Here is a 72089-nt window from a genome sequence, read left to right as displayed (position 1 = left end):
ATTTGAGAAACCCTGGGGAGTTTTGTATGGATATCGTGATTATTACTTAATTAGTCAGACCAAGATATGTCAAGCCCGATGGTGTTAGGTTACGATAAGGTTTCATGACCTCAAAATTAAAATTAAAATATTATTAGATGAATATAGAACATAATCATTTAATTAACGAGCTGAGAAACACTAGGGAGTTTTTTATGGAGCTAGTGATTATTACTTGATTATTACGATAAGGTTTCATGACTTCAAATGAAAGTTAAAAAAACTATATTATTATATGGATATAGAACACAATCGTTCGAATAATGCGCTGAGAAACCCTGGGGACTTTTGTATGTAGATCGTGATTATTACTTAATTATTCAAATAAAGATACGTTAAGTACGACGGTGTTAGGTTACGATAAGGTTTCATGACCTCGATATTAAAAAAAATATTATTAGATAAATGATTGATAAAATAAATATAGAACACAATCGTTGGAATAACGATCTGAGAAGCCCTAGGGAGTTTTGTATGGATATCGTGATTATTACTTAATTAGTCAGACCAAGATATGTCAAGCCCGATGGTGTTAGGTTACAATAAGGTTTCATGACCTCAAAATTAAAATAAAAATATTGTTAGATGAATATAGAACATAATCGTTTAATTAACGAGCTGAGAAACCCTAGGGAGTTTTTTATGGAGCTAGTGATTATTAATTAATTATTACTTGATTATTACGATAAGGTTTCATGACTTCAAATAAAAGTTAAAAAAAAACTATATTATTATATGGATATAGAACACAATCGTTCTAATAATGAGCTGAGAAACCCTAGGGACTTTTGTATGTAGATCGTGATTATTACTTAATTATTCAAACAAAGATACGTTAAGTACGATGGTGTTAGGTTACGATAAGGTTTCATGACCTCGATATTAAAAAAAATATATTATTAGATAAATGATTGATAAAATAAATATAGAACACAATCGTTCGAATAACGATCTGAGAAACCCTAAGGACTTTTGTATGGATATCGTGATTATTACTTAATTAGTCAGACCAAGATTTGTCAAGCCCGATGGTGTTAGGTTACGATAAGGTTTCGTGACCTCAAAATTAAAATAAAAATATTATTAGATGAATATAGAACACAATCGTTCGAATAACGATCTGAGAAACCCTAGGGAGTTTTTTATGGATATCGTGATTATTACTTAATTAGTCAGACCAAGATATGTCAAGCCCGATGGTGTTGGGTTACGATAAGGTTTCATGACCTCAAAATTAAAATAAAAATATTATTAGATGAATATAGGAACATAATCGTTTAATTAACGAGCTGAGAAACCCTAGGGAGTTTTTTATGGAGCTAGTGATTATTACTTAATTATTACTTGATTATTACGATAAGGTTTTATGACTTCAAATAAAAGTTAAAAAAAACTATATTATTATATGGATATAGAACACAATCGTTCGAATAATGAGCTGAGAAACCCTAGGGACTTTTGTATGTAGATCGTGATTATCACTTAATTATTCAAACAAAGATACGTTAAGTACAACGGTGTTAGGTTACGATAAGGTTTCATGACCTCGATATTAAAAAAATATATATTATTAGATAAATGATTGATAAAATAAATATAGAACACAATCGTTCGAATAACGATCTGAGAAACCCTAGGGAGTTTTGTATGGATATCGTGATTATTACTTAATTAGTCAAACCAATATATGTCAAGCCCGATGGTGTTAGGTTACGATAAGGTTTCATGACCTCAAAATTAAAATTAAAATATTATTAGATGAATATAGAATATAATCGTTTAATTAACGAGCTGAGAAACCCTAGGGAGTTTTTTATGGAGCTAGTGATTATTACTTAATTATTACTTGATTATTACGATAAGGTTTCATGACTTCAAATAAAAGTTAAGAAAACTATATTATTATATGGATATAGAACACAATCGTTCGAATAATGTGCTGAGAAACCCTGGGGACTTTTGTATGTAGATCGTGATTATTACTTAATTATTCAAATAAAGATATGTTAAGTACGACGGTGTTAGGTTACGATAAGGTTTCATGACCTCGATATTAAAAAAATATTATTAGATAAATGATTGATAAAATAAATATAGAACACAATCGTTCGAATAACGATCTGAGAAGCCCTGGGGAGTTTTGTATGGATATCGTGATTATTACTTAATTAGTCAGACCAAGATATGTCAAGCCCGATGGTGTTAGGTTACAATAAGGTTTCATGACCTCAAAATTAAAATAAAAATATTGTTAGATGAATATAGAACATAATCGTTTAATTAACGAGCTGAGAAACCCTAGGGAGTTTTTTATGGAGCTAGTGATTATTACTTAATTATTACTTGATTATTACGATAAGGTTTCATGACTTCAAATAAAAGTTAAAAAAAACTATATTATTATATGGATATAGAACACAATCGTTCTAATAATGAGCTGAGAAACCCTATGGACTTTTGTATGTAGATCGTGATTATTACTTAATTATTCAAACAAAGATACGTTAAGTACGACGGTGTTAGGTTACGATAAGGTTTCATGACCTCGATATTAAAAAAAAATATATTATTAGATAAATGATTGATAAAATAAATATAGAACACAATCGTTCGAATAACGATCTGAGAAACCCTAAGGACTTTTGTATGGATATCGTGATTATTACTTAATTAGTCAGACCAAGATTTGTCAAGCCCGATGGTGTTAGGTTACGATAAGGTTTCGTGACCTCAAAATAAAAATAAAAATATTATTAAATGAATATAGAACACAATCGTTCGAATAACGATCTGAGAAACCCTAGGGAGTTTTTTATGGATATCGTGATTATTACTTAATTAGTCAGACCAAGATATGTCAAGCCCGATGGTGTTGGGTTACGATAAGGTTTCATGACCTCAAAATTAAAATAAAAATATTATTAGATGAATATAGGAACATAATCGTTTAATTAACGAGCTGAGAAACCCTAGGGAGTTTTTTATGGAGCTAGTGATTATTACTTAATTATTACTTGATTATTACGATAAGGTTTTATGACTTCAAATAAAAGTTAAAAAAAACTATATTATTATATGGATATAGAACACAATCGTTCGAATAATGAGCTGAGAAACCCTAGGGACTTTTGTATGTAGATTGTGATTATCACTTAATTATTCAAACAAAGATACGTTAAGTACGACGGTGTTAGGTTACGATAAGGTTTCATTACCTCGATATTAAAAAAATATATATTATTAGATAAATGATTGATAAAATAAATATAGAACACAATCGTTCGAATAACGATCTGAGAAACCCTAGGGAGTTTTGTATGGATATCGTGATTATTACTTAATTAGTCAGACCAAGATATGTCAAGCCCGATGGTGTTAGGTTACGATAAGGTTTCATGACCTCAAAATTAAAATTAAAATATTATGAGATGAATATAGAACATAATCGTTTAATTAACGAGCTGAGAAACCCTAGGGAGTTTTTTTATGGAGCCAGTGATTATTACTTAATTATTACTTGATTATTACGATAAGGTCTCATGACTTCAAATAAAAGTTAAGAAAACTATATTATTATATGGATATAGAACACAATCGTTCGAATAATGCGCTGAGAAACCCTGGGGACTTTTGTATGTAGATCGTGATTATTACTTAATTATTCAAATAAAGATACGTTAAGTACGACGGTGTTAGGTTACGATAAGGTTTCATGACCTCGATATTAAAAAAAATATTATTAGATAAATGATTGATAAAATAAATATAGAACACAATCGTTCGAATAACGATCTGAGAAGGCCTAGGGAGTTTTGTATGGATATCGTGATTATTACTTAATTAGTCAGACCAAGATATGTCAAGCCCGATGGTGTTAGGTTACAATAAGGTTTCATGACCTCAAAATTAAAATAAAAATATTGTTAGATGAATATAGAACATAATCGTTTAATTAACGAGCTGAGAAACCATAGGGAGTTTTTTATGGAGCTAGTGATTATTACTTAATTATTACTTGATTATTACGATAAGGTTTCATGACTTCAAATAAAAGTTAAAAAAAACTATATTATTATATGGATATAGAACACAATCGTTCTAATAATGAGCTGAGAAAACCTAGGGACTTTTGTATGTAGATCGTGATTATTACTTAATTATTCAAACAAAGATACGTTAAGTACGGCGGTGTTAGGTTACGATAAGGTTTCATGACCTCGATATTAAAAAAATATATATTATTAGATAAATGATTGATAAAATAAATATAGAACACAATCGTTCGAATAACGATCTGAGAAACCCTAAGGACTTTTGTATGGATATCGTGATTATTACTTAATTAGTCAGACCAAGATTTGTCAAGCCCGATGGTTTTAGGTTACGATAAGGTTTCGTGACCTCAAAATTAAAATAAAAATATTATTAGATGAATATAGAACACAATCGTTCCAATAACGATCTGAGAAACCCTAGGGAGTTTTTTATGGATATCGTGATTATTACTTAATTAGTCAGGCCAAGATTTGTCAAGCCCGATGGTGTTAGGTTACGATAAGGTTTCGTGACCTCAAAATTAAAATAAAAATATTATTAGATGAATATAGAACATAATCGTTTAATTAACGAGCTGTGAAACCCTATGGAGTTTTTTTATGGAGCTAGTGATTATTACTTAATTATTACTTGATTATTACGATAAGGTTTCATGACTTCAAATAAAAGTTAAAAAAAACTATATTATTATATTGATATCGTGATTATTACTTAATTATTCACGTTATGGTACGTTATTTAAGCATACGCAAGGCAATAAAACCTTTTTTTTATATAGAAGGCAATAAGACCTTAATTGCACATGAAATAAAGAAAATATTATTAAAACAAACGGAATTAAAAAGTCGTCTATAAATCGGTGTAAGCATAAACAGAAATAGCTCATTGTGCTGATGGTATAGTGACTCCCTTTGAATCTTAAGTTCACATGTTCGATTCCCCTTTTCAGCAAATTTTATAAATTTTTATTTTAATTAAATTTGAACAACCATAATGTCAAAATGTATGCAACTTTTTCCATATGTCGAAATAATAAATATTAATAGAAAAAAAAAAGATTTGAACATTAATTGCAATTGAAACAATCTCCATATATTTGTGAGTGTACGTATGAAGGTTTTCCTTGTTATATACCGCGCTATTTTTTACGACAGTCATTAATCGTAGATCTGTTGGTATAACACATCCTCATGAATCCTTGGGTCACTGTTTCGAGTCCCCTTGGTGGCAATTTTTTTCTCCTAAGTTCACTTATATTATTTTACTCTTTAGTATAAGATGTCTTCCTTTATGAATTAATGAACACGTTTCATATGGATGCGTTCTGATTTGAATTTAATGTATTTATGAAATTAATGCATTCGAATTTTGAGGTAAGGGAGCAATTAATTAATCGTAACACCAATTGATTAACAAACCAAGCTAAGAAAACCTAAATAAAATACTACTATTATAATTATGTTTTCCTCCAACTATGCTAGCTCTTTGACTTAATATTTTTTAGATTTATTTTTTTAACTTTGAATATGAGGAGGGGACAATATACATTTGATTATTTTTTACATTCACAGTGATTAAATTCCAATTAAATTTTTTTTATAAATCATGATACAAAAAATGTTTGATAAATGTAGAATATAGAACACAATCGTTCAATTAACGAGCTGAGAAATCCTAGGGACTTTTGTATTGAGATCATAATTATTACTTAATTATTCACACAAAGATACGTTAAGTACGACGGTGTTAGGTTACGATACGGTTTCATGACCTCAAAATTAAAATAAAATATATATTATTAGATAAATGATTGATAAAATAAATATAGAACACAATCGTCCGAATAACGAGCTGAGAAACCCTAGGGACTCTTGTATGGAGATCCTGACTATTACTTAATTATTCACACAAAGATACGTTAAGTACGACGGTGTTAGGTTACGATAAGGTTTCATGACCTCAAAATTAAAAAAAATATATATATATATTATCTTAAACTTAATTCCATTATTTTGTTGTAATTCTGTTTTAGATGTACTCGTGTATCTTATGTTATACTTCTTAAATGCAACCTAGACAATAGTTGTTCCCAGTTCAGCTGTTAATACATACTAATTCTAAGCGTCAGATCACATGTTCGAGTCGCTTGTTTATCAGATCTTTTTTTTTCCTAATATTATCTTTTAATTTGACCGAACATACTTTTATGAGTGCAGTTTTTTTATGTGGTGCCATATATATAAATTCGAAGACGCCTTCTTATTGGTAAATGTGAAAATTTATAAAGATATACTCCATTTATCATAATTATGAAATTAACCACCAACTTTCAAATACTATTCGATTTTTTGCCTAAATGTAACCAAGAAAAACGAAGAGTCACATTAAAAAAAAGGCTGTATATAACTCATCTATAGGAAGTTGTGCATTTTTTATTCAATCAATACTTTAGCAATTAAAACTTTCTTATTTTTAAAATAACAAGGAATCAAACCATATACAATACCAAAACATATAGATACATACCTATTCATCCACATAATCCATACATACCTATTTGTAAGAATTCGAAAATGGCTAATGACAAGAGATGGCAAAGTTCAGTTGAAAGGAGGGTGTCACCTTTGAGTAGGCGAATCAAAGCAACAGTTAACCGTAAAAGATGTGATTCTCAAATAGATGGAGTTACTAATGAAGCTGTAAATGATGGCGTAGCGCCTAGTGGTAGAGTTTCTTACGACGATTTAATGTGTATTGCGATGAATGTGCTATGTCTATGGATGTGGTCTTTATAAATTGCTTCTTGACTCTACTTAGACGCTACGACTACTTAGGGCAAGTGTACCCCGTCATATCAAGTAATAATCCGGTTAAGACCGGGTATCGAATCCACAGGATTTATAACTGCAAGTATTAAACGACTCGGTTTTATACGTTATTTAAGCGGTGAATACTTTAAAGGGGTTTTGGTGACGACTACCAACTATTCCTAAACTATTGGTGAGACAGATTTTATATAACAAATACTCTACGAAGTGCAATGGCGACGATAAGTTATTGATATGACAAACAAAGACTCCGAATATATACGATTAATAATCTACTCTTGCAAAGACGACTACGTGTAGTTCGACCGACCCGTGAAGTACTTAGACTACGTGATTCCTAGTCAAGGCGTGTCTAATGCTGGGGATCAGAAACCAGGGCCCGTAAGTTCCGTGGTGTGTCAAGTCCTACAGTTTCCGGAGCGTCACTTCCGGGAAGGCAACACCTATATGAATCCCTAAAGATAGCCCGAATGGCGTCGGAAATCGCGTTCACCTACACAATAGTCAATTATGAGCATCAAAACAAGTAATAAACATCAACACGTATATAGAAACGGAAATTGCAAACCATATATTATAAATGTGGAAAGCATAAATGATGAATACAACCAAGCCTAGTACATAGGAAGAGTGCAAGCTAATTAGCAAGCGAAGAGGGAAGAATCGGCCCTCGGAACTAGCCAACCGGACTCAAGGCCGTCGCTTAGGACTTGGAGGTGGAACTCTCGAGCTTGGTGACGAATGATGGAGCGGAACTTGATGGAATGACGTGATATACAAACAAGCTCTCAAGGTGATAGAATAAAGCTATACAAAATCTGAATGTCTAAACTCTATAGCCAAGTCTAGATACTAAAATGAGTGCTAGTCACTCTTATTTATACATCAAGCTAGGGGTGGAGTGGTAATTTCACAAAGTACAATCATAGAGGTACATTATTTCCTGTAGAATTCTCAGGGCACGCCCTGCGTATGGGAGGAGACGCCCTGCGTGTCTTGCTATACGCCCTGCGTGTTTGAGCTCCTGGCATTTTATTGCTCAAATTACCCTATGTACGCCCTGCGTATCCCAAAACACGCCCTGCGTATTGATAGTTGACTTAGGGGACAATGCAGTCTGACTTTCAGGATTAGGTTAATCATTTTCTGACAGATGTCATACGCCCTGCGTGGTTGTTGACACGCCCTGTGTATGCTGAGTAGATTCCATGTGGTGGTTCAGGATTGATCAATCATTTCTGACTCACTTGTCTGCACGTCCCGCGTGGATGGGAATACGCCCTGCGTGTATTGTATTTTTGTACATGCGAAATACACTTCTCACGAGTCGAGTTAGCTTGACGTTTATTCCCTAAGTTTAACTAAAAATGGCGGAAATTACCCGAAAGCTCGGTTTTTATTTTTATTTCATTATTTTTATTAAAACGCATTATTTTTGTAATTAAACTTATTTATTTAGCTCGAAAATAAACCGTAAACCACGCTAAAAGATAGGGACGAAACGCCCTATCAGTAAACAACAAACTTCAGACAGAAGTTCCTAGAGTTGTGACATTTTCAGATTTTAATTTAAAACACAAAACATCTCCTAAAGAAATACCTTTATTGGAATACATCTTCTCAAATGCAAGTTCCATGTATAATTTTAAAACTCTTTTTGCAATTTCTTTTTACATTAATCATTGGAGTTGTTATGGTTTTCTAAAAAAGGTTTAATTTCATCTAATACAGCGAAATTATAGCTCAAACCGATATTTGTTTACTAAGTCGGTTTGATTTTCGTTTTCTCGGACCAAATGAAGAATTGAAAGTTGAGGTATTATTTGTAAATAAATATCTAAAATATTGCATACAAGATATGATGCTGATCTTTTTACATATTAACAGGTTGTTACAATGGTGTCATCAATATTGACAGAACATGCAAGGTCAACCTCAAAAAATGGTGGTAAAATAAACTGGTATCTACCAGTAAGAATTACGGTAGGCTTTTTTTATTATTATTTTTGTTGTGATACACTTACATGTCATTGTTGGTACCAACCTTTTATATTTCTCCAAACACAGAAAGAGCACTTGCCTCAACATAATCTACCATTGTCCAAATCTTGGGAAAGTATGAGATATTTCAAGTGCTACATGGGTCTACTTGACGAGTGCAATGAAGTAAGCACCTACATAGATATAAGTTCAAATTTTGTATATAATTCTTATATAAATTCTAATGTAGAAGACGTCTATCAGATTTATATCCCTATTTTACATAAAAAATCACTTCATTCTATCCTGGATTATGATTGACAAGGGAGTAGTAGAAGTTTGGGACTCGTTTGCTCGTCCCGACACACCAATATATCATAAGACATTGATTGTTGGAATTGTAAGTTTTATTTGATTTTTAATACTACTTCAGTTCAAAAAAAAATTATTATCTTCTTATGAAATAATGTATATTAATAAATGTAGTTATGCGTGTTAGACATGGGCTTCAAGGAACAACTAAAAAGCAAACCCGCAAATTACAACTTCGCTAGCTTTGCAATTGTCCGTGGAAGAAATGTTCCTAGACAACCAAATAATTTCGACTGTGGAGTTTTTGTGATTTTATTTATGATCAAGCATTGTCAGGTTGATTCAAGTACTTTTCAGGTAATATTTATAATAGTCATTTAGAATTCATTTTTTTTAAATACACTACACTTTATTAATTCTATTTTTCTTCCGTTTGTTTTGTAGTTCAACTCCAATAAAGAAAGATGTCGAATAGTTTGGTGGATTGCGAAGTCGGACTATTATAAGAGGAAAACCGAACTATTAGAAAAGGCACAATGGTTTATTTAAATTACAATTGTTATTGTGTTTTTTTGTAAGCTAGTGTGCATGAATTACAACGTGCGAATTAATTGGTAGTATGTATAATTGGAATCGTTTTGATATATGTTTTTTTTTACTATTTATTCTTAATGCATCACAAATTGCCGAGTCTTATTTCCCCACTACTTAAATAATTCAATTATGTTAAAATAAATACACTTATTTGAAAATAAAAAATATTTAACATAAACATTGTAACGACTCGCTCCGTTCTTTTTAATATGTTAATGAAATATTAGTGAGACTAATAACATTAATAATTTACCTACATCAATTTGTATGTCTTAATTTAGTTTATTTGCATAAATAGGAGGCAAATTAGAGAAACCGTTCTAAAAAGTCGTCTTTATATAAAAGCACAATTTAACATTTCATATTCTTTTTAAAAATATACGTTCAAATATATATAAATGACTCAAAAAATAAAATGAGATTCAGGGGGTTCAAAACCCCAACCTCTCTCTTATAATTGAAACAACTCAAACCAACCCATCCAATTCAAATTATTGAAATTGTTCTACATATACTAATATTAGAGGTGTTTTGGGGGGGTTACAATATGTAATTAATGTCGACACAACTGTCCATTAATAACGTTGGGGCTCGCGAAAATTTGAATTGAAAATAAACACAAACGGTAAATTGGATTACTGTAAACATTTTATCAACAAATTTCATTTCAAATACAATTGTTGAAAGGATATGGAGAGCTCAAAACAGCATGCTGATTGTGAAGACCGCAATGTCCAAAATAGTAATGATGGAAGACATGAGGAAGAGACGACCGATGTCAACGAAGATGAGTTGGTTGTAGAAACAGGGGCAGACGGAAAATGGATCGAACCAGATATTGAAGAGTGGAATAGCCTGCTCGATTTTCTGGAAATCAACAAAGATCCAATGGATATACAGTTATCGGACTTCGATAACAAGAGACTTGTAAGTGTTGAACAAGCTGAGTCTTTTTATATGTTATATGCAAAGCTGGTGGGGTTTAGTGTTAGGAAAAAGTTAAAAAGGAAAGACAAAAACAATGATATAGTTGTTAGAAGTTGGGTTTGCTCGTGCGAAGGTAAACGAGAACCAAAATATTGTAATACAGAAAATAGGATTCGGGAAGTACGTCCTGTAACAAGATTGATGTGTGCAGCGGAATTCAGAATTAATATCGATAAGGTAAATAAAAATTGGATAGTTAAATGCTTCAATGCCAGCCATACACACAAACTAGCAGTATCGAGCGAAAAAAAAATTCTGAGGTCTCACAGAAAAATAGATGATCCTACTAAGGAGCAAGCATTTTCAATGAAGAGAGCTGGAATTAATACATTTCAATGTTACAATTACTTTGTAGAAGTAAATGGTAATTGGAAAGATTTAGGATTCCTGAAAAAAGACCTGTATAGGGCAATTGCAAAAGATAATTCAAATTTGGATGATACCGACACAAAAAAAGCGATGTGTTTACTTGAATCGAAAAAAGGAGCAGATGATAAGTTTTTCTACAAGTATGAGGTAGATGAGGATAGACGACTAAGAAATTTATTCTGGTCTGACGGGAGTTGCCAAATTGATTACAAATTGTTTGGCAATTGTTTGTCTTTTGATGCTACTTACAAGACTAACATGTATGTTTTCATAAACCCCTTCTTAGTTACAATAAAATCTAATAAGTTTTTACTATTGGATCTCTTCTTTGTATCTGATTCATAATACTCCTTACATGTACGGAAAACCATTGGTTATTCTACTTGGATCAAACAATCATGACAAGACATGTGTGTTTGGATCTGCACTCCTCCAAGATGAGACAGTAGAAAATTATGTTTGGCTATTGGAAACATTTTTAGAGTGTATGGATGGCAAGATGCCGAAAACAATACTAACGGACGGTTGCAGATCAATGAGTAAAGCACTAGAAGCTATAATGCCGGGAATTCCACGTCGTATTTGCTCCTGGCACATATTGAAAAATGCAGTTGCACATATTAAAGCTTCAGGTTTCAATACAGATTTTAGAAAGTTTATTTTCAGGTAAAAAAATTATATTTATGGTTTTAAGTTTACGATCCCTTTGATACTAATTTCATTACTGGTTTCAATACTGATAACGCGGTTTATATTTTTTTGTAACACACTAGAGACTACGAAGAGGCCGAATGGGAGATTAAATGGAATGGGATGGTAAAAGAATACAATTTGGAAGCCAATGCATGGATAGAGGCACATTATGCAACTAGAAAGCAGTGGGCAGACACTTTTCTTCGTGGTCATTATTTTGGCGGTGCAAAAGCTACGGGCCGATGCGAGTCAATGAATTCTTTGTTGAAAAAAGACTTGGATAACAAAGTATCATTGTGAAAAATTTTCAAACACTTTGAGTTTTCTCTGTCAATGTTACACTTCAACGAGATGGAAGAGCACTATAGAACCAATATGACCGAAACATTGCCCAACCAAACTTCGATGCCAAGTGTGGAGGATGATGTTTCTTCAATTTTCACCAGGGAAATTTATAAAAGGATAAAGCGGGAGATGCAACGCTTGGAAAAATATGTTACCATCATAGACCGTGAGGAGAATCAAGCTGTTTGTAATGTAAAACCATTCGGGGGTAAAGTGGCAAAGCGCACAGTTACGATTTCCGATGATCGAGCAACAATTCAATGCGATTGCTATTCATTTGAGACGAAAGGAATTCCATGCAGACATATTTTTGCATCTATGAAGAGTTTGGAGATACTAAATTTCCCTGATTGTTTGGTTAATCGTCGTTGGCTGAAAGCTGCTAAACATTTTGATTATTTAACCAACCATGAGGAAAGAAAGTACCTCATCCAGAATCAGCTAGAAATTTGAGGTACGGATCACTTTCAAAGAATTGTGGTATAACTTCATACCTTGCTTCAAAATCAGACAAATCTTTTCAAAGGGCTATGCAAGTTGTATCTGCATTGAATGTGGAATTGTCCAAATACCCCGCAGAGGACGAGACCCAACATCGTCAAAATGCTGAAGGAACGTTTCATGATCCTGTTTTGGACTCCACTGTTAGCAAACCAATGGGTCGACCTACCGTGGCTACTACGCTGAAATCAAAGCAGGTTGCTTCTTCATCAAAACCCCAAAACAAAGGCCAGACCAAAAGAAAAAGAAATACTCCTAACCATTGTAAAATGTGTGGTCGGACTGGTCATGATTCAAGGAATTGTCATAAATTTAAGGATGACGATTTGGAAGAGAACTCTGATAGCAATATTGATTAGTTCATCGAATGTCAATCTTTACTTGTTGTACCTTTTCATTGCTCATTTAATATTAGCTACAACATAATTTAGCAATGTTATATCTCATGGTTGTTATTTTTTTAGTAACTTAAAAAAACAATACAAAAAAAAGGATATCTTTCATTTAATTAAACAATTTGCAACTCATACTCAAATCAGAAACAATTGTGAACAATTGAGTGAGACATATTACATAAAGAGATTACATCGTTAAAATAGTATATAGATTTTATTGATAGTTATACGATTCTGATATATATGGCATAAGAAGACATCTTCTTCATACTTATGTTTCAAATTTCTGCAAAATATGTATACGTCTTCTTGATCATATTCCTCGTTACAAATTGTTGCAGTTTTCATAATTGAAGCATCAACACCTTTATATACCCATAGTTTTATCACTTCCATGTAGACATCTTCTTGATCATACTCCAATCCCAAATTTCCAATTCTAATTGTATATCCCAAATTAGAAATTAACCGAATACATAATTATATAAATCTACTTAAATCCATAAGCTTATCTTCAACTTCATGAACTTGAATGAAGTTACTAATAAAAATGGTGGTCGTAATCAGAAACCAAAATCGATTTATGAATCAAAGGAAATCGAAATACCTTCCATGTATTATATTTCGAATCAGAGGTGTTAACGATATATATTTCGAATCAGCCAGAAAAAAATTAACAAGAATGATATGTATTTATTATAACGATATGGATCTCGAATCAATCAGAAAAATTAACATAAAAAGACCGTAAAGAAAGATATGGATTTAGTATCAATGAGTAAGATTAATACAAAAATTATTATAGAACCAGACACCAGAGGTATAGCGATGGTGAAGAAGAAGAATTTAATGTGGTGAGAGAAACCTTTTTTAAAAAAACGTAACAACCTTTATTAAAAAACCACCCAAAACTACATAGTTTTGAGTAGAGAAATTTAAAAAAATGTTGCTATATAGGGGATTCAAACCTAGCACTCCTCAACTACACTTCACATTGTTTACCACTGAGCCATTTGCTTTCCTTATGTATATTGTCACGTGCTGTTTAATATACCAGTGCCTTTTAGCTTCTATTGTTTAATATTTGACGCATGCACTTATTAATATCGATTAAATATGCAAAATAATGAATTATTAATAGAAAAAAAATAAATTTGCATAATATGAATTATTAATAGAAAAAATGCATATAATAATGAATTACTAATAAAAAAATCCAAGAATATGCTCTAATTTCTTATTTATTTTATTCCTTTATATTTTTGTAATTTATGTTATATAAGAAAATATATTTTTTTAAACATACGTTAGAACATATATTTTAACTTTTATAACACGAACTATGAAGTTTAGAACGTACGACATATTTTTTAGAACATACGTTATGTTAAAGTTTAGAACGTACGGCATATTTTTTAAAACATACATTATGTTTTTTTAGAACATGCGTTATGTTTTTTCGAACATGAGTTATAAATTATATTATAGAACAAATGAAAAAACGATCCAGATATGTACTGATTTTTTTAGAACATTATACTTAATTTTTGGAACACAAACTATATATTTTTTTAAAACAAACGTTAGAACATATATTTTAACTTTTAAAACACGAACTATGAAGTTTAGAACGTATGACATATTTTTTAGAACATACGTTATGTTTTTTTAGAACATGCGTTATGTTTTTTCGAACATGAGTTATAAATTATATTATAGAACAAATGAAAAAACGATTCAGATATTTACCGATTTTTTTAGAACATTATACTTAATTTTTGGAAGAGAAACTATATATTTTTTTTAAACAAACTTTAGAACATATATGTTAACTTTTAAAACACGAACTATGAAGTTTAGAACGTACGACATATTTTTTAGAACATACGTTATGTTTTTTAGAACATGTGTTATGTTTTTTAGAACATGTGTTATGTTTTTTCGAACATTAGTTATAAATTATATTATAGAACAAAGAAAAAACGATCGAGATATCTACTAATTTTTTGGAACATTATACTTAATTTTTGGAACACAAAATATAAACTTTAGAACATACGTTATGTTTTTTAGAACATACGGTATGTTATTTAGAATATGTGTTATAAATTATATTATAGAACAAATGGAAAAATTGTACATATATTTATTATTTTTTAAAACACTATATTTAATTTTTAGAACACAAATTATAAAGTTTAAAACATATGTAACAATATTTAGAACATCATCCTTAACATTTTAAAATATAAATTACAAAAATATAGAGGAATTAAATAAATAAGAAATTAGAGTACGTTCTTGGATTTTTTTCTATTAATAATTTATTATTATGCATATTTAATCGATATTAATAAGTGCATGCATCAAATATTAAACAATAGAAGCTAAAAGGAACTGGTATATTAAACAGCGCGTGACAATAAAGATAAGGAAAGCAATTAGCTCAGTGGTAAGCAGTGTGAAGTGTAGTTGAGGAGTGTCAGGTTCGAATCCCCCCCTATGTAGTAGCGTTTTTTTAAATTTCCTTACTCAAAACTACGTAGTTTTGGGTGGTTCTCACCAAAGACGAGTTCTCACCTAGGAAAGGGTTCTCACAAGAGCCATCTCCTATATATATATATATATATATATATATATATATATATATATATATATATAATAATTTGTTTTGATTATCAAAATCAATTTATTTAAAAGTTTGTTTTACCTAAATATTTGATATAAGTAATTCAAAGCATTAAATGAATTATTCGAATTAATTAGGATATGCATAATTGAAATTGGATGAAAATTAATTTAAGTTGTTAATTTGATTAACTTAAATATTACATAAATAGTTTGTATAATCAACCAATTAAATTAAATTTAATTGAGTCTATGCATGTTTGGCATTATGGACATGTTAGACCCTCTTTAATAGTTATTTAGTCTTTTGATATTTAAATAGGACCTGTGTGTCCTGCCTTCTTTTACTCTCTATTGTATTTCTCTTCTCATCCAAATCCCTTCAAGTAAATTGAAGTTTTCTTTGAAATTGAATATTGTTGTAATTCAAGGCGCTAAGAGGAAGACTGAGGACCCAAAGAGAAATATGTAATAGTTAGTATTTCCCTAGGGTGACCCTTTATTCCGTTTCTGGCTCAACAGAATAAACTTAGAGATATGTCCATAATTGTCAATGTTGAATGTATGAGTGTCTGATGTATGCTAAAGCAAATCAAGACTAGGTGAAATTATGAGACTTAAATAAATCCCTCACTAATCAAAAGTTAAGTAAATAAGCAAGTTATTAAAATCGGTTGCCCCTCCCTAATATTATAATTCAGCCGGCAGTACTGGGGGCCTTTGGATTGTTGAGTAAACTCAAACTCGGGGTCTTATGGTAACACCTGAATTATCAAAAAACTATTTTTCACGAATATGGGGTAATGCTTAAATTAGGATAGAATAATTGGATGAGTAAACTCATGTTGTTCTAACCTAATGGGCAATATTGTTGGGATTGATAAACAACACATATCAGTTACTAATGTGGTTAGTAACTCAAAACTACGTAATTTTGGGTGGTTCTCACCTAGGAAAGGGTTCTCACAAGAGCCCTCTCATATATATATATATATATATATATATATATATATATATATATATATATATATATATATATATATATATATATATGTTTCAGAATATAATAATTTGTTTTGATTATCAAAATCAATTTATTTAAAAGTTTGTTTTACCTAAATATTTGATATAAGTAATTCAAAGCATTAAATGAATTATTCGAATTAATTAGGATATGCATAATTGAAATTGGATGAAAATTAATTTAAGTTGTTAATTTGATTAACTTAAATATTACATAAATAGTTTGTGTAATCAACCAATTAAATTAAATTTAATTGAGTCTATGCATGTTTGGCATTATGGACATGTTAGACCATCTTTAATAGTTATTTAGTCTTTTGGTATTTAAATAGGACATGTGTGTCCTGCCTTCTTTTACTCTCTATTGTATTTCTCTTCTCATCCAAATCCCTTCGAGTAAATTGAAGTTTTCTTTAAAATTGAATATTGTTGTAATTCAAGGCGCCAAGGAGAAGACGGAGGACCCAAAGAGAAATATGTAATAGTTAGTATTTCCCTAGGGTGACCCTTTATTCCGTTTCTGGCTCAACAGAATAAACTTAGAGATATGTCCATAATTGTCAATGTTGAATGTATGAGTGTCTGATGTATGCTAAAGCAAATCAAGACTGGGTGAGATTATGAGACTTAAATAAATCCCTCACTAATCAAAAGTTAAGTAAATAAGCAAGTTATTAAAATCGGTTGCCCCTCCCTAATATTATAATTCAGCCGGCAGTACTGGGGGCCTTTGGATTGTTGAGTAAACTCAAGCTCGGGGTCTTATGGTAACACCTGAATTATCAAAAAACTATTTTTCACGAATATGGGGTAATGCTTAAATTAGGATAGAATAATTGGATGAGTAAACTCATGTTGTTCTAACCTAATGGGCAATATGGTTGGGATTGATAAACGACACATATCAGTTACTAATGTGGTTAGTAACCCAACAACCTAGAAATCACATGTTTTGATGTGATTGATTACATGAATCTACCTAATGAATGAAACTAGCTTGTTGAGTAAACTCAAGGTGAAATTTCAGGAGTTAGGATTCTAGCTCACTAAAGGAATTGTGAATATCCTTCGAATTAATATAAAGGGTTATTAATTTGGTAAAATAGTGGGAGCAATTTAAAAACATAAAAGTCCAACGTATTTAAATTGTAAGTGAATTAAACAAATAAATAACATCCGTCACCTTTTTCTCACTCTCAGGTTATTAATTTTTCGCACTCTAAAAACAATCATGTCGAAAACCGATCTAAGAAATATCCTTACCGATAACAAGTTGAATGGTTCAAACTTCACCGGCTGGTATCGCAACCTCAAAATTATTTTGAAGTTTGATAAGGTAGGGTATGTACTTGATACACCGATACCCTCTATCCCGACTTTTAATGCACCCATCGAAAAGATCAAAGCTTACTTGAAGCATAAAGCTGATGATAATCACGCAAGAAGCATTGTACTTGCATCTATGCCACTGGAATTGAAAAGGCAACATGAGGAGATGGATGCCTATTCCATGGTCGCGCTCCTAAAAGAATTGTTTGGGAATCAAATTCGATGCGAGCGCTACGAAATAACGAAGCAACTATATAGATGCAAGATGCAGGAGGGCAAGTCTGTTATGACATATTGTGTCAGGATGATTGGCCTTATTACCAAGTTTTCTAGTATTGGAGACACGATGGATCATGAACTAAGTGTAGACTTACTTCTTCAATCCCTCTCCGAGAGTTATTCACAGTTCATCATGAACTACCAAGTGAGTGGCTTGCAAACCTCTATTGAAGAGCTTGCAAATATGCTCGAGACGGTCGAGCCCAATATAAAAGAAAACAAGGAAATACTGGCCCTTGCTACTGAGGGATCAAAGAAGAGGAAATGGAATCCTCCCAATCCTAACTATCCCAATAATGGCGAGGGGGCCATGCCCACCGAAACGAAGGGGATGCAAGTCAGGAAGCCCAAAGGGGAATGCTACTTCTGTGGTGAAGATGGGCATTGGAGGAGAAATTATAAGGAGTACCTAGCTTCTCTCAAGAAGGGAAAGGATGGTGCTTCAACTTCTGGTATGTTCTATATTGAAATTAACTCAATTTCACAGTCTGAATCTTGGGTATTAGATACCGGATGTGGATCTCATATTTGTATGAATATGCAAGAGCTAAAACATACTAAAGAATTAAAGAAAGGAGACATAAACTTGCGAGTAGGAAATGGAGCAAGAGTTGTCGCCCTCGCAATTGGAGATTATGTTTTGAGTTTGCCCTCTGGGCTTGTAGTAGAATTAAGAACTGTTTGTATGTTCCAGAGATGTCTCGCAACATCATTTCTATTAGCTGTCTAATTGAAGATGGCTTTCATGTTTCAATTAAGAACAATGGTTGTGAATTTTATAGAAATAGTATTTTCTATTTTTCAGGAATATCATTAAATGGGATCTATGTTTTGAATGATAAAGTTTCTGCTTTCACAATTGATACCAAAAGACTTAGATTAGATAACTCAACTTACTTGTGGCATTGTCGTTTAGGCCATATAAACTAGAAACGCATGCTTAAGCTACATCAAGATGAGCTTATAGACTCAATTGATTGTGAATCGATGGGAACATGTGAGTCATGTTTAAAAGGAAAAATGACAAAGACACCCTTTAGCAATAAAGGTCAGCGTGTATCAGACACTCTAGGATTGGTACATTCAGATGTATGTGGTCTTATGTCAGTCCAAGCAAGAGGAGGATTCAGATACTTCATTAGTTTCATAGATGATCATACTAGATATGGTTATATCTATTTGAAGAAACACAAGTCAGAAGCTTTTGAGAAATTCAAATGCTTTAAGAATGAAGTTGAGAATCAAACAGGAAAGACTATCAAAATACTTCAATCTGATCGAGGTGGAGAATCTCTTTCTGAAGAATTTATGAGTTATCTAAATGAATGTGGAATATGTTCACAATGGACACCTCCTTATACACCACAACACAATGGTGTATCAGAAAGGAGAAATCACACCTTACTAGATATGGTACGATCTATGATGAGCACCACTGCTCTTCCAAAATCATTCTGGGGCTATGCCTTAGAATCTGCCCTATTTACCTTAAACCGAGTTCCAACCAAATCCGCCAGTTCCACACCATTCGAACTATTCGTTGGTAGAAAACCCATCTTCTCTTTCATGAGAATATGGGGATGTTCAGCATATGTCAAACGTATTGTGTCAGATAAATTAGATCCCAAATCTGACAAGTGTTTCTTCATTGGATACCCAAAGGAAACTATGGGATATTACTTTTATCATCCAGATGACCAAAAGGTAATAGTATCCAAACACGCGGTGTTTCTAGAGAAAGATTTTCTGGAAGAAACACAGAAAGGAAGCGTGATTGAACTTGAGGAAGTTCAAGAGGAATCACATGTTGAAAACGCGGAAGAAGTTGAACCCGAACCCGTTTCACTAGATGAAACACAAGTGTCATATCCAACTCGTATGTCTCAAAGAATTCGTGAACTCTCAATTAGATATGGTTTTCTAGTGGGAGATGACGAACTAGTTCCCGTGTTAGACGATGAACCCGAAACCTACGAAGAAGCTCTTACTAGTCCAGAATCTAAAGCATGGCTTGAAGCCATGAATTCTGAAATGGACTCCATGTATACTAACCAAGTGTGGACTTTGGTTGATCCACCCAAGGGATAAAACCTATTGGGTGCAGGTGGATCTTCAAGAAGAAGACAGACATGGATGGAAAGGTTAGTAACTACAAAGCTAGGTTAGTAGCGAAAGCATATCGTCAAAGGTAAGGTGTTGACTATGACGAGACTTTCTCTCTAGTAGCCATGTTCAAATCCATCAGAATATTGCTTGCAATTGCCGCTCATTTTGATTATGAGATTTGGCAAGTGTTGCTTTCTCGTCAACTGAATCAGAGTACATCGCAGTTGCAGAAGAGGCAAAGGAGGCTGTTTGGATTAGGAAGTTCATAACAGAACTAGGAGTGGTACCTGACATTGTGAATCCCATTACTCTGTATTGTGATAACAATGGAGCCATTGCACAAGCAAAGGAACCACGGTCTCATAATGCATCCAAACATTATCTCAAGCGATATCATCTCATTAGGGAGATCATAGCCAGGGGAGATGTGAGAATAGAAAAGGTGCCCATAGAGGACAATGTTGCAGATCCGTTGACCAAGCCATTACCACAAAGAGCTCACGATAGACATCTTAGTTCTTCTGGTATTAGTTTCAGGAACAATTGGCTTTAGTCCAAGTGGGAGAATGTTGCAGTTTAGTGTCCTAAAGATAATTGTTTTAGGATATTAATATTAATGAATAAATTGTTTATTTGATCATTTGTTTAATCAGATATATAGCATTAAAATGTAACTATATATAAAGGCACAAATCTTTCATAAAGAAAGTAACCCTAGGTTTATTTAAGTAGTTATAAAGTGTTCATATAAGCATGAAGTGAGACTGTACTTTATAATAGAACCAATAGACTTAAAGTAAACCCAAGTCAAGTAATATGATATAGGGGTTGGCATATTACTATTGAGACTTGCATGTAACAGTGTTTTCTGTTGAGACAGAAAGCTGATCTCACAAGCTTTAGATATTCAGATATTTAGACAATTACATGGATCCGATGAAGGAGTTCATTAGGATTGGGACCCGTCTTGAGATAACAGAATGGATTGATTTATCTAATCTGTCAACTGTTCATCTCATTGGTATTAGTAGGTATAACTAATCCTCAGACTCAAACATTCGTTAATTAGTGATTCTGGATTATGGAGTCTGATACTTTGATTCTGTGCGAGCACGATCCAATAGTGATGATTCGTGAAACCAACTGACCTGAATCACAAGCACGGGCCCATCCCAAACTTAAGCCCACGGTTCAAGATTAAATGGGCTCCTAATAAGGGAAAGGGCCAACCGCCCCGAAATCCCAACAAGGCACTAAACCACCCACTCAGAGAAACGGGACCACGTTTGTGACTACGTGGAGAACGTGGCACAGAAAGAGTAACCGCCCTCGGCGGCTACCTAGAAAGGCTTATAAAAGAAATAAGAAAGCCAAGGGAGGGGTAAGTTCACATTTTTCCTCAATACGATTATCAATCTACTAGAATTCCACATAAAACTGACTTGATCGTCGGAGAGTTTTCCCGGAGATCCTGTCTCCGATTTTGTTTTGCAGGTAACTACGACGAGGATCATCAAATCAAATCCGGCAAGTTATCATTGGTGCGGTGAGCGTGGACCTTTTTTACCAACATCTGGTTAAAGGTACACCAAGAACATGTCGGAGCCATCACGAACAACCGGAGTTACAACCAGGTCAACTAGTATGAACTCAAGAGGTCCACGGACTGTGAGTTCGCAGCCTGCGAGTACACAGCCTGTGATACCCAGCTCGACGAATCCTTTAGGACAGTTGAGTCCATTATTGGAGGTCCAAGTGCAAATTGAGATGGAGATGTCGAATAGTGAGTTTGTGCAAATGGCAGGACAGGTCTTGGCTACGAATATGAGCCAAGCGGCTGGAGTTCGAATGATTAGTTTATTAACTGCAATCGCAGATCACAATACCGCTGTAGCGGCTGCCCCACAAGAACCCGTTGTCACTTCGACACAACCATCGACTATTCCTGCCGTATCTACGCTTCCACAGTCATCTCAAGAGACGAATCGGGTGGGTCCGAGTAGTCGCATGACACCACATAGCCATCCAGGAAACTACTCGCACCAAGATCCTAATATGACGGTCCATCCGACCTGGCAAACATCCCAACCGATGTCAGGAATGCAAGGAATTTTTCCGCTACAACAAACGGAGCCCTTTGTCCACAGACATTCAGAGTTGATGACATCTGGAGCGAATGTGTCTAGGCGGGAGCACACTTGGAATTTTGATCCTATAACTGGACAGCGGTTAGACCCACAGCGAGAACAAGTGTCGACACAGTATGGCAGGTGGATATCACCCAGAATTCACCAGCAGCGGATGGAAGAAGTTCAGCGGGAACCCAATACTGAATTGGAAGATCAACTGCGAAGCATGATGGAGCGAATGGGGTACACCCCTAGGGCGAGAGCAGTGGTGCAGAGTGATTCGCCTTTTGCCCCATCGTTGCGGGAATTTATTCCAGATCACAGAATAAAAGCACCGGCGATACCTAAATACTATGGGGATCCAAATTCTGACCCTGAGGCGCATGTCAGGAACTATAGAGAGTTAATGGATGTTGCAGGAGCAAGCGAAAGCATAATTTGTCGATTGTTCTCGACCACTTTGGGTGGAGCAGCATCCGATTGGTTCCGATCTCTACCAACCGAATCCATTCACAACTGGACTCAGTACAGTCGTGATTTCTGTGCAAAGTTCGTGGGCTGTAAAGCGGCAGATGTGACGGATAGGCAGCTGAAAAAGATCAAACAGAGAAATTATAATTCCCTAAGGGAATTTGTTGTAGCATTCAATGATATTCTGGTGCGGTTGCAGAACCCAGATATCGTGAGCATTCGCAACATAATGGCGGATGGAACCACAGATTGGAGCATGCGGGAGGAAATCATTCGCAACAAGCCACGCACAGTGGCCGAACTCATGAAGATAGCAAAGGAATTCATGGAGGTGGATGATGTTAACAGGGAACATAGAGCTCAAACCCGGCGAGAGAGAGATGCGGCTAGATCCACTTTGGACAATCGGCGCCATCAAAATCAAACCCAATCTAAGGGTAATTTTGTTCGAAAAGGCGATCGCTCCTTTCAAGGGGGGGGATATCAAACACCATTGAACACGACTCGCCATGAGGTGTTACTTTGGATTGAAAAAAAACCCCTGAAGAAGGATGTGCAGTTTCCTGAGGCGAAAGGTCGAACCAGTTTGGGGCGATATCCTAACAAATACTGCAGGTTCCACAGATTGAACGGGCATGACATGAATGATTGCTACGAATTGAAGAGGGAGATTGAAAAGCTGATTGAGAGAGGAAAACTGAGTCAATTCGTTAGAAAAGAAACGATTGATGAAAAAGCAACACTCCCACGTGAGATAGAAGCAAGACCAGAAAAGAAGCAGAAAAAAGGAGTGATTAACGTAATAGCAGGCGGGATCTATGAGCCTCCAACAAAAAGGGCTCGCCGTGAATAGCGAAAAAGCAACACGAGTAGGGGGGATGCCCTCAATTATTCATTTGCGCGAATCACGAAGCCGCATGCGGATGCGTTGGTGATTACGGTGGCCATTGAAGGATGGGACGTCAAGCGGGTCCTTATTGATACAGGCAGTTCTTGCAATGTTATTACTCGAACTGCATTCAACCAGTTGGGAATTAACGACGAGCGAGTAGAACATACGTTCATGGATGTAACTGGTTTTGGAGGTCAATCATCTCAAACAAGTGGACAGGTGGTGTTGGAGACAGAAATGGGCGATAAGAATCTAAAATGGAGAGGTGATCTAGAATTCGCAATTGTTGATCTCCCATTGGCCTATAATATAATTCTGGGGCGTCCGTTCCTGTCGGAAACGGAGTCGCTCATTTCAATGAAGCATTTGACATTGCATTTGCCAACACACCAAGGGCGAGTCATTGTTGAGGGTAATCAACTTATATCTCAACAAGCTTATACATTGTCACTTAAAACAAAGCCAGATGAAGAAGATAAAGTTGATGAGAAGTTGCCGGCTAAAGCGTTAGGAGAAACAGAACTATTCGCCATTTCAAATGACAAGAAAGTAAGGATAGCGGCAGGACTTCCAGAGGAAACGAAGAAAGCCATTACCGAGGTGTTGATCCAATGCGAGTCGGCATTCGCCGCTCCTGATGAAGTGCTGAAGGGGATAAGTCCAGAAATAGCAACACATCGTTTGAATGTGGACAAAAGTGCAACCCCAGTGCGACAGAAAAAGAGAGGAATGCTCCAGAGCGGCAGAAGGCGATTGAAAAAGCAGTGGCAGATTTGCTAAAATCAGATGCAATTCGAGAGGTCACTTATCCGGAATGGCTAGCCAATGTGGTGCTAGTCAAAAAGCCGAATGGAACGTACAGAATGTGCGTAGACTTCAAAGATTTGAATAAAGCTTGTCCGAAGGATATGTATCCGCTACCTAACATTGATATATTGGTAGATGGGACTGCGGGATTTGAAGCTTTATCATTCACCGATGTGAAATCCAGTTACCACCAAATACCAATGGAGAAGGCGGATGAGATCAAGACGTCATTCATAACTCATCAGGCAACTTATTGCTTCAAGGTGATGCCCTTTGGACTGAAAAATGCAGGAGCAACCTATCAACGGATGATGAACAAAATATTTTCAGACAAATCAGGCGAGAACTTCTCGATCTATGTAGATGACATGATCATTAAAAGCAAGAAGATGCAAGACCACCCGCAGGATATTAAAGAAATCCTGGAAGTGCTGATCAAATATGGCCTCAAATTGAACCCGGAGAAATGCACGTTTGGAGCGAGAGCAGGGAAGTTCCTGGGTTTCATTGTTAGTGGCAAAGGAGTTGAGGCGAATCCCGAGAAGGTTAAAGCAGTGATGGAGATGAAGACTCCAAGGAACATAAGAGAAGTACAGCAACTCAATGGGCGGTTGGTGGCATTAGGGCGGTTCATATCATGCTCGGCTAGAAGATGTCTACCTTTCTACAATGCCATCAAAAAATCTAAGTCCTTTGAGTGGACGCCGAAGTGTCAAGAGGCATTCAAGGGAATAAAGCGATTACTATGTTATCCGCCCTTAATGAGCAGGCCAGAGGATGGAGAAGATTTATTTCTTTATGTATCCGTCACCAGCACGGCGATATGCACTGTAATGGTGCGGGAAGAAGAAGGGCAACAATATCCGGTGTACTACGTGAGTAAAGTCTTAAAGGATGCAGAACTTCGATATTCGAGGTTAGATAAAATGGCCCTCGCGGTGATAACCACGGCGGCTAGGTTGAAGCCATACTTCCAGGCGCATACTATCATTGTGAGAACTGGAATTCCAATGCGAAAGGTACTGCAGAAACCTGACGCATCCGGGCGATTGATGGAATGGTCAATTCGCTTGGGAGAGTTCGATATTCGTTACAAAGGAAGACCAGCTCTAAAAAGTCAAGTACTTGCCGATTTCGTGAATGAGTTCACGTGGGATGAAGACGAATGTCCAAAAGCACAAAAAGAAGAATGGAGTATGTTCACAGATGGGGCATTATCCACAGATGGAGCTGGACTGGGAGTCGTCATCAAGGGTCCGGATGTTATTCGCCTGTACTATGCGGCAAAGTTAACATTCAAAACTACCAACAATGCCGCGGAATATGAAGCAATGATATGCGGATTGAAGTTGCTTAATGAACTTATGCCAGAAAGAGTGGTAATCTACAGCGACTCTAAACTCATGATAAATCAGATCACAAAAAATTATCTGGTGAAACAGGAAGATCTGGTCAAATACCATCAGGTTGTCGGTAGATTGACGCAGGAGTTAACACATAAAGGAATCGTCTGGGAGATGGTGCATGTTCTAAGAGGCCAGAACACAAAGGCTGATGAGTTGGCAAAAGCAGCGGCGAGTAGAGACCCATGGAGTCAAAAAGCATGTAATTTGGAAATAAGGTCGTCACCAGCATTCGAAGCCGATCAGATTATGGTCATCGAAGAGCTAGAAGATGATGAATATTGGAGGATGCCCATCCGCCAATATCTGGAACATGGAGATTTGCCGGTTGATAAAAGTTTAGCCAGAAAGCTAATCGGGCAGTCAGCGAGATACTCAATTCGGGATGGGACTTTATACAGGAAGTCATATACATGTCCATGGTTAAAATGTATTAGCCGCAATGAAGGAGATTACGTGCTGAGAGAACTCCATGAAGGAATTTGTGGTGCGCATGAAGCATCCGCGGCGTTGGCAAGAAAAATCAAGTTGATGGGATATTATTGGCCGAAGGTGGTGGAAGATTCCCAGAAAATGGTAGCGGAATGTCACAGCTGTCAAATCCATGCTAATGAAAAGCATGTCCCAAGAGCCGAACAAGTAACTATAATGACGGCGTGGCCATTCGCAACATGGGGGATTGATATAGTGGGGCCATTCCCAGAAACAACAAGGAAGAGGAAGTACTTGGTAGTCGCAGTTGACCACTTCAGCAAATGGGTAGAAGCAGAGGCAGTAACCGCTCAAACACCTGAGCGAATGATCGAGTTCTTACGAGAGAACATTATCATGCGGTTTGGAATCCCACAAACGCTTATAACCGACAACGGTACCCAGTTCAACTGTGTCAAATTCAAAGCATATTGCGAAAGCATGGGGATCAAGAATCATTTTTCCTCCGTAAATCATCCCCAATCGAATGGTATGACAGAGGTTACCAACAGGGCCATGATTCAGGGAATCAAGAAGCGACTAGGTGATAAGAAAACAGGTTGGGCGGATGAGATACCTCATATGTTATGGGCATACAGAACTTCTGTAAAGGCAGCAACAGGCGAAACACCCTTCTCGCTGGTTTATGGAGCCGAAGCAGTCCTACCTGTTGAAATCCATTCGCCTACAGATCGGGTAATTTATTACTGCGACACCCAAAATCCTATCAACATTAGAGATGCATTGGATTCTGTTGAAGAACGAAGAGAAAAAGCTTACATGCGAATGGCAGTATATCGCAATAGAATCAAGAAGTATCATGACAGAAGGGTGCGAAAGGTGATAATCAATGAGAGCGACTTGGTCTTGAAAAAAGCAGATAAAATACAGTCCAGAGAAGGCAAAGGAAAATTAGGCGTCAACTGGATCGGACCTTACAGGGTATCCAAGAAGTTGGGACCATCAACTTTTGAAATAGAAGAAATGAGCGGCAAAAAGCTCCCGCGCACCTGGAATCTAGAGAATCTACGCTTATATAAACAGGCCGAGTAGTTCAGGGAAATGACGAGTACTCTTTTTCCTTTTATGAGTTTTTTCCCACTGGGTTTTCTGATAAAAGGTTTTAATGAGGCTTTGATCCCACACAGTTTATGTACCCATGTAACAAGAAGTCTTTTTTCTTTATCAATAAAGATGTTCATTGGTTACAATTATTCAGTATGCTACGGTTGAATGCAGGTCCTTTTCAAACTGATAATACAAACACATAAGTGTGTTGCCTACAAAAGAAAGGCGGATGCATGATTACGCATCATTCGTAAAACCTTATGGTTAACCTTAAACACATAAATGTGTTGCCTACAAAAGAAAGGCGGATGCATGATTACACATCATTCGCAAAACCTTATGGTTAACCTTATTGCCTACAAAAGAAAGGCGGATGCATGATTACGCATCATTCGTAAAACCTTATGGTTAACCTTAAACACATAAATGTGTTGCCTACAAAAGAAAGGCGGATGCATGATTACGCATCATTCGCAAAACCTTATGGTTAACCTTATTGCCTACAAAAGAAAGGCGGATGCATGATTACGCATCATTCGTAAAACCTTATGGTTAACCTTAAACACATAAATGTGTTGCCTACAAAAGAAAGGCGGATGCATGATTACGCATCATTCGCAAAACCTTATGGTTAACCTTATGATTATTTGAAAAATTATAAGGCATAAAATTAAGCGAATAAATGAGTACTCAAAAAAAAAATTGCAAAAAGGGTCTGGCCACCCTAACGAAAACAAAACTAACTACGAAAAATTACAAGTATGAAGTCGGCAAAAGGCAAGGGTCGCATACGAAAATAACCGGCATTAAGGCGACGAAGAATAAAACAGCAATTGCACATATATGAAAAGCGACGGCAAAGTCGCTCGGTTGATATATATACTGGCAGTTTGTTACATACAACAGTTCGGATATAAATAAAATTATACTACAGTTTCTTCTCCTTCGCCTCTATTGCCCCCTTCGCCTTCAGCGGCTCCTTCATCTTCTCTAGTGGGGTGATCTGCTTCAAGCGAATCCCCAACAATCAGATCAGTAACCGCATCAGAGCGAGGTACCACTTGTTCAACGTGAGAAACATCTTGTGGTGCCCCTTCTTCTTCATTCTGATTTGGGATCTCACGGCTAATTGGAGAGTCATGAAAACTCTGCCAATCTAGGAGAAGTACCTCATCCATATCGGCATCCTCGGCCTCCAACTTGTCCCATTTTTCAGCTAAATCCTTTTCAGGAATGGGAACCTTGGGGCGATTAAGTACACGATCTGGATGTTCATGCTCATAAGCCGCATGAATCCGCTCTCCATACCAATAGATGCGAGCACCATCTTCAGCTGTGATCTCCTCGGCCCTCCTCTTTTGCATCTCCAAAGCTTCCTTGGACGAATTCAGATCATCAATGGCCTTCTGAAGCTCATCGGACTTAGCCTGGAGGGATTTGAGAGCTTCCTCCTTCTCGCTGATGGCCTTCTGACAAGCGCCTTCAAGGACCTTTACTTTGCCTTGGACATCATCAAAAAGCGACTTCTGAGTCGCCAATTCAGTGCCAAGGCTTTCCAGCTCTCTAGCTCGTTCAGCATCCCTACAGAGGGCACCCTCCGCGAAATTGATAATCTGCATATAGGACGATACCTGAATAAAAAGAGCGAATGGAGACATGCATTTGAGGGATGGAACATGAGTAGAAAGCAATATACCTCTATAGCACGCTTCTCAATCCCCTCCATGGCAGTTGGAAGCGGCACTTGTTCACGCACGCGAGAAGCAGATGGGAGTCGCCCAAGGACATTGCATATGGAAGAAACAATGTCCTTACAGGAAAAGCTCACGGCTTTACCAAAGGTCCTAGTCCACCACCCGCTAATGTCAGGAATTGGTTGCGAATACATAAGGAGAGGGATCAGGAGAACAGCAAATAACTGATAAAGGAAAATAAACAAAAAGAGTGAGTAAATCGTGATACCTCGTGAAATGGAGTACTGCCCTTTTCTTTGGATGGGGTGGATATGGGTGTACCACCAACAGTCAAGGATACGGAGGTATTTTTCTTCCTGGGGCGAGAAGACTCCGTATCCGCATTACTCTTTCGCTTCCTATTTAAGGGAAGGTCCTCAGAAGCAGAAGCAGGGCCTTGTGAAACGGAAGCAATTGTGGGGGAAGCCGCCTCAACAGAAGGAGTCGCCCCCACAGGAGAATTCGCCCCTGCAACAGAAGTTGTTCCCGCCAATCGCCTCTTCCTCCTCGCCAAGGCTTTCGCTTCCCGATCTGCAGCGAGTTGGGATAAAGGGTCACCCCTGCAAAGGGTTAAGAGAAATCATCAACTAGGAAATAAGCTAATAGTACCTTGTACGAAAACGTGATAAGGGATATAAACAACGCGATCTTCCTCGCGGTAGGCAATCGCTACTCGGCTCCTTAGCATATGGAATGCCTGATCATATGTCCATACAAAAGGAGGAGTACTCTTCAAGAATTTTACAATAGCGGATTCTTCCTTTCTTGGATAACCAAAGTTCAAACTCTTTACATTAGGTCGGCCCCAGCAACGAAGAAAGTTCGGATTCCCTTCATGGAACTTGATGAAGAAATAAGACATGTCCCACTCGCGGATTTTGTTCGACTTCTCATCAAAGCCGTAGTAACCGCTCTGTCGGATGAAAGTAAAATACTCCCTCGAACTTTTGAAATGATGAAGCTTGGAGAAAATCTTGAGCGAGAAGGGAACCTCCAGACAATCCGCCAAAAACTTGTCCAGAGTCAGGTCGGCCCATCCATTGGGGTGCAGTTGCCCGGGTGCGATTCCATAACCTCCAAGGATGGAAGCAATCTCATCTGCCAGCGGATACGTGAAACCGCAGATAATTTGAGCGACAAAAATGGTAAAATACCCCTTCTGGAAGTCGCCGGGTCCTCTATTTTCCCCGGGAATGCTTGTTTCCAGGCCTTGAAGCTAAGGATACTGCTCCCGCAAGTCGTCAATCGTCTCGCGGCAAACTAGGCTTCCTGACCTATCCTTCTTCGGTAATAAACGGGGAGTGGGGACAGGTGGTGGAATCAACTTCTTGGGGTCGAAACCTAGGCCCTCATCAGTCGTATTCGCCAGATGGAGAAAATCGGCAGGATGAGAATCAGACCTAGGAGAGCTAGTTGAAGCTTCATCAACCATCTCATCAACCTCGTGAGACACCTCGCGATCGTAATTTTCGTCGAAGGGTGCGAAATCAAGTTCAGGGTTCAACATATCGGTGAAGGAAACGAACAGAAATAAAAGAAAAAATGGTTGAACGAGTTACGAGTTACAGAAAGGGAAACTTACATGTGAGAAAGAATGCAGAGAAGAACGAACGCAAAAGGGTTGATACCGGAGAGGAAATGACAGAAAACGAACGAACTACTTTCGAATTTTGAATACCCAGATGAAGATGGAGAGTTGTCTAAGACATATGAAAAGACCCTAAAGGGCTCTTGCTAAACTAGAGGGGAGGCATGTGATGATTCGTGAAACCAACTGAGCCGAATCACAAGCACGGGCCCATCCCAAACTTAAGCCCACGGTTCAAGATTAAATGGGCTCCTAATAAGGGAAAGGGCCAACCGCCCCGAAATCCCAACAAGGCACTAAACCACCCACTCAGAGAAACGGGACCACGTTTGTGACTACGTGGAGAACGTGGCACAAAAAGAGTAACCGCCCTCGGCGGTTACCTAGAAAGGCTTATAAAAGAAATAAGAAAGCCAAGGGAGGGGTAAGTTCACATTTTTCCTCAATACGATTATCAATCTACTAGAATTCCACATAAAACTGACTTGATCGTCGGAGAGTTTTCCCGGAGATCCTGTCTCCGGTTTTGTTTTGCAGGTAACTACGACGAGGATCATCAAATCAAATCCGGCAAGTTATCAAATAGGTGAGAGCCTAGGGTGTGTGAGAGTAGGGTTGAGTATCACACAAAGTAATTGCAGAATAGTTAATGTCAGATTGAGCATTTGTCACTCCCGATAAGTGGGAGATATATCCAAATGGCCGCTTGTGGTGAATTGACTGAAATCCTTGCAAGGTGATACAGTTAAGAGTAGAAATGAACATTTCACTTAACTTATCTTTTCAGAGTGAATTCAACCTGTACAAGTAAAACCGGACTCTTCGTTATATGTAACCTTGACACATTCCATGGTTATAAGGAATTGACCAACAGGATATAGTTGATGAAGGATCGTATTATATTGTACCTAATACAGAAAGGTTAACGTCAGTTATCAACCTGACTTCTTAATTGCTCTGGGGGAATATCATAGGTTCTGCTAATAACAGCTCGGGACGGTATTCCGTTATATATATGTTGGAATTAATCGTGATGAATAATTTCAAAGGATATATACGGTTAGTGGCAATAAAGAACCTAATGGGTCGCATATGGGACTTGGAATCGGAGGACGAAAATGTAAATTAATGAGACATAGTGCATGAGCCGAAATTTATATATTAAATATGGATATTAATTTGATTTAATAATTATAATTAGATTATGGTTATAAATTAAATTAGGATTATCTGATAATATTAATTAGAAGTCTTTATGTGATTGAAACTCTAATTAATTATCCCTAACAATAATTAAATTATTAATTTGATTGATAATAATTATCTAGATATAATTAATTATTGTTTAGATAATATTAAAGTGTTTATTTAATTATCTAATTAGTAATCCTATTCCGAATAAGATTCTGATTATTTAATTACCTAAACAACTGGGATTAGGGTTTAGAGAAGTCTATAAATAGACTCCCTAACCCATGAATTTCGACTAACACATAAGAAGGAGAAGAGGAACCGTTCTGTCTTTCGTCTCGGCTAATTTACTTTATTTCTTACTCCCTCTTTGATCTCGTATCGATTTCTGTTAGAGGCAATCATTGCGATTGCTATGTATTAAAGGTTGATAACTGATTAGTTCTGTTTTGTGTTGAATAAAACGTTCGTGGTTCACGAGTTGATAATAACAAGTTGTGGGCACTTCGTTTGCAACGGTAGATAGTTCTTCAATAAAGGTATTACTTTCTATCCCTCTTTATATGAAATAACAATTAACAGATCTTGGAAAAGGGAAATAGATAAAATAGATAAAATTTTATTATTCCGCTATGCCTAGGCTTGTCTATTTTCCTACAAGCCTCTTATCATGTTATCAGCGGAGATCATACTATTGGCCCGATTTTCCCGAGCCGTGGTCTTCCACAAGATGACCCAATTTCCCCTTATCTCTTTTTAATCTGTGCAGAAGGTCCTTCGACGTCCCTATCCCAGCTAGAGTCAGGGGGTTTGATTAATAGGTGTCGTGTGGCACATTCAGCTCCCCCTTATTTCCCACTTGTTTTTTTTGCACATGACATCTATCTTTTTTTTCGGGCTACCACTGAGGAGGGCAATGCTATTAAGCTCTGTCTTTCCCAGTATGAGGAAGCTTCGGGCCAGAAGGTTAACTCTAATAAATCATCCATCTCCTTTAGCAGGAATTGTCATCAATCAGTGTGCAACTAGCTGAGTTCTCTCCTTAATATTCATATACTTGCTAATCTGGGGAAATATTTGGGGCTCCCATCCATGGTGGGTAAAAATAAGAGGAAAATCTTCCGATATGTTAGTGAGAGAATCCAATCTCACTTGAATAGTTGTAAATCTAAATTCTTATCTCGTGCAGGCAAGGAGATTCTTTTGAAAACAGTCATTTAGGCACTGCCATCATATGCCATGAGCTTATTTCTCTTACCATTGACCTTGTGTGATGAGCTGGAACGGATGATGAATTCATTCTGGTGGGGTTCGATGGATCTAAACGCAAAAGGTATCCACTAAAAAGCTTGGGACAAGCTATGCACCCCTAAGGCGGAAGGGGGTATGGGTTTTTGACGTATGCATTTGTTTAACCTTGCCCTCATCGCAAAACAAGGGTGGAAGCTCCTTTCTTGTCCGGAGTCGCTTATCGCACGGGTCTATAAGGCCCGCTATTACCCGGACTCGAGTTTCATGGAAGCGACTCTTAGCAGTAACCCAAGCTTAATTTGCATAGTATCATGGAGTCTCATTCGTTGTTCGCTTCTAATGCAAAGAGAGTCGTGGGTAATGGGGCTGATATCAACATCTGGGAGGATCCGTGGTTGCCTGATGCCTACCCGTGTGTTAAAAGTAGTCGGCCGGAGGGGGTGGATTGCACCTTTGTTCATGAGCTCCGTTCTGATACAGGTATGGGTTGGGACTTGCCTTTGATACATGGATTATTTACTGACAGGGATGTAGAACTTATCCAGCGAGTGCAGTTTAGTGCCCGGGATGTTCGGGATTCGTGGGGTTGGCCTGGGACGACATCCAGAAGATTCTCGGTGAAGTCTGCATATAGACTGCTGATGGAAAAAGAGGGGAGTGGAAATACTTCTAATTTGAATATTAACTAGAAAGCCCTTTGGAAACTACAGGCTCCGCCCAAAGTACGAAATTTCATGTGGCGAGCCATCTCGGGCTGTCTTCCTTCACGTAGTGCACTGACCAGGCATCATATCCCTATTGATGCTCACTGCCCTCGCTGTCAATTCCATAAAGAATCAGCCTTCCATGCACTGTTTTCGTGTCCTAGTGCACGACGGGTTTGGAATTTCTCAACCATTGGAGACATTAGTGCGCGTTACGGGTCTATTCAGGAGTTTTGGCTGATATGGTCAGGGTGCATGTCGGTCTGATCCCCGAACAGATTATAGTTGTCTGCTGGGCGATATGGCTTGATCGTAACGATGAGTTGTGGAATCGCAATAAGGTATAGGCTGGTATTATCTTTGGTAAGAGTACGGCTCTACTCTCGTAGTGGAAATCTGCCCAAACAGTCTTCTCAGTTCAAAACCAATGGACTCAGCCTGGCTCGACTCGTTGGTCCCGTCCACAAGAGGGTGTATTCAAACTGAACTTCGATGGGGCGGTCTTTAACAGAATAGGATGGGGTGGCTACAGTTTTGTTATCCGGGACTATAGAGGTCCATTCCTCGCTGCTGCAAATGGGGAGTTGCACTGTCAGTTGGATCCGCTACTCATCAAAGCCTTATCTTGTCGAGAAGCTCTTAGTTGGATTAAAACGAAAGGGTGGAATAACGTGGTGCTCGAGTCGGACTCACAGATACTAGTGTATGCTTTATAGCGAGAAACTAGTGGCAGTTCAACCCTAGAGCTGGTAATTGGTGACTGTCATAATCTTTTGAAGGACATAGGTGCTCCCTCAATCTTATTTGTTCGTCGTTCAACGATTAGTTGCTCATTGTTTTGCACGAGCTGTAAGTTTGGTGGCTGATCGAGGGGAATGGGTGTCAATCCCTCCCCAGTTTACTTGTAACGCTTTATCTCTTGATCATTATTAATAAAGTCCATTCCTTAAAAAAAAAAAAAAGTTAACAGTTTTGAATAATGTTAAAAATAATTATTAGTGTCAATAAAAAATATATAAAAAAAAAAATATTATAGTGATTATCAACACTTTTTTCTAAAGTTGTAGTTAAAATTTTAAAAATATCATCACAATAATTAAAAGCATCTTTAAATTATTATGAAAAAACGACACAAATTAACGAGCGTGGTTGAATTTTAAATATGGGGACAAAAATTTAAAATATATTCAAATAAAAATATACGAACACACTTTTTCACAACGTAAATTATAAATTGTCTTTAATTCTACCAAAATGACGACACATATCAAAAAGTGTCGTTAAAAAAGTGTCGTAATATACCATTTTTTTTGTAGTGGGAGTAGGTATATAAGTAATCGATCGGAGGAGACTAGATTGTTGGAGCCACTATTATAAAAACCAGATCGTACCGGCCGGTCGAACCGACCGAACCAGAAACCAGCCAAGAGTTCGGTCCGAGACATTCCGATTTGTTAAATCTTCAACAAACCGGACTGGCTCGGGGTTGAACCGGAAATCGGACTAAAAAACCGGTGTAACCTCGGTCTTTTAAAGATTTATTAAAAAAAATAAAAAAGTAAAAAGTAGAGATCTGGTGGATAGAAACTGGAAAGCACAAAGAAATTATGGGATAGAATTCCACAGGAAATAGATGATAGATGATGCGCGGCTAAAGGAGATCTGCTGCTTGTGAATTTTTTTCTCATAAAAAATCGAAAATATGGAAGTTAGAGGTAAGAGGAAGAATGAAAGGTTGATTGAAATGTGTGAAGTGAAAGAATTAAAGACAAATAATGTTGAAGGACAGTTAAATCAGAGTTGAAAACCACCAATTCTCTCTCATATTCTCCTTTCTCTGTCTTTTTCATTTTTTATGAAGGTCTAATAATCCCATAACCCCTGAACTTGATCAAATATTGCAACTGCCCTCCTTAACTTTCAATTGTAACAACTTGCCTCTTAAACTTGTCCAATTGTAAAATATAACTCCAAATTGGGAATTTTTTTACCCGTATTTGAAGCAACCGTAAAAAAGTTTTCCCGGATTCGTATCACGCCAAAGATCTGATTATCATACTCCACGAGCGTTTTAGATTTTGTATTTCACGTGTTTTTTCAATTGCAGTCCATGTAAGCAATTTGAGATTGTGTTTTACAATTGGACAAGTTTAAGGGGTAAATTGTTACAATCGGACAAGTTTGAGGGGTAAGTTGTTACAATTGAAAGTTGGAGGGGGCAGTTACAACATTTGGACAAGTTCAAGGGGTTATTTGTGTATTAGGCCTTTTATATATACTATTTTTCTCTCTTATTAAATGACTATCTTTATTCATTATTTTGAATAATAATACAATTAAAAAGTTTAAAAGTTATTCATTCAATTTTTTAAAGAAAAAACTAACGCATGTTTGGAAATTAGCTGTTAGCTATTAGCTGATTACATTAGCTGATTTGACTAGCTGATTTGATTAGCGGTTTATGTAGACCTGTTTGGTAAAAATTAGCTGATTGATAATAGCGGTTTGTGCAAAAAGACGAATAAGGGCATTAATTTTGGCGCAGGAAAATAGAGAGTCTATCTATTAGAGTTAAAGAAGTCCATTAATTTTAATCTTTGAAAAAGCTCATTTTAAGAGCTTTTTCTAAATTAGCGTTTTCATACCAAACCTCTCTCCACCAAACACTCCAATTAGCGGTTTCAGTGGTCAAACCTCTAAAGTTGGTCAAAACCGCTCTTTTTATCCCAAAACACTCTTTACCAAACAGGGCCTAAATACAACAACCTTAATCATATGCCATTTTAATAAAAAAAAATGAAGAGAAGTAATTAGAATTATTTTATATTTAAAAAATATTTCCTTACATACTTAAATTTTAAATTGACCAAAAAAAAATAAAAAATCAATTTTTTTTATAATTTATTTTGGATATATAATTTTAAAAAAATAAATTTAAATTAATTATATATAAATATTATTTATTTATTTATTACGTCATCCGATCCGATCAAGTGACTTGTAACCCTTTCATAAATTCTGTTTAATATTCGGTCCGGTTCTGATAACATTGGTTAGAGCAGTAATGGACGGAGAGTTATTAAATGGAGAAACGATTAGAGAGATGAGATAGAAAAATTCGAAATAACCGAAATAGAATATAACAAGTAAAAATGTACATAATTCTAAAATTCTAAAGCAATAAGATGTGAGGTGTTTTTTTTTTAGGAAAAGAATCAATTTGATTAAATCATAATGGGAGTGGTCATACGGCCCTGAGCATCATTACAAACCAAGGCTAGAATAAAACTAGAGGAAGAGTCCCAATCGGTCGGGCTAGCTAACAAAAATGAATTCCTAACTAGAGCATCGGCTACTCTATTACAAGTACGAGGAATGGCGACAAGGGAGAACTGCAGGAAAGTCCATGTTGCAGCACGACAGGACTGCAGAACCATACCAAACTCAGAAATATCCCGGGCAGGTGAGAAGAACGCATCAACGACGCATTTTGCATCCATCTCTATCTCGATATTTGATAGCCCCAACAAGCGAAGCCAACTCAGCACCTCCTGCAGACCCACAGCCTCGGCCAGACCAGCAGACCAGCACCCCGGTATAAGCAACGTCCTACATGCTGTAACCCACCCAAACGAGTTCCGACACACAAAATCGAGGCCAATCCTCCGCCCGACAGAGTCCAACGCAGCATCAATATTGACCTTTAAACACCCCACCCCCGGCTTTACCCAAACTGTTCGTGCCGTAACTAGCAAAGGCGTCTGTCCCCTTTGTCTATCTCTCGCACAATTCTGGAAATCCGCCAAGAACTCCAGGCTTTTCTTTTGTGATATTACAACAGGTACCCGAGCATTATCCCATAGAATTTTATTTCGGTTACCCCAGATATTACATAGGATCATACAGATGGCCTCCTTCGTCCGCAGCCTATCGGTTACGTTGAACTGAGCCGAAACCCACTCAGCCATGGTGTCAGCCTGGATAAAACCAACATCAGCAGATATAGAATCCCAACTCTCAACAGCAAACGGACAATCGATAAACACATGAGCACCATGTTCGCCCACATTTCCGTAGACAACACATTCATTGACAATGGGGATGCCCCTAAGGGCCAAGGACTCGCGCAGAGGCAAGAGATTTGAGCACAAACGCCATATAAACACCTTCACCTTTGGTGGAATAGCAAGCTCCCACACAGCAGTCCACTCACCTGACGGATTAACGACCTCAGTGTTTTTATATGATTGCTTTAAAATTCTAACCATGGTTATCAAAATCGGACCGGTCAAAGAACCGGAAGACTTAAAGGGTGAAGGGTTTAAGGTTTAATCAGGGTTAAACCGGGGTTGAACCGAGGTTCAAATAATTCTAAAAAATAATAGTTTTAATTTTATTTACACCTTCAAACATAATAAAAATGTTAATTTGAATTTTATATCCTAATATATAACTTAATTATCATGACGAATTATAATTTGCATATTCTAAATGTAACAAAAACTTAATTTGATTGATTATAAATTTTATATTGTGATACATAATAGGTAATTAAATAGTAATATAATTTGATTTCAATACATATATTATTAATATTTTTTTACTACATATCCATCGAGCATAATTTAATTTAATGGTTTATACTTTGTGAACAAACAAAAATCAATTATCAACAAACAAAAATCAATTATCAAATGAATGCATGAGTATCAAACCATTAACAAATATTTCAGTATTACGTTAATACTAATTTGAAAATTATTATTTTTTAAATAAAATTCAAAGTTAATTTTTTCTTAATTGGATTAGTTAATTTTATTTATTTTTTAAAAAGTTATAGTACAAATATTGAACCGTTTGGACCGTAAAAACTGTGACCGGATTTCCGGGTCGCTGGTTCAACCGGTCGGGTTACCGAGTTTTTAAGATATAATAAAATAGCCACTTCCGGACCGAAATACCTACCGGATCCGGTTCAACCCGGTTCAACCGACCGGACCGATCCGAGTTTGATAACCTTGATTCTAACCCATCACCTTAAATAATTTATTTATTTTTTAATTTGATAGCTCCGATACAATAGAACGCAATTAAACCAAATGAATATTGAAAATGGAGTAGCCCGATTTTAGGTTAGTTTGCATCTAATATTGACAATTGCGGCTATGTCCATTTGCACGAGTTTGAAGATTACGTCACTTGTTTATCGGGAAATAAATAATGAATAACAGACCAATCTCTTTTCCAATATACAATCCACTTGATACGATTATGTCATTCAATATTAAATTGTCACTACAAATGAAATTGAAATGTGTACCAATAAACACCAATCTCCACCTCCACCATACACCTCCTCCACTCCAACGGTGAATGGAAGGCGGCAAGACATTCTTCACTTTTGAGCTTTCAAACATAATCCAAGTCCGGTGAACCCAGGCCCACTTCCACCAAACTCCACTTCCTCCTCCGCCGCCACCAAACACCAAATCTCTATTTCCCTCTCTTTTGCTCTGCACCAACATTTTCATCTTCTTCTCAGGTCTCTCCCGTTTTCTACAGGATCTCTATTGCTCATTCTTATGTTTTTATTTCAACTCCATTGGATCTGTGATTTTTTTTTCCTTACCTTTTTGCAGGACAAAAAATAGAAGGATTGAAGATGAAATTTGCACTTTGCTCTTCTCCTTTGGATCTTATTAATGTTTGTGTCCAGCGTCCGAAGTGCAACAGTGCTAATTTGCTTCTAACCAAGCCTTTCCTTGGAGATGGTTTTCTTCATAAGAATAAGAATGTTGAAGATTCTCATTGTAACGGTAAAAGAATGGCGGTTTCTTGCCATTTGATGCCTGGACATCTAGAGGGGCCTTTCATGGGGAAGAAAAGCTTGGAGGAGAGTAGCAGGAAGCTTGATTACGTCAGGACATTGTTGATTGATAATTATGATAGTTATACTTACAATATTTACCAAGAGCTATCTGTCGTTAATGGAGGTATTTCTCTCTCCGACTCTCTTCCTGTTATTTATTTATTTTCTACCGATTAAGTTCTGTTGCAAATGCAAGCGTATTAACATATTTTTTGTTTTGCATTTCTTAAACCTATCAGTGCCTCCTGTGGTCGTGAAGAATGACGAGTGGACATGGGAGGAACTGTTCCACTGCTTATATGAAGAGAAATTATTTGACAATGTTGTTATATCACCCGGGCCTGGGTCTCCAGCATGTGCAGCAGATATAGGTACGTACGTCTTAGAATTCAGAGCACATTTTTTCTTCTTCTTCTTTTCTCCGCTGTTTAAAATGTTCAGCAGTTCAAATAAATATCTCTCGACAACAGTTTGGCAATAATAGGATTCACTATTTGGAGAAAGAAAATAATGTGGCACACAAGATAGAATGGTCTTGATTATGGCATGTAGCTCTGTTCATATTCTAGTTGCTACTGGCCATGTTAATTGGCAGTATTTATGGATTTGACACTTTATTATTAATAGGGGTCCATTGTTGCTTATAGGTTTTCCTTTGCTACCATAATGATGATATTGCAATTGGAGTTGTTTCCAGTTGGTTTATATTTTCTTATGGTTGAAGTTTTGATATTCCAGTTCAGAATCCCTTTGAATCTTACAGGAATATGTCTTCGGTTGCTGCTTGAGTGCAGGGATATTCCTATTTTGGGTGTTTGCCTTGGGCACCAGGTATTTCATTTTCTTCTCTTCTCGTGCTGCTTAATTAGGGTGATATTTTTAATCTTTTTCTTCTTTTCCCTTTCAATCTTTTTCTGCAATCTGTTCTCATCATTTTTAATGGGATTGACTTTTAATATCACAGGCTTTGGGTTATGTACATGGTGCTGAAATTGTCCATGCATCTGAACCTGTTCATGGAAGAATGAGGTACGTTAACTGTTGCTTGTTTCTGATGTCTACCCACATTTTTACATTTCTTTTGCATGTATGCTTCTGCTTAGATATAATGGCTGGATCTATCTTTTGAATGCTGTTGTCATTCTCTATTATATACATGGTAAATTGCAGGATGGATGCTTCTGGTAAAGATATAATTATGTTCTCTGCATGCTTTAACATGGACATAGTTTACCTTTTTATTGATTTTAATACTTGTGTCGTACAGTGAAATTGAGCATAATGGTTGTGGACTTTTCCATAATATTCCTTCTGGCACAGAGTCTGGATTCAAGGTCAGTCAGTCTACTTATATTAGGAAGGGAATTAACATGTATTTTTCTTTTAGTTTATACTGTTGGGCTTTCTGCTTGAACTCTCAGAATTAGGAATTGGTTAGTATACAGTTGCATTGTTTGTGCTAGTGTACTTTTTCAAGACGATAAATCTCGGATTGTAGCTCTTTGATGTTTCCTCTTCTTCCTTCTTTTCTAAGTCAAACATTTTTACTCTTTCTTTATATATTCAGAAAGAAGTAGATATTATCAAATAATGAGATTGTTGAGGGACTGATTTCATATGGAAGAATACCCTACTGTTTTCTTCTTTATAAACTCATTGGAAGAACACTTCACATCAAGGGAGCTTTGAATGTTTAGTTGGTTTAAGTTTTTTGATGTTTTTTGGCTGATTTACTTCAAACCAGACTGTAAGATTTCTTTTACTAGTGAAATGCTTGAAAGAAAATTGTGTCATCATATTATCCTGTTTCATGTATCCTATTCATGGGATTGTGTTATCTCAAAGTATTAATCATTTTCAGTGAAGAGCTATTATGTTGGCATTACTAAGCTTTTCAGTGCTCATGTGTAATCTTGCCTCTTTGAACATGACAGGTAGTACGTTATCATTCACTTGTAATAGATGCAGATTCACTTCCAAAGGAACTTGTACCAATTGCATGGACAACGTCTACTGGCTTACGTTCTTTTGTTGAGTCCCAAAATTCTGATATTATACCTGATGCTTGCGAGCGTCGGATTAGGCCAAGCATATCTTTTGGTGCTTTTTCATCAGAATCAAATAATGCAACGTCGTGTTCTTTTAGCCACTCTGACGAATTGCGAAGGAAAAAAGTTCTCATGGGCATTCAGCATTCTACTAGGCCACATTATGGTTTACAGGTGTGTTGTGGTATCATCGCCATGATGGTGGTTGTTTTTTATTTGCATTCCCATTAGTTAATACTTAATTTCTTCACCTTCAGTTTCATCCAGAGAGTATTGCAACTTGTCATGGAAGGCAAATATTTGAGAATTTTAGAGAGGTGACAAGGGCTTATTGGCAAAGATCGAAATCAAGATTTCCTAGTGAAAGAAATGCCCTTTATGCTGGTAAACCAAATCTTTCAGTCTATCCAGTGAACTTGTTGTTCTATCGTATCTATCTTTTCTATGTATGTTTAATTTGTGTGTTTTCGATTTGACAATAACTTGTCTACTTCGTTTCCATATATTGTAATATGCCTGTTCATTTTATCTGCATCCTGCTGGCATTTCCATGTGTTAAATTATGAGATTATCTGGTCTATTCTGGGAAGAATACTTCCAATAGATTTCTGATGTGAAAAGCTTAAGATATTTTGTTAAAGAACTATAGAAGAAACTAAAATAAAGCATTATAATGTTAATTATTGAAAACTTTCGAATTAATTAGATTTAAGTAGAATTTCTAGAGTTTCGTACTTTTGTTGTTACAACAACTTCTATTATCTCTTGGAATAGGAATACTAGCACTGGTTTTTTGGAAAAATGCCAAAGCTCCTTATCGGATTTGAACTGATGACTTGCCAATACATTATTCTCATGGTCACCTCCCTTTACGCTATATTGACTCCGTGCATTTGAAAGAAATTTACGCTATATTCTCATGTTCTATGTTCTTTAATTATTACCCTGATTGCAACCCTTTGGAGTTCCAAAAAAGTTAGGCTCATTTTCACCATTATTCTTGGCACCCGTTTTCAAATTCTGGTGCCGCCACTGAACAAAGTTTGATGACATTTCCACCTACATCATGATTACAGATTGATTAACTTGTGTGACCTCCCTTTCTATCTTGTACTCGCATCCAAAATTTGTTGAGTTTACTGTGCATGCCTCAGCATTCTTGACGAATAGCTAGAATATGTTTGCATTTGCATCTAAAGTGCCTTTAAAATTTTTCTAGCATGCATGCAGGTGCCTGGTGTTAGTCAAGTGTTTGGAGTTCCTCGAAGTGGGATGTCAGGACGTAATGAAGATATGCTACCATATAGAGGAAACTTGCTGGAAGATATAGCAGAGAAAAATTGCTTTAGCATGTCCAGCTTGTTGAATTTTCCAGAATCACCTCTGGATGTAAAGCATTTAAAATTGAAATGGAAGAAGTTCCATCAATTGGCTGCACGAGTAGGTGGAGCAAGAAATATATTTTGTGAACTATTTGGAGATAAGAGAGCTGAAAATACATTTTGGTTGGACAGTTCCTCAGTAGAAAAGGTTTTTCATTTTTTGCCCTATCATCTAGCTTAAACTTGCAATCTCATTATTACTGATGCTTGGGCAACAAGCATATAGATTTCAGTTTTTGCAATCCTCTTTGTTTATTGCAACAGAGGACAGACATTTCACCCAAATAATCTTTGTTGAGGATAAATTAATCATGTATATTATAAACATCATCGCTTCAGCCTGTTACAAACCGACATGCGGATTAATATGAGGACATCATATTGATGGGTAGATAAAGATACAGATAGACCTAAAGCTAGGGCTTTTTGTGTTGTTCAATGAAACTTCTGATTAAAGATGGGTAAATACTGAAGGGAGGAGAACATGATTATGAAATTGTCCAAGGCTTCTCACAGAAGAAAAACAATATATGTAAATTTAATCATTGATAGTAAGATGAAGTATAAAATGATATATTGTTAATGAGTAACTGTGAGGATAATCAACATTTTTGTAGTGTTATAGTTTGAGCATCATCTTTTATGGATCTCGAAGATTGTCGTCATTAATATTACATCTTATTTTCCATTTTAGAATTTTGACATCAATTTTCTTTATGCTTTGATTGCTTAGAAAAGGGCACGGTTTTCTATTATGGGGGGTAAAGGTGGATCACTTTGGAAGCAAATGACATTTAAATTGTCAGATAAAAGGTTTGTTTACATTTATCTTCCCAATGTTAAAATTTACATCATTTATACTTGTTTACTGTACGTGCTTTAGTGGTGGGTGTATTGTACTTATGCTTGATCAATAAATCATCAAGCTATGTAAAGTTCTTGGGTAAACCAGCTGCAAGATTATTTTGTGGCAAAATAAACTATAGCATAATACTTCATAGAGAAAATGAGCAATTTTGCATTTGTTTCTTTTGCAGTGATAAAGATTTTAAGGATGGAGGGTATTTATCAATTGAAGATGCTCAAGGCTCTACCAGAAGCATGTATTTGGAGAAAGGTTTTCTTGACTTCTTGAACCAGGTGATGACTGCAATTTTTTGGTTTTATAGAATGTTGTTCTTGGTGACCACTTCATTCAAAAGCAATACTGATAATTTTTAGCTATACGATACGACACAAGTAGCATTTTGTTCCACAGAACAGAAATTTACAGTTTTCCTTATTGTATTCAAAATGTAAGAAATTATATTCGCTATAGTCTATGCAATTACCTTGTTTACGGAGCTTTCTGATGTTTCCTTTCTTGGAGTGCTGCTTTGTAATTGAACTGCTTGTTGTGATGCAGTGCCCACTTAAGTGATATAATGTGATTCTGTCGATCTCATTTGACCAATAAAAGTGTTGTCAACTTGGTGCTTATTGACGTCTATCTAGCTGATGTTTCCTCATCTGAAAACAATGATTTCTATGAGCATCTTAGTAATGTTGTGTTGCAATTACTTTTTCTGTTCTTTTCTCAAACTTTCTTTTCATGATGGCTTAATACATCAGGAGCTCCCCGAACTTAGTCCAAAAAGCAGATTGGCTCCATGAACTTAGTGTCTCATTAGCCCCCTGAACTTGCTTAAAGTGGCATGATTAACTCCTAATGTCCATGTGGCAGAACAAGAGTGCATTTTGACAAATTGAAAAGTATACCACTTTTATGCAAGTTCAGGGAGCGAATATTTCACTCTAAGCAACTTCAGGAGGCCAATAGGTAAGTTTAAACAAATTCAGGTGGCCAATGGGTCACTTTAAGCAAGTTCAAGGGGTGAAGGAGACACTCGAGTTCAGGGAGCCAATCTTCTTTTTGGGCCAAGTTGAAGGGGCTCTTGATGTATTAAGCCTTTAATGATTTATTTTAAGTGGGCATGCCTGGAAAGAAGGGTATTTCTTTGGTACATCTGCATGCAAATAACAAAAAACTCAAGGTTCATAACAACTTCAAAGTTGTATGTCATTATAAATGAAATCTGCTAATGCTTCATTAACAATGAAAATTTATGAATACATGTAACTAATGTGTAATGATAAGGTAATTACATGTTCCTTGGTTTTATTGTGAACAATCAAAGTATATTTGCTTCTGTTAATGTAATCATTGGGTTCACTTTGGTGTTACCTTCTGTAGGAGCTCCTCTCGTTTGGCTATGATGAAAAGGATTTTGAAGGACTGCCATTTGACTTTTATGGTGGATATATTGGTTATATTGGGTATGCTTATTTTAATTGTATGCATCTTTAACTTTTCTCATTAATGTGATGAATTTGTTTTAGTCTCTTTTTAGATTCAGAAAGCATATAACATTTTATCAAACATGATTGTTTATAGATGTATAATATTTTGTTTCATATGTATCTGCATTTATTCTCCCTCATCTGAAATCGCAGATGACTTTGGTTAACCTAGTTTAGCCTGCCTATATTATCGTAGGGAGCTGCTGAGCTGATTGACACCGAAGTTATGATTCAAAGTTCAATCCTTTAAATTTATGAGTTATTGAACTTTAGGTCTAAAAAATATGTCCTCTTCCAAGATTCATACATATTACTAAACCACCTATCAGAAGCTATTTGTGCATATTTAGGTGTTTTGCATATTCAGCCGAACACGTCTTGGATTGGTGGGAATGAACTTTTTGTTGATTTTATTTTGTATGCAGGTACGGCCTTAAAGTTGAATGTGGCATGTCATCTAACCGCCACAAATCTAGGACTCCAGATGCTTGCTTTTTCTTTACTGATCATTTTTTAGTCATTGATCATCGTTATGATGATGTCTACATAATGTCTGTACAAGAAGGAAACACAACTCCTGCACCATGGTTGGATTATACAGAGCATAAACTTCTTCAATTGGAAGCTTCTGCTGCAAGGAATATGAAGCAGCAGACATCACTACGTTCATCACCTCTTCAATACAAGCCTGGCTTTCTTGCTGAGAAATCTAGAGAGGAGTACATTGAAAATGTGCACAAGTGTCTGGACTACATCAAAGATGGAGAAAGCTATGAGTTGTGTCTCACTACTCAGTTAAGAAAACAAGTTAAAGAATTAGATTCTTTGGGACTGTACATTCACCTTAGAGAGAAAAATCCAGCACCATATGCTGCATGGCTGAATTTTGCAAATGAAAAGTTGTGCATATGCAGTTCTTCACCTGAGAGGTTCCTGCGCTTGGACAGAAATGGTATTTTGGAAGCGAAACCGATTAAGGGTACTATAGCACGTGGTGCAACACAGGAAGAAGATGAACTGCATAAAATGCAGTTGCAGTACAGGTACAATATGCTCTCTCTCTATCTCTCTCTCTCTCTCTCTCTCTATATATATATATATATCTTTCTTAAATGTGCTTTTTCTGAATACCTAGTAATTGTACTAGTGTTTGCCGAAGTGATTGAGATTCTGCTGTCAGGTTGACAAAAGTTCAATTGTCAAAATATGTAGACATGGTATTTAAATAATTTTGCACTGTCACTAGTAGAATTGGTAGATACGTATGCACGATAAACATGCATATCACATCTTAGATCTAGTCATCATCAGAACTGGGAGGAAGGGGAATTTAAAACTCTGTACAGATAATTCTTGCCACACGATCTGGCGCTTGTGCATGCAAAAAAGGATTTGTAATTGAATTGCGTGATTGGCATTATACCTGCTAACTGGGCGGGCATGTGTGGGGCTTGCATATAAATGATATTATGCAAGTCCAGTTGAGCCCATCCCATTGAAATGCCAGGCTCCAGCTGGGCCGGGCTTGTAACACCTATTTCCAAGCGTTGGCTAACTGCAACTACATTCCCTTTGCCCTAAGGCTTGGAACTGAAAACTGGTAATTAGCCCAACCCAGCTTAGCCACCAAATTACAATTTTCATGTCGACTACTGGTGATTGATTATAATGAACATGATCAATTTTCCTCTGAGATTCTTTCAGTCCGCTGCAATGATACATTTCGAGTCTGAAGTGAACTGACCCTGCTTTTCTCAAAACAGTGAAAAAGATCAAGCTGAAAATCTGATGATTGTTGATCTGTTGAGGAATGATTTAGGGCGTGTGTGTGAACCTGGTTCAGTTCATGTACCGCGTCTTATGGATGTGGAATCTTATGCAACTGTGCACACGATGGTGAGTACAGTTCGAGGAAAGAAGAGGTCAAATATAAGTGCAGTTGATTGTGTGCGGGCTGCATTTCCCGGTGGCTCAATGACAGGCGCACCAAAATTGAGGTCTATAGAAATTCTCGATTCCCTTGAAAGCTGTTCGCGGGGCATATACTCAGGTTCCATTGGTTTTTTCTCATATAATCAGACATTTGATCTGAATATTGTGATAAGGACGATTGTGATACATGAAGATGAAGCTTCTATAGGCGGTGGAGGTGCCATTGTTGCACTCTCAAATCCTGAAGATGAATATGATGAAATGTTACTCAAAACACGAGCTCCAGCACAGGCTGTCATAGATTTTCAGTAGAATCAGAATCAACAATATATACTACTTAATGTTGTATTTTTTTTACATAGATAATCATACACGCACTTGGCCCTTTGAAGGAAATGATGGGGTTATTAACATTTTTAGTTTTCAATAATTTTTTCTCAGCTCACATCCATTTTGTTGGATATGTTTTGATATTTTTAGTTATACTAAGTTGGTGTTGTTTTGATTATAGGTTTTGATTTGTATTCAATAGATAATTTTATAATCAATATAAAGTTATTCTCTTCTCTTTGAAGTTATTAATTAGAGGTGTTAATTCGGGTTGTCATGTTACAAGTATAATATTATTTATATATTTTTGATACTTATTATATGTGATGTTTTTGTGTTTATTTATTTATTAACTAATTTTACAAAGGGAATACTTTTGGAAGAAATACGTTTTATAGTGGTTAGTAAGTTAATGACCATGTTCGGCAAATACTAACTGTTATGCATTACTCTTTTGCTAATCAACTAGCAGTTTGTGTAAATTTAGATTGTTTGCTAAAACTTAGCTGTTAATAAATAGGGTAAATTATACCCATGGCCACTATACTTCAATTCTTCCCGGTATGACCATTGCACTTTACACTTTATTACGCCGGTGATTACTGTGACCATTGACTAGCATTTTTACTTTTGATTCACCTTGACCTGTTTTCTTCTCTCTTCTAAAACCTACAATATCCATTTTACCCTCCTCTCTATCTCTATGGATCTATTTCTCTCTCTAAAACCAGTCTCTCTCTAACTATCCCTTTCTCTCTCTAAATCCAGTCTCTCTCTCTTTGTAGTGGATGCTGATGGCTGCATAAATGGGTGGAATGGAAAGGTTGCCGAGTTAATAGGACTCTCAGTTGAGGAGGCGACGGGAGAGTCTTTGGTTCGTGATCTCATTTTTAAGAAGTATGAAGAAACAATTGACAAGCTTCTTTATCGCATTGTAAAAGGATTCTTTTTCCTTTTGCATCTAATGTTTTCTGGATTTGATCATGTTGTTTATATAGTTTATTTATTTATTTATTTATTGGTCTCCCCTGGTTGCTTGAACATTCATGTTTACCCTCATTAGGAGGTTTTCTTCGAAAAAAAGAAGAGAGGGGAGAGAGCAACTACCAAAGTTGATGAATGAAAATATGATGCGGAAATGGTAAAAGTTCTAAAATCCATGGAGGTAGTCAAACGGTTTTAGAGAGAGAAAAGGAGAGTTAGATAGAGACTGGTTTTAGAGAGAGAAATAGATCCATGATGATGGATGGGAGGGCAAAATGGATAATGTAGGTTTTAGAAGAGAGAAAGGAGAGAGAAAACAGGTCAAAAATATGAGTTAAAGGTAAAAAGGGTTGGTCAACGATCACAGTGGCCACCGGTGTAACAAAGTGTGAAGTGCAATGGCCATACCGGAAAGAATTGAAGTTCAGTGGCCACAATGTGAAAATGAGTATAGTTGTTGTGGGGATGATGCGAGATCTATCATTTTGAGGTGAGTTTGGTGACAACCTATCAATATTTTCGATATTTTGGGCTTGGTATCTCGGGTAGAGATGTTTTTACTAGAACATAAAGGACCGACGTCCTGGATGTTATCCATCGGTTCGTGTTTTCTACGTCTTCCTCCCGAACGAGGATAATGTTCACTAAGGATTATGTAGGGTCTCACATTTTTTATTGTGTTCCCAAAGGTGCTAATCTTGCCCCATACTTGATCTCTCCTTGCAGTAGGAAGTGAGACTATAGAAGAACCTAGGGATATAGTAGTGGGAAATGGACCCATAGGAGAGCCTAATGAGAGACAAGTAGCATCAGTTAAGGCCCAGCCGGTTTTAAAGGCATATACGAGGCCTGGATTCATGAGTTATATTAAAGATGTTTTCTAGTCAAATAAGGTGTGAAAAGCATCTTCAAGACTCTCCATCAAGCGGTGTAATAATAAATGCATGTTGTTTTACCATTTATGGCAGGTGAATGATCACGTCTGGTAGAAATATTGGGCGAACGACCATGATCGGTAAGGCTCCAAGGGTGCCCCAAAGCCTTCCAAACTTTGTCGGGCCGTAATGTTTCCACCTGATGTTGAAACTAAGTGTTGTTATGGCTACGGGAACAACTTACCAGAAGAAACTTAAGGTTGATTCTAACTTCCTCACAAGTGCTGAGTCCTACACTTTGAGGGAGTTTTCGGAACTACCCTACATGCATCCTAACTTTCGCAAGTCATAACTTTTCTGTCTGATATCGGAATGAGGCATACTTAGTGTCGTCGGAAAGCTTGTGTGGAGTACTATGAATTTCATAAGCCCTCTAAGACTGATTCTAAACCCTATCAAAACACGTATCCAATCTTGGATTTTTGGTGTTTGATAGAAACTTCCTCAAATAATAACTTTCTCCATTAGACATATGATGTAGGGGTTCCACATGGAATTAGAAAGCTTATGAAGAGTACTATAAGTTCGTGAGTAATCTAGGACCTGACTCGACTTCAGTAAAAAAAAGGCTGACTTTTTAACCTTGTTAGTTTGACTTTTGTATCTTATATTTTCATCAATTGTAAGTCCCATAACATCTGTGGATCCCATCTTGCTTGAATATCATCATAGGATTTGGATTTCTCAAAAGTGGACTCTTTTGTGTTATTGGGTTTTGTGTAAATATACAATTTGGATAGTCTCGTCAGACGATCAATTGAGAAATTACAAATAGTCAATCAGAGACCATTTTTTTCTATCATAGAGATTTTGAACATGTGAATACGATCTATTCATTTTAACATAATGATCTTTTATAATGTTCGTCTTATCTTCTATGTCCATTTTAGTTCTTTATATTAGACGTGGTCACGTGGATGTTAATACAACATATAGAAAACATATATGAATACAAAAAGTAACTACTTAAGTTATTACATAACCAAATGAGGGAAAATGGATATGTATTTCACAAATGGAGAATATAAAAGAAACTGGTTAGTGTGTAAATATATATGAATGGACGTTTTTGTGTATGAAAATGTATGGAAAACACATAAAAATCAAAATTTATATTTTTGATGAAGGAGTGACGTCTAGCTCATGTCACTACCGTGCACCACTAGTGGACAAACACGTGGTTCTTATAACCAAATCCATCAGTACCCTTACATTTTGATAAAAAAAAGAAAAGAGAGTTTTAGCCCTAGAACTAATCAGGCTTTAGTGATCCTAAAATGAATGACAACATGTGTAAATACAAAAGTAAAGCAAGACCCCCCCAAAGCAGGCCTGTCCCTGAGCATGGGCAGGAGGGGCGCATGTCCAGGGCCCAAGTATGAGAAGGGCCCCAATTATAGTAATGTATTAGTACCTATTAAATTATATTTGATTAAATTAAAAAAAAAATTATAGTTGGCATTAGATTCTTTCCAAATTAATTTTTCCAGATTAAAAACGTTGGCATTAGATTCTTTCCAAATTAGTTTTTCCAAATAAAAAACGTTGACATCAGTTATTAAATAGTCTTTCTAAATTCCCTAATTTATCTCGGATTCTTTCAAAATTTCCTAATAAAAACTTTGGGCATCAATTCCCTAATTTATCTCAAAGTATTTCTATAATTATCTTTCCCACATATCAATCACAACAAAAATTTATAATTTTTCTCTCCCTTTTTTTAATCACACTTCAATCCCAAAGAATATTAAACAGTAATATTATCCTACATCCTCAGTTTATCTTCTCAATTCATCAGATTCTGCTTTACTCGGCCTTCAAAAGAAGTTTGGGAAAAACGTATCAAAATCTTCCAATTTTAAGAATTTATGTGCTAAAATCTATTAGAACTATTTCATAATTTATTAAATATAAGAAATTTACTTCTAGTAATGCACATAGACATCATTTTGTATAAGAAATTGGATACTTAAAGCAATATAAAATGTTTTTATTAGATATTTTGTTAAATGTAACAAGAAAAATGTCATTTTTAAGTAATCTTTTTTATATAATTATTTTTTTTTATTTCCACTTATTTATTAGGGCTCCATTTGGTAATTCGCCCCGGGCCTCTAAAATCTCAGGATCGGCCCTGCCCCAAAGTCTGGATCTATCTATGAACCAAGAAGTTGCATACACCACTGCAGTATAGTTGTGTGTCTATACTCTTTACTTGGACAAGTTAACAGAATCATGACTCGCGAGAACAAGCAATAAGAAAAACATGGATGAGAAAGAAAATGAGAGAAAGAAAGGCCACACTTTTAGGACTTTTATAGAAAATATAATATATTAAGAAGAAGTAAAACACTTAAAACAACAAAAAATGTGACATTTTTATGCTAAAGCCCGTTTAAAACCCTTAAAAGCTTACACTTATCACATGTCAACAATCCCTTGATGCGTGGAGGAACTCAAACAAGGAGACATGAGCTTCAAGAATGGTAAATGTCTTTTTTTTAGTGAGATAAAAGACGCAATGAGTAGTCTTTTGTTGTTAAAATTTATGTTTTTGGGTTCAAAGAGCCTTGGAATGGATGAGGTTGCAGTCTAAAAAGTTGTGAACAGTAGAGTGAAAATGTGTTTAATGTGTTTCCTCTAAAAACATTAAAGTTTGCTCTTTCAAAATGCTTTCTCCCCCACTGTTCGAAATAGTGAGCCCTTATATAGGCTAATGGATGCGAGATAAAAAAAACCCTTATTCTGTCCCAAAATCTGTCTTTAAGTAGTGGCATCCGTCACTAGAGAAATAACGAACACCACTAATCTGAGATGACTAACAATGTCACGTGGAACTAACATAACAATGATGTGACCTGTCACTCTATGATGGAACATGCAGGAGGTATGATTCGTCATCTAATGTCACAAAGTACAAAAGTTCACTTTTTGAATATGTTTTGTTTTTGGTTCACGTTCCCAACATATTCCCATATCACTATAAATGAACCGTTTGTAGTTTTTATCATCGGGTCTAAAAACCAATATTAATAAAAAAAATTCTATTTCAAGAGTACATCTTCCCGTATTGAATATTTTCAGGTCGTATTCTTACCGTCTCTTAGAATTTGTAGATCTGAATGCAAAAGAGGTTTTCTTGAAGTTCAAACTTATATCAAAATGGATTTCATGAAAAACAACGCCCTTTGTAAATATGTTCTTTTTTGTCGAAATTATAAATATATTGAAGATTATGTTAGGGATCCCTTATATAAATCATTTTAAAAAGTGATTTTTTTTCTCAAAATATAAGACGTTTTAGATTTTCAAGAATTTCTAATTTGTCTTTTCAGCTAAAACATTTACTTTTTATCTTTGTTTTTAATATAGTCATGTGTTTTTAAATATTTTAAGACTTATTCTCTAATTATTATATTATATATATTTTTTAAATTAATTAATGTAAATTTATTAATTTGATTGTATTTTTTAATTTATATGAAAAATGATTATATAATGAAAAGGAGGGAGTAATAAATATTTCCCAATATTGTTCTAGGAAGCATTGGTAGAAAAATAGCACCAATTAAATTTGTAATAAATCACTTAATAATTGAATTAAGTGATTTTATTACAAATTTACCGGCTGAGTTGGTACAATGGCTCCATGCCCACCTACCCAGATGAAAAGGAAAATACTTTTATACCAGAAATGCGAAGAAGAAAAGAGGGTAGGTAGCCACTGACTTTGCTTTAACACAGCACCTTCATTCAACCGATCACCTCCACCACCAACTGCAACAACCTCTGCCACTACAAACCTACAATTCCCTGTCTTCCCATTTCTCCATTCCAAGTCTTCTATGGCTGCTTCTTCTCTTGCATCCAACCCCTTCCTTGGGCCTTCCAGACTCGATGCCTCCTCCTTATGCTCTTCGCCGTCCGATGTCCGAAACCTTTCAATCTCCACCATTCAGATCTCCTTCCGCTCTAGAGCCCCCAGAAAGCTCCGTAAGTAATTTTTTTCCCGTTTGTGATGACCATTTTCTTTTGTATTATGCATTTTAATTCAGTTTGATTATAGTTTATTGCATTCGTATAGTTGGCGTTTTGTTAAATTTTTGCTCCAAGCAGTAACATTTTCGATTCATATTGCTATTGATACCTAAATGAAGTTTTAAGAGCACTGGAAATATTGCTTCAGCCAATTGGGTGAAAATGAATGTTCAGTCTACTTTATTGATACTCTTCCTTTTCTTTTCTTTCCGTTTATAGTTAATCGAATTGGTCAATTGTACTTCAAGTTTTACTTTTACAAGCTGTTGTCTTCATCTATGCTATCTTTGACAAAGTTAAGAATGGAAGCCCATATCGTTGGTCCATTTCCCTCCTTGACCTGGACGATCTATGATACATTATAAAATTTTCTCCACCAATGGAATTTATATCTGTGTATCGCAGTTGCCAGCGTCCTTTTAGAACTATGTCGTGTCTCATGTATTTCTGTTGGAGCTGAATTTTTTCCTTATGGTTTATTACAGTAGAGGAATGCTGCAACCTATAAATATATTTCGGAGAATCCTGTTTCTTGTTTTGTTTGAGTTCGAATATTTATCATGGACATTGATACAAAGTTCATAGTCCATAGTCCATAGATATTGAGCTTAATTTGGGTATTATGTAAACAGAGTTAGTTTGCAGTGGTATTTGAATAGCATCAGACTTCAGGTTTACTGAAATTGACAGAGTTTTGTAATTCCTTGTTTACTTTTTTGATGCTGCATGATAGAGATAAATGCAACTGGAAGTACATTTGGCAGTCACTTTCGTGTTACAACATTTGGAGAGTCTCATGGAGGTGGTGTTGGTTGTATAATTGATGGATGCCCTCCTCGCATCCCTCTCTCAGAAGCTGATTTGCAAGTAGATCTTGATAGGAGGTAATTTGAGCATTTTAAATCAAACTTTGGATCTCTGCATCTTAAGTTAATAGTGTTTGCTGCTTTCCTTATATCTTTGTTATATCATAGTTACTTCTGCTTGGAAATACCACATATCTGTTGTTTGTTTACTTGTCATTAATAAATGCTAAATTTTATTTAGTCTTATTTTATATTTCATCCATGCTTTTCTCAAAGGAATAATGGTCAAGTTATGTAGGAGGCCAGGCCAAAGTCGAATTACCACTCCTAGGAAAGAGACTGATACGTGCAGAATACAGTCAGGGGTCTCTGAAGGTTAGTTTTTAAAGCGTTTTCGAGTTATTTTTAGGTTAGTTAAGTTAATCACAGCTCTTATTCTGTTGAGACACTGAGGCTGTGATAACTGCAGGAGTGACTACTGGAACACCCATACATGTGTTTGTACCAAATACTGATCAGAGAGGAAAGGTGAGTTTCTGATGTTAGTGGCTTCTATGACTATAATACAAGTCTTAAGATGGAAGAGTTTTTTGTTAAAAAAATTGATAACCTACGCCATTTCTTAAATTAAGTTTTGAAGCATATGTTTAATAATATATGTCTTGCATATAAACTAACGAGTAGAATTATCTTTAACCATTTCAAATTGGTGTACATTAATTAGTTTAAGTACCTTTTTTTGTATGTATTTTTTTTAAGGTTTTCATTGTTCATAGTATTTTGAATTTTGAGCACTTTGTTGATCATTTATTTAGGGTAAAAGCTCTATTTCAGGTTATGATTTTAAGCCTTTATTTTTGAGGGGAACATTGGTGTGCATATCTACCATCATACTGTTTTTTAACATTGTTATTAGAAGAGTTTGGATATATCTCCAATTTATATTCTCTAATATTTCCTGAGGTGCTTAGATAGGGTTTTGTTGTATATAATGTGAATTCCAGGATTACAGTGAGATGTCAGCAGCTTATAGGCCTTCTCATGCAGATGCTACTTATGACATGAAGTATGGTGTCAGATCAGTGCAGGTAATATCCTTAAATGAGATCATATAAAACTGCTACCAGTATCAATTGGAAATATAGGTTAATCATACCTAATTTATTAACTTTTATATCAAAATGAAGGGTGGTGGTAGATCCTCAGCAAGAGAGACAATTGGACGTGTTGCCCCGGGAGCTATTGCAAAGAAAATTCTTAAGCAATTTTCTGGAACTGAGGTATCATGTCCAGTCTTTGTTGTCATTTTCATTTCTGTTTCTCTGTGGGGTTGGATGCTGATCAATGAAAACACATACTGGAATAGGGTTTGTGCCCTTTAGGCGATTAGTCTGTATCTTTTAGCTTGCTTCCATCTCCAATTTTATTCTTTGTGCTTATGCTTAACTTTGATTGAACATTGATATGCTGTCTTGTTTAACATTTGATTCCATTTCTTATTTATTTTAAGTTAGCATTTTGTTTTTGTATGGAAGGTAAGAGAAGACAAAATAAGGTTGTTGCTAGGATAAGAAGTCTTTGCAATATGTCTTGAGATGCAGTAACTGATGATAAATAAACTATATTTGTATGCCACTTCTATAATTGTTGAAACCTCAATACTTCAATTCTGTATTTTTCCTGATCTAGGCTTCAGTTTAGTCAGTTATGTTCCACTGAGACTAGTTTTGTTTTTACTTTTGGTAGATTCTAAGAAATATAACCCACTTTCATATTTTTGCATGCTGTTCTGTGGTCCTTAAGAACTAAGAAGTATCAGCTATCTATGGAGGCTGTAGGTTTTTCTATAATTCATAATCAACGACGATATAGCTGTTGTGCTTCATAGCCCTCTGAAATAGAATACAGATTCATCATCAAGTTTAATTTGATTTGTTCAGTTTATGATGAGATTATGCCATGCTCATAAAGTCTTCTTGTAAATTATTATCAATGGGACGGCGGAATATGCATTTGAGTGGTTCCAAATGGGTGCCTTATCCCATGAGTCCATGAATTATATCTATTTAATTTTAACGTCCACCTGAAAGATAATGAAATATGCTGCTAATGCTAAAACCTTATGTGATTTAATTCTGTCTTCTTGCCTTCAGATTCTTGCTTATGTCTCTCAAGTTCACAAGATTGTACTTCCAGAGGATCGGGTTGATTACGAGACTCTTTCACTTGATCAGGTACAACTGCCTTTTCTCATTGGTTCTTTAAATAACTTCCATATACTGAACATTTTTTTTTATGGAATTGCTGATCATGGGCAGCTGGCTCTCTTAGAGGTTGACCAATTTTCCATTGATTTTATACACTTTATGTTCCTTTAATATGCAGTATGATTTGTACTCCTGGTTCCTATATCCATTAATTTCATGGTGACCAGGATATCCAGTATGATTTATACTCTATATTCCTATATCCATGGATTTCATTGCAGATCATCTCTTCCTAGTTCCTACTAATGCCTCAAAATGAGATTAACTATATGATTGATCCTGACATGTTATTTGAAAAGAGAAAGTAAAGTTCCCTCTTTCTGGATATTCTTTTCATTTTATTGATTCTTAATAGCCAGCCTACTATAGCATCCTAATTGAAAACTGATTTACTTTGTACCTGGTATGAGATATCCCATTAGAAATTGTCTTGAGTTTCATATGTTAGCCATAAATTACTTGATGTATCCAAAAGCTAACTCATGAAACTGACGTTTGTTGGGATAAGTTACAAAATATGTTCCTATGTTTTTTTTTTCTTTTTCAGTGTTACCCCTAATGTTATAAATCCTATTCAATTCACTCTTTTATGAGGAAAACATCTCTCAGCTCAACATTGATGGTGCTGATGGGAAAGGGCGAAATTGATTAGGGTTTATAATGCTCGGGGAAACATTGAAAAAAGATCACAGGAAGGGGTAATTTGATATTCCCAAATAACCTTAGGTGAAGATTGTATCTTATCCATTTTCTTAATAATTTTGAAGTGCACATGCTGCCACTATAATTGATTTATTAAAAGGGAACATCTCTTTTGCTCTTAGAGTTATTTTACAATTTTAATTACTATCAAATACATTTGTATTAGTTAAATCATAAACAGTAACTGGACAATGTCAATATTTAAGATATTTATGAAGTCATGCATTTGCTTTCCCTCCTTGACAAAACTTCCAGGAATGCCCCACACATAAATATTGAGTTCTGTAATACTCTTACAATATGTAAATGACTTCAAATCCAGTGTTTTGGGTACTGAAGACTACTGGTAACCCTCCTGATAGTTTACATTTAATTTATTGAAGGCTATTTCCTGAACAAAAAATATTGACCTGATTTTCTCCCCTGTTAATGTGCATGGCTCTCCTCTTATATGTTGCCATTGACCTGACCATGCATTGAAAACTTAACAGATTGAGAGCAATATAGTCAGGTGTCCAGATCCTGAATATGCTGAGAAGATGATTGCAGCAATTGATGCTGTCCGAACTAGAGGGGATTCTGTTGGAGGTGTCGTCACATGCATTGTGAAGAATGCACCACGTGTAAGTTTAGCTCTCTCTCTCCCTTTAGTCTTCAATATTTTTGAATGCAAGTGTTAATGCACAGTGTTTAACGGATAACATACTACAATCATATTTACTTTGTTGATTGGCTCATGAGTTTTCCCTCTCTAATAGTTGATGTACTATGAAGTAATTTATTTTTCTCTCAGATTTCACATATTTATTAATTATAATACAGAAATTTTAGCTAGTACTCACTGGGTTTTAAATTCTGTAATTGCTTGGCAGGGGCTTGGTTCACCAGTTTTTGACAAACTTGAAGCTGAGCTGGCAAAAGCTGTAATGTCCTTACCTGCAACAAAGGGCTTTGAATTTGGCAGTGGGTTTGCAGGTTACTAACTTGGTACTCTGGACTTTAAATTTGACAGTGGATTTGATTTTTTAAGTTTTAAAGTGAGCCTCAGTTGCTTGAATGATGACTTGGAAAAATCTTATTCTAAATTCGAGATAATAAAAATCCTTGCAGGAACTTTTCTGACTGGTAGTGAACATAATGATGAATTTTACATGGATGAACATGGAAAAATCAGGACAAGGACAAACCGTTCTGGTGGCATACAGGTCTGCTTTTTAATGCAGTCCTATTGTTCTTTTGCTTACTCAGGTAATTAATTGAGCATTTTTGTTGAGAGTTTTCTGTGTTTTCATGGTCAGGGAGGAATATCCAATGGTGAAACTATATACATGAGAGTAGCTTTCAAGCCAACATCTACTATTGCAGTGAGTTACCTTTCTTTACGTAGTGATCTGAAGTATTAGTTACTGTTTTTTTTTCGGGTCAGATTGTTTGTCTTGAATCTCTGGAAGAATGAATACTTATGAGTCCGTTCTGTGTGTGCCTTTATAACTTGCTTGTGCAGAGGAAGCAACTTACAGTGACTAGAGATAAAAAGGAGACAGAACTAATTGCTCGTGGTCGCCATGATCCATGTGTTGTCCCCAGAGGTATGTCAAATTACCCTTTGCTCATTTGTGTTTTACCTATTCTTGGAGCTGGTGGTGTGTTATCCTTCCCTCACCTGTTTAGGGAATCAAGTGGCTAGCTGAGGGGAAATCGTAATCCCATCTTCCCAATTAACAAAATTTGACAAATCCCTAGGCACTTAGACGATAGTTATGATCATCACTAGTAATATAGTTTTAACAAGCTAACCAATATTGGTTACATGTGTCTTGCTCTAAGAGTTCGTAATATCGGTTTTTGTTGATGCAGCGGTGCCAATGGTAGAAGCCATGGTAGCCCTGGTTCTCGTGGACCAGTTGATGGCACAATACGCACAGTGTTGCCTATTTCCATTCAATCCAGAACTACAAGAATCCTTCGAGTTACCAAGCGCTGAGAAGGTCAACATGTCTATTTAAAAGGTAGCAATGTGGCTGCAACATTGTTTATTAAGTTTTCTTCAAAAACTGTGTTATATTTGACGGTTTAGTTGTGGGATTACAAATTCAAGGTGAGGGTTTTTCTTTTTTGGCTTTGTTTCAGTATCCAAGATTGTAGGGTCAATAGTTTTGTCTTCTCTGGGGTAGCAAATATAAACAGATATACATTCAACAACAACAACAACAACAAAGCCTTAGTCCCGAAATGATTCGGGGTCGGCTAACATGAACCATCATATAAAACCGTGAAAATCAAGTCGTGTCAGCGACACAGATATACATTATCATTCAAAAATAATTAATAAGTGTCAAAGCACAACTCCTGTGGATTTTTTTTTTTGTACTTGGTAATAAGGAGTTGGATTCTGCAATTTGTAATTTGTTGAAATGTCTTTCGTAGGTACTTAATCTAGCAAACTAGTTTTGTTGCATATCTTTGCATTCAAACATAAAGACAAAGGTGGGATAAGAAAAGATTGGATATTTTGGAATTTGGATACCGATTACCCTGAAAATATGGCATTTTTCTTGCAATATAACATGATTTCTGTAGATAAATGAGATATGTTTGACATGATTATGAATTTTGTTGTATTTATTTGATATATAATCGTATGAAATATATAGATAATATAATACCATTTTTTTTAATCTAAATAAATTTCCATTAAAGAGAAATAACATACAAAACAGGAACAATAAAATAGGAGGACTTAAATACCACAATTTATGGTGTAACAAAGAACAGACTGCTCTAATAAGACTATGAGCACCGTTTGCAGAATGACTAATAAATATGACATAAATGTTACATAATTTTTTAGTTATCAATAACTAAACCATAAGTAGAACGAAAGGGAAGTTGATGAATATGGTTGATAACTGTAGTCACGTCTGTTTTCACAGTCACTCCATTAATCACTTTACCTTATTCATGGACTCCCTAATGTTAATAGCCTCGCCTTCCATTCTTTAAGATTATAATTGCTAGAAAAAGAACCGGAAAAAGCACCATCGAAAATGTCTTTGCGGCCCTTGATCACAGCTCGCACGTCTAATAAATCAGATACCTCAACAATCGACGTGTCAATATTAATTTTGATATGAAGAGAGGGAGGACACAACCAAGATTCACACAACCAAGATCTTGAATCGCAGACTACACTAGAAACCAAACTACTCTACTCACACACGTTCAAACAAAACAATTAAGCATCTTGCCAATCATGAAGGGAATTACAAGCCAATATAAATATAAACTTCTTGTCCAAAACTGCACTATTTCTTCTATACCACAAACTCCAAATCACCATCACCAAAAGACATCATCTATCCAAACTAAATTTTGAAAAAAACCAAACTATCCAATTGAAAAAAGAAAACACACAAGTAGACAAAGGAACCATGAAAATTGTTTCAAATTGGCATTGCAAAACAAAAACCAAACAAAGCATGAATAATAAATTTCTCATTAATGCCACAGAACACAACTGACAAACGTTTACATACCTTTTTCCAAGAATTTCAAACATAGGTAGGATCCTTTTACAAACTCTCCACACTAGATTTCTTACTTTGCGCCGAATCTTGATATTTCCGAATTTATTCCACCAACACTATTATGGGAAGAATAATCTGAACATAGAAGCTTATAACAACTCTTAACAGTGAACTCATCGTGATGCTCAAAGCACCAAAACCAGTCCGTTGAATTATTAGAAGATATATGAACACTCAAACTATTTTATATATTAAAAATGTCAGCAATCACTTCTTTATTCCACCTTCTACCACCAGTTTCAAAAGATAAAAACCTTTGATTCTATAACTTTCAGGAGTTAACACAGTAGTGGGACAACCTAGTGGTCCATTTATAAGCCAAGGATCGAAACCAATCTTTACATTATATCCACTTCCCACTCTTCTCCAACAATCTCATTGAAGCACATAATGTAATTATGATACAACAATTTGAATAGCCTCCGACTATTATATATTCAGTAGGTGTTTGCATCGAAATGAGACAATTTGTAGTTTGTTGAAATGCATGTCCTTAAATTACTGTAGAGACTCAGTCCTCACAAGGATTGTCTATAGGAGAAATGTGTGTATGTATATAATCGGTTCAGTTAATTGAACTGTCAGTTTTTTATATTTAAAATCGATATTGAAATCGAAAATCGAAAAAAATGTAATTATATAAATCTAAATTGAAACCATCGGTTAGGTTAATTGGATTTCTTCGACTCAATTTTTCGGTTTGGTCTTTTTTTGTCCATCCCTACTGTCACGAACCGCATAGTTTCCCCCACTCCGGGCCAATTTGGATAGCCAACGGGCCCGTGGCAGCTAGGCAAGCTGCCGATCCCTGACAGGTGTAGAGAAACTCCCCCTATAGTGTGTCTTATGTCGTCCAGGGTCCTTCTTCCAGTGGACACTACTATGCTCCACACACCACAACAATCACTTTTGGAAGTTCGGCTTATCCAATGGCCACCAAACTTTGCACACATTAATTATATATCTAAAGGAGTCCAGAAGCATCTAAAAGGCACGAGAGAAGTCTAAAGATTTGGAGAATTGGGTAAGAGGTTTCTACTGCCCGCAGCTGCCCACAGATTTAACCTCGGGTTGTGCCTACGGGCCAGGAAGCTGCCAGACTGACCAAGCAATGCTCAGAAACTGTCCAGAAGTTTCCAGAAACGCCCAGCATTGTCCAAGCAGCGCCCATCAGTGTCTAGAAGGGTCCAAAGGTGTCTAATTTAGTTTTCCCTAGAACTTTCTAGATTCTTTTGCCTTGTAATTTTCTAGAATCTTCTAAGGAGACTTGGAGGCCTATAAATAGGGGTGAGGGGTCATTTGTAACTTCAACTTAGAAACACTCCAAGCTCTCAAGTGTACTTGTAAAGCATTCTTTGTGTGCACAATACAATACTTGTGTATTTCCTCACACTTGTGCATTCTATTTACTTGTGACTTTAAATTCGCTAAGGCAACGAAAGCTTGCTAAGGTGAACCGTGGGAGGCTGAACTAGCAACTCGGGGGAGAAAGTGCTAGTGCCGCACAGACAACAATTGACGAAGGAATTATGCCCGTGACACTATGTGCCGGAAATAAAATCGAAATAAAATATCCGTGATGAGAATGAGAATAGCTCCTCAGGTACCTACTACCATTTATTTATTATGTATTTGCTAATTTGTTTTTTTACTCTTGTGAAGATTCATTAATGAACGCATATTAAAAAATGAAGAAAAGAAATGAATAATTTTTGTATTAAATATTTAATGTTTTGTATTTTTTTATTTAATTTTATATTAATGTTATATATAAAGTATTTGATTTTTTTTTGGTTAAATTTGTGAATAATCTTTTTAAATTTGTGAATGATTTTATTAAATTTGTGAAATCTTAAGTTTTTGTTGTTTCGTTAAATTTACAATTTATTTATTTATTATTTAATTTATATATTTAAATGAATAAAGATATCTATTGGTACATTTTTTAAAAAAATTTGCACACAATGCGCTTACATTAAAGAAGAAAGAAAAATCCCCACCAGACCCGGATGTGATTCGAACCCATGACCTCCCAAGATATCTATTGGTACATGAACTATATAGGACGAGAATAAAGTTAGGATTTCATGGGGTGGGTAGCTCAAAATATAAAAACATAAGAGTATAAGTATGACCTTACCAACGAGTATTCTACCCGTTGCTATCTCTAGTTGCCACTTATAGCCTCTATTGTTGGAAATCTAAAATTGTCCAAAGCATTGATAACATTTACATATGTTTGACATTTTGCTTGGATTATTTTAAAGGATAAGTACAAATTTAGCTTTATAGTTATTAGGAGAGAATATAGTTAGTTTCACATATAAAACATTGTAATATTAAGCTTAACATTTGCTGGATGAAATAAAACATTACAATATTAAACCTAGTAAACGAAACAAATATTTCAATATTTAACCTAACGTTTATTAGATGAAACAAAACGTTTGCAGTATTATCCCGTGTTTTAACTTGCTAATCTTACTTCAAGCCTTCAAGTTCAAGGCTCTTAGCAATACGAGAGAACAAGAGAGAATAGAATGAAATAGAATATCTATTCTTAAGGAATAGAATACGAGAGAATAGAATAACTATTCCTATGTTTGGTTAAAAGAATGAAATAAGTTGGAATAACTAGTTTTATAAGTCAAAAGACATCATTACCCTCAAGTAGACCTTGCCATGGGCCGATGAGCCCGCCCGCCCGCCCGGCCCGAGCTCAGGCCCATTTAGCCCGGCCTGGGCACATAAAATTATTGTCAGGCCCGGCTCGGCCCAAGCCCGATTAAGCCCACCTATTAAATGGGCGGGCCTGGGCTATGTAAATACCCAGCGGGCCTGGCCTATATATATATATATATATATATGTATTTATAAATTTAATTATATAAATTAAATGAGTCCATAAAAACCCTACATATATAAATTTTAAAATTTATAGATAATTATATAAGTAATCAGTATTTACAATTTACAATTGGTTTGCATAAAAACCCTACAATTAGTTTGTTATATTTTTCTAAGACTTATTAACTATTATGTTTATAATTTTTTATTAAAAAAAATTAGTATTTTATTTTAATTGATTTTTTTTAATTTAGATATGGGCTTGGGCAGGCGGGCTTGGGATTCCTTTTTTAGGCCCGAGCCCGAGCCCGACTATATTAGTGTGGGCTTGGGCTGGTCAGATTTGATCACAAGCCCGACAGGCCCGACCCGAGCCCGGCCCATGCCGAGGTCTACACTCAAGTGTAATTTCTTAGTTATTTTAAAATTTTAATTCTAACAATACATTATTCAAATATATATTAGTTCAGAAGAAATATGAAAAACGGTAAAAAATACAAAATCATGAAAACATAAAAAAACGCAAAAAAAAAAAAGAAGAAGAAACAAAATAAAAGTGGAAAAGGGTGAAAATGCGAAAAACATATAAATGGATTAACACAACAAACACGCAAAAAAACGTCCTACGTAGCTCCAACGTAGGTCATACTCTAGCGTCTGTACCCCATCATGTATTATGACTTCCAGCATTAATCGCATGCAGTTTTGCGCGATATCATCCATGTTGTTTTTTTGAAATCGACGATGTTGTAATAAAGATACGTACCAGTTTTTGCAGATTGCGTTGAAATATCACCCTATTTGCTTTGGTATGGTAGTAAGGCGGTTTAAAACAAACGATCAAAAAGATTGATGGTGAGTATACGGTGTAAGGATCGGTGATTAAGGGGTAGGGAGGAAGCTTCAACTCCAAGTTAGGGTAAAATCTCAGCCAGACGAAAAAACCCTAGCTCAGGGTAAGGACGCAGATTTCTTTTCAAAAGGTGAAACCCAAATTACATTACCCAAGTTGCATTTTGACGCAAGACTTCGTCTGGATTGAAATTACAATATTACCCCATAATTATTATTTTTATGATGGAAAACTCCAACTTTTCTCTCTAACGTTTTTCACAGTTTTCTCTCCCGCCAAAAATTACAACCGTTAAAATCCGCTTCCAATTAATACTCTCTATTCTCGAAAAAAAACTAATAATTGACGAAAAATGAATTAAAGATTGACATTTTAACTTTAAACCTCGTTAAGAAGGGAGTGAGAAAAGAAAAACGGTAAAAAAAATGGGGGTTCAAATAACGAGTGAGACCGTTACAAATTGTTAAAAGTTAGTTATCGCATTAAAATAACACGTTTAGTAACATGCATGTCAAAGAACACAATACAAAAATATGGTTTGCAACGAGGTTAGTTTGTGTCTGTTACATATTGTTAATTTAAGAGCAACGTGCATTTTTTGTGTCCTTACATTTGTACAAAAAAAGTGTTAAACTCGGTAGAAGTTAATGATGTAACTGCAACGAGCTTTTTATTTGAACCACTTATAAACAACATATATTCTCGAAACTTGTAATCATTGTTAGAACTTATGTGTGTTTCATTAAGAGTGAACGTCTTTTGAACTTCCTCCATGCAAACCTCTACATAATTCCTCTTAAGCAATTCGCACAACCAATATCTAATTTGTTAATTGGGATATTTATTTTCTTGAAAAAGCAAATCTGTTGTTGAGCAACCTGCAATGGAGAAATATGAGCAACATACAATGGAGGCTACAATACATGCCTTGTTTGGAACATCAACAGAGGATAATGCATATTGTACAAGTGATACTAATGAGGTTAATTATGGTGAATCATGATACCATGAAGATGACACTGAAGATGTGGTGTGTCCAGAAGTAGGTGTGGAATATCCGAGTTTTGAGTCATTGGAAGATGCATACAAAGAATGTGGTAAGATAAAAGGTTTCTGCATTTCCAGGTCATCTTGCAACAAAGATAAAAGCAAATTCATCAAATATAGGACACTCAGTTGTGACAAAGGGAGAAAAATAGAAAGTCGGAAAAAGACTAAAAGGGTACGCTGTCCAGTAAGAATAAGAGCATTAAAGAAGAATGTTGTTTGGAAAGTTACTCAAATATTACATGAGCACAACCCTCGAGTTGATTCTAAACACGAATACGATGATGCCTATCAATAGAGACATTTTATCCATATCATCTTGAGTTTTTACGGTATATTTTTAAGTAATTAGTTCATTTTGATGTTTTTACTCAAATAGAAAGCTGTTCACTCATTTTCTTTCCATCTCATTCACTTTCACTCACTTTCAACAACATTCACCTAGTTTCAGTCACTTTCTATTTGCAATAACAATAAAATAAAAAAGCAATAAATTCGCATAATGCTTAATAAAAAATTTTACATGATTGATGAGATATTTACATAGACATAACTTGCAAAAAAAAAACAAAGGATCAAGAAAAGACAAGTTTAGCACATGCGGGCTTAAAACTAAAATCATGCCAAAAGAACTATAATAATACGCCTTGTGGAGACATGAATGTTGGTCCCGTGTAACGTGACAAGATTAGTTCCAAGGGGGGGGGGGGATAAGAACTATTTAAAAATTTTGTCCGTTAAGGCTGACTTCTTTTCTTTAAGAAAAGGTTTACACAGCAGTACTGAGTAGTTTAAGACACAAGCTCAGTCAACTAGTGACTAAGTCTGTTTCTTTTCTTGAGTCAGGAGATAACACTTGAGTCTATTCCTGAATTCAGCTTCTCAGTGCACTCAACTCAGTGTGAGTCCGTTACTTAGTCAGTTTTATAGCAAGCAATATATAAAGGAGTTAAGGGTTAGAAATATGTTACTCAGTAGACGTATCCTGGTTCGGCCTCTCCGCCTACGTCCAGTCCCCGGAACTCGTTCCGAGCTTTTAGAATCCTCTACTGAGCTCTTTAAAGGTAGAGCACAAAACCTTTTACAACAGAAGCTGAGTATACAAGAGTACCTTCTTCTATTCCTCTACTCACTCCTATTACTACCACTGAGACTATAACCGAGTACTCAGCTTCTCCTTTCTATACTTCTAGAAATGATAAGTGTTTGTCCTAAACAACAATTGCTAAGACACTTTAGATGAATAAGATCACTCTAGACTTTTACACAAGATTGGAATTGGTGTAAGATTTGCTTTGCTTTTCTCACAGAACTTCGAATATCAATTTGGTCAGCGTTTCGACTTGATTGAAGATCTGCATCGAATGAAGCATTTGAGAGGCGTATTTATAGTGACACTTGAAGCGCCGGTGATTTCGAATTTCGAAATAACCGTTGGAGGGAAACGTCTTCCTGTCGCTTTCACTGAGTACGTGCTCAGCGTCCTTGGCCAATAACATTCTTGTATCTTCTGTCTTCGGCAGTGCTCAACAGCTTTTCGTCAGACAGAACAGAATGTTTCCACATTTATAGTAAAGTCTTCCAGACAGCTTTCTGTGTCTTCTGAGCTTTACCCAAAGTAGAAATACTTTGTGTTCAAGTTTGTTCTGTTCGGCCGCTGACCTGACTGCCTTGTCGCTCAACTCAGCAGCTTCGTCTTGAAGATTTTGGTAGAAGGCTTCTCGATCCTTCTTGTTGATGGGCTTGCGTTTTACTTAGTATGACTGTGTTTTGGTCTTCTTGGGCCGTGAGGCTTTGATCTGTTGACTTGGGCTTGACTCTCTTTCATGGGCCTTTTAACTTAATGTCTTATAAATCAAATAACTCAACATTGAACAAACACATTAGTGTGAATAAATCAAAGCATTAAAATTTAATGTGTTGGAATATTTTTTATCATTAATATAAATAATTTTGTCAAATCAAAATCATATGGAAAGGTGTTTCAACAAACTCCCCCATTTTGATGTTGGCAAAAATATTCAGTAAGGAACTCAGTGTTGAGCTCCCCCATGATAGTTGACCTTGTTTTCTCAAGATACTCCCCCGTAAGGGTTGAGCCGCTGACTTAGTTATACTTTAAACATTTTAATCAAGTAGGTCTAAAGTCAGTTTTCAGAGTTAGGTCAGCTCATGAAGCATTTTCTTTTTACTCAGTTAAGTTATGCGGAAGGTTGAGTTCAGATATCAGAGTAAGCTGAGTATATCTTTGTTCAATGAGGTTTAGTTAAGAAGACATATAAGAGAGGTCGAAAATTTAGATCAACACAGCAGACGATAATAAAGCAATGTGAACAAACAACAAAGTTGATTTAATGAAGATACGTTAGTATTTAGCAAAAAGCATAACATAAGCAAGTACACAAGGTTACAAATATCTATCGCCTAATGTTGACAGACACTTGGTTAGACTTGGTCTTGGGTTGTTGCAGGGGTTGAGTGCTAGGAGGTTGGGGTTGAGTGCTAGGAGGAACAACTGAAGAAGTGGAACCTTGATGTTGTTTCTTTTGTTGAGTTCCAGCTAGGTGTTTATCTTTCTCCCCCTTTTTACCAGCATCAACGGGCTGAGGGACAGCAACATAAAACTTCCCTTGTTCAACAGCACGAGTTAGTAGGGCGGAATACTATTGGAGTTGAGCCGTACTGTGCTTAAGCCCGTCAAATACTTTGATCCCACCAGCCATGTTGGACGCCGGAATGTCCATATGAGAGCTGATGACGCTGAGTATAAATTGAAGGGACTTGCCCATCCAGCTCATGGTGTCGATCATCATGGGGTGAGACTGATGGTACATTTTGAGTAGACCATCGTCGTAATGGTGGCGCTGATGAGACTGGTGTGTGACATGGTCATAAGTGGCTTTGGCAAGTTGGAAGATCTTAGATGACTTTGCCTGGTCAGTTTTCATCTCTTCTCTTGATAAGTTAAGCAGGCGGATGGATTCAGCAATTTGCTCTATAGAGCATTGTGAGGTAGAGGCAACCAAGTCTCGCGTGGTAGTCAGTTCAGTCAGGACTTGAGTGACTTGAGCTGACTGAGCCATATCAGAGTTTGCAGCAGTTAAAGCATTGAGCTTCCCTTCAATTGTGTCCATGTGATGCACCATGTGCAGATGAAGGTTGGCCATTTTTGTAGCGAACTCTTGTTTTGGCTGTTGAGCAACCATGTCAGTGAGTACACATAAAAGCTCCTTGAGACCTTTTAATTCGGTCAAGAGTTGAGTGATGGTGCCCAGTTGCGTAGGTTCTGCAGAAGGATGCTCAGTATTAGGGGCATGAGTGCGTTGGATGTCTGCGATCAGTTCTTGAGCAGCTTGTAAGATTCTTTTCCCGGATTGGGAAGAGGTTAGGAAGTGCAGGGGGTCAGCTTGGGAATTGTCATGAACTGAACCTTGGTTGGCAGCATGTAGTTGTTTAGTTGAATGCTTGCCAAAGGTAGAGTTTCCCTCTGGATGAAGTGAAAGTTGAGCAACTTGAGTAGAAGACTGATTTGCTAACTGCTCAGGCAGAGGAGTGAGTGGTGCAGTAGCATTATCTACCTGCTCAGTATCAGTCGGGAGCTGAGTATTGACTTGAGGAGTCAGCTCGAGATTGTCCCGAGCAGGAGATTTCTCTGGTGCATGTTCATTCTCTTGAACAGCAGGTTCTTCGATCGAGTGCTCTGTTGAGTTTATAGCAGCAGTGTCGGCAGACTTTTGACCTTGAGAAGCGTCAATCTTAGCATGTTCCTAACCATGAGAAATAGAGGCTTGATTTTCCTTAACTTGTGGTGATTTGGCAATGGGTTTTGAAAAGAAGTTGAACTCCAACTCAGTCAGGTCGACAATGGGTTCAGGAAGTGGCGAATCAAAGATGTCAAACCCAAGTGGTTTGTATGACTTCTTCTTATATCTTTTGTCACTACCTTCTTTAGAAAGATTTGAAGACGGGAGGTCAGTCGTGTCAGATGACTCGAGATGGACTTGCTCAGCTTCGGTAGTAGTGGTGTCAACAGTTTTAGCACTAGGCTCAGTAGCCGGATTTCTGGCGGTTGATTTACTTGGCGCACTCTTCTTTTTCTGCTCAGCGAAGATAGACTGTTTCTGTTGATTATTTGATGGTTGAGTGCTTTCATCAGATTCCTGAGCTCACAGAAAGAAGGAATCCTTTGGGATAGAGACGTCTAGAGGAGTTACATTCAACGGAGTAACTCTAGAGGCCTTCTTTCTCTTTAGGGGTGGCTCAGTGTTCTCTGGTTCATCCTCAGTTTCCTGGTCAGCAACAGGTCGTTTTTGGGCAGCTTTGGTAGGCTCAGCTTTCTTTTTAATTGACTCAGCGGGAGAGGGATTTGTCATTAGTACCTTTAGTCTTTTGACAGTTTGGAGTGTAGACTGAGCTTTTTGCGTAACTGCAGTGTCTGCCTTTCTCTTCTTCCCTTTACTGGTCGGCTCAGCTTCCTCTTCTTCTTCAACCACTGTATCCTTTCCTTTATTTGATTTGAAAGGAATGTTGTGTGCTAGGCCAGCAAGATTCTCAATGGAGATTTTTGTTCCTAGTACGCTTTCCTCATTCTTAAAACTGACTTTGTGGTCCTTGAGAATCTCGATGATGAGAGATCACATTCGAAGTGCTCCAGTACTTCGTTGTATGGCCCCGATCAGGAACACATGCATATTTAAAGGTTTGTAGTTGAGCATGTGCCACAAGAAACATTGCTCGAAGTTGGAAGTAGAGGATGTGGCATTGACCTTTGGATATATGTAGTTGGTCAGAAGGTAGTGGGCGTGTCTCTGATGCTAAGTAAGTGAAGTGCATGAGACTTCTCCAATATGCCATTCGGGCTTACAGAATGTAGAGGTGTACTTGACCTTTTTGTAATCATTGGTTTTCTTTAGCTCAGCTCCTTCGTCCTTCAAATCTAGAAGGATGGCTAGATATGAACGGTTGATGATGATTTGTTTCTTGTTGATGTATGTGACCATAAAATCAACATCGTCCGTAGCGACCAGTAGATTTGAGTAGAACTCGGTTACAAGCATTGGGTAGGTCAGCCCATTTAATGAAAACAGTTTGGTCCATCCATTCTTAGATATCCAGTCACAGTAGGGTTTCTCAGTTTCGATGAAGCTCTTTGAGAACCATCGTGAAGCCACGACATCTAGTCCTTCAACGTCTGAGAACACAGATCGAAAAGTTCTCTTCTCAGTCTCCTCTGATTTCTTGCCCTTGTCCTTCTTCTTCTTCTTTGAAGGAGTTGAGTGTTCAGTGTTGGGATCTATACCAAGGATGCTGACTTCATCCATAGGTTTGTCATGCTGACCATGACCAGTGTGAGCCTCATCTTCTGAGGTCTCAACATACTCTTGCTCAGGTGGAGAGACTGGATTGATGTCTGAGCGATTATCTTCATATTGGTCACTAGAGAGATTCTGGGAATCAGACATGGTGTTCTTAAGAACTTCTTTGCAAAAGCTTAGAGATTAGGGATTTAGAGAGAAGGAAGCTCCGAGTGTGAATTTCAAGCGTAGAAGGTAAATAGTGAGAAATCGTTCACTATTTATAGACAATAAATGGTGATTTGAAAGGTCGGAAAGAGCGATGGGTGTTTCAACAATAAACACGTTGTGTGAGAAGTCAACACGATGTGTGATAGAATCCACACGCCATGTGGAGAAGTCAGACAAAAGGCCAAAATTGCAAGACTTTGAGCAATCATGTCTCTTAAAGGATATGAAGTCAACATGACATGTCATATAACCCACACGTCGTGTGAATTAAAGTTTTGGAAGTAGAATGTTTATATGCACATCAACACGACATGTCAAAAGGTCACACATCGTGTCACGACTCTTTAAGCTTGGTCAATGGATGAAATACATATCAATACAACATGTGAAATGCTTTTTCAACAATTATGTAATCTCTCTCTAAT

General features: G+C 36.3%; 2 protein-coding genes across 8 annotated transcripts; both read left to right on the top strand.

The window, feature by feature from the left end:
* The first annotated feature begins 39445 nt into the window (after window positions 1-39445).
* LOC136226229 (aminodeoxychorismate synthase, chloroplastic) lies at window positions 39446-48309 on the top strand. 3 transcript variants are annotated; one of them, XM_066014579.1, is made up of 14 exons: window positions 39446-39714; window positions 39812-40165; window positions 40281-40412; window positions 40805-40872; window positions 41006-41070; window positions 41309-41375; window positions 41976-42263; window positions 42347-42473; window positions 43309-43619; window positions 44205-44284; window positions 44509-44611; window positions 45705-45787; window positions 46237-46854; window positions 47575-48309. In XM_066014579.1, the coding sequence occupies exons 2-14, from the start codon at window positions 39835-39837 to the stop codon at window positions 48053-48055; spliced, it is 2754 nt and encodes a 917-aa protein (XP_065870651.1). In that variant the 5' UTR covers window positions 39446-39714; window positions 39812-39834; the 3' UTR covers window positions 48056-48309. The 3 variants fall into 3 exon arrangements, with proteins under 3 accessions (XP_065870651.1, XP_065870653.1, XP_065870652.1); XM_066014581.1 differs by lacking the exon at window positions 39446-39714 and having other exon boundaries at window positions 40026-40165; window positions 40836-40872; XM_066014580.1 differs by lacking the exon at window positions 39446-39714 and having other exon boundaries at window positions 40026-40165; window positions 40785-40872.
* A 5359-nt stretch (window positions 48310-53668) lies between these two features.
* On the top strand, window positions 53669-62965 carry LOC136226008 (chorismate synthase, chloroplastic-like). Of its 5 annotated transcripts, none has more exons than XM_066014265.1 (14): window positions 53669-53985; window positions 54764-54914; window positions 55135-55211; window positions 55306-55364; window positions 55841-55924; window positions 56024-56116; window positions 56990-57070; window positions 58297-58428; window positions 58678-58780; window positions 58916-59010; window positions 59104-59169; window positions 59310-59394; window positions 59663-59814; window positions 62825-62965. In XM_066014265.1, the coding sequence occupies exons 1-13, from the start codon at window positions 53838-53840 to the stop codon at window positions 59809-59811; spliced, it is 1323 nt and encodes a 440-aa protein (XP_065870337.1). In that variant the 5' UTR covers window positions 53669-53837; the 3' UTR covers window positions 59812-59814; window positions 62825-62965. The 5 variants fall into 5 exon arrangements, with proteins under 5 accessions (XP_065870337.1, XP_065870335.1, XP_065870336.1 ...); XM_066014263.1 differs by lacking the exon at window positions 62825-62965 and adding an exon at window positions 60233-60460; XM_066014264.1 differs by lacking the exon at window positions 62825-62965 and adding an exon at window positions 59936-60203.
* The last annotated feature ends 9124 nt before the right edge of the window (window positions 62966-72089 follow it).

The sequence above is a fragment of the Euphorbia lathyris genome, chromosome 4 (genome assembly GCF_963576675.1).
Source record: "Euphorbia lathyris chromosome 4, ddEupLath1.1, whole genome shotgun sequence".
Taxonomy (NCBI): Eukaryota; Viridiplantae; Streptophyta; class Magnoliopsida; order Malpighiales; family Euphorbiaceae; genus Euphorbia; species Euphorbia lathyris.
The sequence above is the reverse complement of the archived record's forward strand: the minus strand, read 5'-3'. Positions and strand labels throughout refer to the sequence as shown.

What these genes read in the sequence shown, in the direction of transcription:
- LOC136226229 (XM_066014579.1), top strand. Translation starts at nt 39,835, where the DNA reads ATGAAATTTGCACTTTGCTCTTCTCCTTTGGATCTTATTAATGTTTGT. An exon ending in GGCCACATTATGGTTTACAG is followed by an intron (nt 42,264 to 42,346) that starts GTGTGTTGTGGT and finishes CTTCACCTTCAG; the next exon opens with TTTCATCCAGAGAGTATTGC. An exon ending in GGATATATTGGTTATATTGG is followed by an intron (nt 45,788 to 46,236) that starts GTATGCTTATTT and finishes TTTTGTATGCAG; the next exon opens with GTACGGCCTTAAAGTTGAAT.
- LOC136226008 (XM_066014265.1), top strand. Translation starts at nt 53,838, where the DNA reads ATGGCTGCTTCTTCTCTTGCATCCAACCCCTTCCTTGGGCCTTCCAGA. An exon ending in AGACTCTTTCACTTGATCAG is followed by an intron (nt 57,071 to 58,296) that starts GTACAACTGCCT and finishes AAAACTTAACAG; the next exon opens with ATTGAGAGCAATATAGTCAG. An exon ending in TTGTGAAGAATGCACCACGT is followed by an intron (nt 58,429 to 58,677) that starts GTAAGTTTAGCT and finishes ATTGCTTGGCAG; the next exon opens with GGGCTTGGTTCACCAGTTTT.